The following is a 72,089-nucleotide window of genomic DNA, read 5'->3' as shown; positions in this document are numbered from 1 at the left end:
CCCACCGAACCCCTCGATTAGATTCCAGTCTGTAATTCACTCCCGGGTATCTGTTATTCTATATATAAATCCCCCGAACCCCTAGATTAGATTCCAGTCTGTAACTCACTCCCGGGTATCTGTTATTCTGTATATAAACCCCCCCCGAACCCCTCGATTAGATTCCAGTCTGTAACTCACTCCCGGGTATCTGTTATTCTATATATAAACCCCCCGAACCCCTCGATTCGATTCCAGTCTGCAACTCACTCCCGGGTATCTGTTATTCTATATATAAACCCCCGAACCCCTCGATTAGATTCCAGTCTGTAACTCACTCCCGGGTATCTGTTATTCTATATATAAACCCCCCGAACCCCTCGATTAGATTCCAGTCTGTAACTCACTCCCGGGTATCTGTTATTCTATATATAAACCACCCGAAACCCTCGATTAGATTCCAGTCTGCAACTCACTCCCGGGTATCTGTCATTCTATATATAAACCCCCCGAAACCCTCGATTAGATTCCAGTCTGCAACTCACTCCCGGGTATCTGTTATTCTATATATAAACCCCCCGAAACCCTCGATTAGATTCCAGTCTGCAACTCACTCCCGGGTATCTGTTATTCTATATATAAACCACCCGAACCCCTCGATTAGATTCCAGTCTGCAACTCACTCCCGGGTATCTGTTATTCTATATATAAACCCCCCGAACCCCTCGATTAGATTCCAGTCTGTAACTCACTCCCAGGTATCTGTTATTCTATATATAAACCCCCCGAACCCCTCGATTAGATTCCAGTCTGTAACTCACTCCCGGGTATCTGTTATTCTATATATAAACCCCCCGAACCCCTCGATTAGATTCCAGTCTGTAACTCACTCCCGGGTATCTGTTATTCTATACATAATCCCCCCGAACCACTCGATTAGATTCCAGTCTGCAACTCACTCCCGGGTATCTGTTATTCTATATGTAAACCCCCCGAACCCCTCGATTAGATTCCAGTCTGCAACTCACTCCCGGGTATCTGTTATTCGAAATATAAACCCTCCGAACCCCTCGATTAGATTCCAGTCTGTAACTCACTCCCGGGTATCTGTTATTCGAAATATAAACCCTCCGAACCCCTCGATTAGATTCCAGTCTGTAACTCACTCCCGGGTATCTGTTATTCTATATATAAACCCCCCGAACCCCTCGATTAGATTCCAGTCTGTAACTCACTCCCGGGTATCTGTTATTCTATATATAAACCCCCCGAACCCCTCGATTAGATTCCAGTCTGTAATTCACTCCCGGGTATCTGTTATTCTATATATAAACCCCCCCGAACCCCTCGATTAGATTCCAGTCTGTAACTCACTCCCGGGTATCTGTTATTCTATATATAAACCCCCCCGAACCCCTCGATTAGATTCCAGCCTGTAACTCACTCCCGGGTATCTGTTATTCTATATATAAACCCCCCGAACCCCTCGATTAGATTCCAGTCTGTAACTCACTCCCGGGTATCTGTTATTCTATATATAAACCCCCCGAACCCCTCGATTAGATTCCAGTCTGGAACTCACTCCCGGGTATCTGTTATTCAACATATAAACCCCCCCCGAACCCCTCGATTAGATTCCATCCTGTAACTCACTCCCGGGTATCTGTTATTCTATATATAAACCCCCACCGAAGCCCTCGATTAGATTCCAGTCTGTAACTCACTCCCGGGTATCTGTTATTCTATATATAAACCCCCACCGAACCCCTCGATGAGATTCCAGTCTGTAACTCACTCCCGGGTATCTGTTATTCTATATATAAACCCCCACCGAACCCCTCGATTAGATTCCAGTCTGTAACTCACTCCCGGGTATCTGTTATTCTATATATAAACCCCCACCGAACCCCTCGATGAGATTCCAGCCTGTAACTCACTCCCGGGTATCTGTTATTCTATATATAAACCCCCTGAACCCCTCGATTAGATTCCAGTCTGTAACTCACTCCAGGGTATCTGTTATTCTATATATAAACCCCCTGAACCCCTCGATTAGATTCCAGTCTGTAACTCACTCCCGGGTATCTGTTATTCTATATATAAACCCCCCGAACCCCTCGATTAGATTCCAGTCTGTAATTCACTCCCGGGTATCTGTTATTCTATATATAAATCCCCCGAACCCCTAGATTAGATTCCAGTCTGTAACTCACTCCCGGGTATCTGTTATTCTGTATATAAACCCCCCCCGAACCCCTCGATTAGATTCCAGTCTGTAACTCACTCCCGGGTATCTGTTATTCTATATATAAACCCCCCGAACCCCTCGATTAGATTCCAGTCTGTAACTCACTCCCGGGTATCTGTTATTCGATATATAAACCCCCCGAACCCCTCGATTAGATTCCAGTCTGTAACTCACTCCCGGGTATCTGTTATTCTATATATAAACCCCCCGAACCCCTCGATTAGATTCCAGTCTGCAACTCACTCCCGGGTATCTGTTATTCTATAGATAAACCCCCCAAACCCCTCGATTAGATTCCAGTCTGTAACTCACTCCCGGGTATCTGTTATTCTATATATAAACCCCCACCGAACCCCTCGATTAGATTCCAGTCTGTAACTCACTCCCGGGTATCTGTTATTCGAAATATAAACCCTCCGAACCCCTCGATTAGATTCCAGTCTGTAACTCACTCCCGGGTATCTGTTATTCTATATATAAACCCCCCGAACCCCTCGATTAGATTCCAGTCTGTAAGTCACTCCCGGGTATCTGTTATTCTATATATAAACCCCCCGAACCCCTCGATTAGATTCCAGTCTGTAATTCACTCCCGGGTATCTGTTATTCTATATATAAACCCCCCGAACCCCTCGATTAGATTCCAGTCTGTAACTCACTCCCGGGTATCTGTTATTCTATATATAAACCCCCCCGAACCCCTCGATTAGATTCCAGTCTGTAACTCACTCCCGGGTATCTGTTATTCCATATATAAACCGCCCCGAACCCCTCGATTAGATTCCAGTCTGTAACTCACTCCCGGGGATCTGTTATTCTATATATAAATCCCCCGAACCCCTCGATTAGATTCCAGCCTGTAACTCACTCCCGGGTATCTGTTATTCTATATATAAACCCCCAGAACCCCTCGATTAGATTCCAGTCTGTAACTCACTCCCGGGTATCTGTTATTCTATATATAAACCCCCAGAACCACTCGATTAGATTCCAGTCTGTAACTCACTCCCGGGTATCTGTTATTCTATATATAAACCCCCCGAACCCCTCGATTAGATTCCAGTCCGTAACTCACTCCCGGGTATCTGTTATTCTATATATAAACCCCCCGAACCCCTCGATTAGATTCCAGTCTGTAACTCACTCCCGGGTATCTGTTATTCTACATATGAACCCCCCGAAACCCTCGATTAGATTCCAGTCTGTAACTCACTCCCGGGTATCTGTTATTCTATATATAAACCCCCCCGAACCCCTCGATTAGATTCCAGCCTGTAACTCACTCCCGGGTATCTGTTATTCTATACATAAACCCCCCGAACCCCTCGATTAGATTCCAGTCTGTAACTCACTCCCGGGTATCTGTCATTCTATATATAAACCCTCCCGAACCCCTCGATTAGATTCCAGTCTGTAACTCACTCCCGGGTATCTGTTATTCTATATATAAACCCCCCGAACCCCTCGATTAGATTCCAGTCTGTAACTCACTCCTGGGTATCTGTTATTCTATATATAAACCCCCACCGAACCCCTCGATTAGATTCCAGTCTGTAACTCACTCCCGGGTATCTGTTATTCTATATATAAACCCCCCGAACCCCTCGATTAGATTCCAGTCTGTAACTCACTCCCGGGTATCTGTTATTCTATATATAAACCCCCCGAACCCCTCGATTAGATTCCAGTCTGTAACTCACTCCCGGGTATCTGTTATTCTATATATAAACCCCCCGAACCCCTCGATTAGATTCCAGTCTGTAACTCACTCCTGGGTATCTGTTATTCTATATATAAACCCCCACCGAACCCCTCGATTAGATTCCAGTCTGTAACTCACTCCCGGGTATCTGTTATTCTATATATAAACCCTCCGAACCCCTCGATTAGATTCCAGTCTGTAACTCACTCCCGGGTATCTGTTATTCTATATATAAACCCCCCGAACCCCTCGATTAGATTCCAGTCTGTAACTCACTCCCGGGTATCTGTTATTCTATATATAAACCCCCCGAACCCCTCGATTAGATTCCAGTCTGTAATTCACTCCCGGGTATCTGTTATTCTATATATAAACCCCCCGAACCCCTCGATTAGATTCCAGTCTGTAACTCACTCCCGGGTATCTGTTATTCTATATATAAACCCCCCCGAACCCCTCGATTAGATTCCAGTCTGTAACTCACTCCCGGGTATCTGTTATTCTATATATAAACCGCCCCGAACCCCTCGATTAGATTCCAGTCTGTAACTCACTCCCGGGGATCTGTTATTCTATATATAAATCCCCCGAACCCCTCGATTAGATTCCAGCCTGTAACTCACTCCCGGGTATCTGTTATTCTATATATAAACCCCCCGAACCCCTCGATTAGATTCCAGTCTGTAACTCACTCCCGGGTATCTGTTATTCTATATATAAACCCCCCGAACCCCTCGATTAGATTCCAGTCCGTAACTCACTCCCGGGTATCTGTTATTCTATATATAAACCCCCCGAACCCCTCGATTAGATTCCAGTCTGTAACTCACTCCCGGGTATCTGTTATTCTACATATGAACCCCCCGAAACCCTCGATTAGATTCCAGTCTGGAACTCACTCCCGGGTATCTGTTATTCTATATATAAACCCCCCCGAACCCCTCGATTAGATTCCAGCCTGTAACTCACTCCCGGGTATCTGTTATTCTATACATAAACCCCCCGAACCCCTCGATTGGATTCCAGTCTGTAATTCACTCCCGGGTATCTGTCATTCTATATATAAACCCTCCCGAACCCCTCGATTAGATTCCAGTCTGTAACTCACTCCCGGGTATCTGTCATTCTATATATAAACCCCCCGAACCCCTCGATTAGATTCCAGTCTGTAACTCACTCCCGGGTATCTGTTATTCTATATATAAACCCCCCCCGAACCCCTCGATTAGATTCCAGTCTGTAACTCACTCCCGGGTATCTGTTATTCTATATATAAACTCCCCCGAACCCCTCGATTAGATTCCATCCTGTAACTCACTCCCGGGTACCTGTTATTCTATATATAAACCCCCCCGAACCCCTCGATTAGATTCCAGTCTGTAACTCACTCCCGGGTATCTGTTATTCTGCAGATAAACCCCCCGAACCCCTCGATTAGATTCCAGTCTGTAACTCACTCCCGGGTATCTGTTATTCTATATATAAACCCCCCCGAACCCCTCGATTAGATTCCAGTCTGTAACTCACTCCCGGGTATCTGTTATTCTATATATAAACCCCCCGAACCCCTCGATTAGATTCCAGCCTGTAACTCACTCCCGGGTATCTGTTATTCTATATATAAACCCCCCGAACCCCTCGATTAGATTCCAGTCTGTAACTCACTCCCGGGTATCTGTTATTCTATATATAAACCCCCCGAACCCCTCGATTAGATTCCAGTCTGTAACTCACTCCCTGGTATCTGTTATTCTGTACATAAACCCCCCCGAACCCCTCGATTAGATTCCAGTCTGTAACTCACTCCCGGGTATCTGTTATTCTATATATAAACCCCCCGAACCCCTCGATTAGATTCCAGTCTGTAACTCACTCCCGGGTATCTGTTATTCTATATATAAACCCCCCGAACCCCTCGATTAGATTCCAGTCTGTAACTCACTCCCGGGTATCTGTTATTCTACATATGAACCCCCCGAAACCCTCGATTAGATTCCAGTCTGTAACTCACTCCCGGGTATCTGTTATTCTATATATAAACCCCCCCGAACCCCTCGATTAGATTCCAGCCTGTAACTCACTCCCGGGTATCTGTTATTCTATATATAAACCCCCCGAACCCCTCGATTGGATTCCAGTCTGTAATTCACTCCCGGGTATCTGTCATTCTATATATAAACCCTCCCGAACCCCTCGATTAGATTCCAGTCTGTAACTCACTCCCGGGTATCTGTCATTCTATATATAAACCCCCCGAACCCCTCGATTAGATTCCAGTCTGTAACTCACTCCCGGGTATCTGTTATTCTATATATAAACCCCCCCCGAACCCCTCGATTAGATTCCAGTCTGTAACTCACTCCCGGGTATCTGTTATTCTATATATAAACTCCCCCGAACCCCTCGATTAGATTCCATCCTGTAACTCACTCCCGGGTATCTGTTATTCTATATATAAACCCCCCGAACCCCTCGATTAGATTCCAGTCTGTAACTCACTCCCGGGTACCTGTTATTCTATATATAAACCCCCCCGAACAACTCGATTAGATTCCAGTCTGTAACTCACTCCCGGGTATCTGTTATTCTGCAGATAAACCCCCCGAACCCCTCGATTAGATTCCAGTCTGTAACTCACTCCCGGGTATCTGTTATTCTATATATAAACCCCCCCGAACCCCTCGATTAGATTCCAGTCTGTAACTCACTCCCGGGTATCTGTTATTCTATATATAAACCCCCGAACCCCTCGATTAGATTCCAGTCTGTAACTCACTCCCGGGTATCTGTTATTCTATATATAAACCCCCCGAACCCCTCGATTAGATTCCAGTCTGTAACTCACTCCCGGGTATCTGTTATTCTATATATAAACCCCCCGAACCCCTCGATTAGATTCCAGTCTGTAACTCACTCCCGGGTATCTGTCATTCTATATATAAACCCCCCGAACCCCTCGATTAGATTCCAGTCTGTAACTCACTCCCGGGTATCTGTTATTCTATATATAAACCCCCGAACCCCTCGATTAGATTCCAGTCTGTAACTCACTCCCGGGTATCTGTTATTCTATATATAAACCCCCCCGAACCCCTCGATTAGATTCCAGTCTGTAACTCACTCCAGGGTATCTGTTATTCTATATATAAACCCCCCGAACCCCTCGATTAGATTCCAGTCTGTAACTCACTCCCGGGTATCTGTTATTCTATATATAAACCCCACGAACCCCTCGATTAGATTCCAGTCTGTAACTCACTCCCGGGTATCTGTTATTCTATATATAAACCCCCCGAACCCCTCGATTAGATTCCAGTCTGTAACTCACTCCCGGGTATCTGTTATTCTATATATAAACCCCCCGAACCCCGAGATTAGATCGCAGTCTTTAACTCACTCCCGGGTATCTGTTATTCTATATATAAACCCCCCCAAACCCCACGATTAGATTCCAGTCTGCAACTCACTCCCGGGTATCTGTTATTCTATATATAAACCCCCCGAACCCCTCGATTAGATTCCAGTCTGTAACTCACTCCCGGGTATCTGTTATTCTATATATAAACCCCCCGAACCCCTCGATTAGATTCCAGTCTGTAACTCACTCCCGGGTATCTGTTATTCTATATATAAACCCCCCGAACCCCTCGATTAGATTCCAGTCTGTAACTCACTCCAGGGTATCTGTTATTCTATATTTCAACCCCCCCGAACCCCTCGATTAGATTCCAGTCTGTAACTCACTCCCGGGTATCTGTTATTATATATATAAACCCCCCCGAACCCCTCGATTAGATTCCAGTCTGGAACTCAATCCCGGGTATCTGTTATTCTATATATAAACCCCCCGAACCCCTCGATTAGATTCCAGTCTGTAACTCACTCCCGGGTATCTGTTATTCTATATATAAACCCCCCGAACCCCTCGATTAGATTCCAGTCTGTAACTCACTCCCGGGTATCTGTTATTCTATATATAAACCCCCCGAACCCCTCGATTAGATTCCAGTCTGTAACTCACTCCCGGGTATCTGTTATTCTATATATAAACCCCCCGAACCCCTCGATGAGATTCCAGTCTGTAACTCACTCCCGGGTATCTGTTATTCTCTCTAAACCCCCCGAACCCCTCGATTAGATTCCAGTCTGTAACTCACTCCCGGGTATCTGTTATTCTATATATAAACCCCCCGAACCCCTCGATTGAATTCCAGTCTGTCGCTCACTCCCGGGTATCTGTTATTCTATATATAAACCCCCCGAACCCCTCGATTAGATTCCAGTCTGTCACTCACTCCAGGGTATCTGTTATTCTATATATGAACCCCCCCGAACCCCTCAATTAGATTCCAGTCTGTAACTCACTCCCGGGTATCTGTTATTCTATATATGAACCCCCCGAACCCCTCGATTCGATTCCAGTCTGGAACTCACTCCCGGGTATCTGTTATTCTATATATAAACCCCCCGAACCCCTCGATTAGATTCCAGTCTGTAACTCACTCCAGGATATCTGTTGTTCTATATATAAACCCCCCGAACCCCTCGATTAGATTCCAGTCTGTAACTCACTCCCGGGTATCTGTCATTCTATATATAAACCCCCCGAACCCCTCGATTAGATTCCAGTCTGTAACTCACTCCCGGGTATCTGTTATTCTATATATAAACCCCCCGAACCCCTCGATTAGATTCCAGTCTGTAACTCACTCCCGGGTATCTGTTATTCTATACATAAACCCCCCCCGAACCCCTCGATTAGATTCCAGTCTGTAACTCACTCCCGGGTATCTGTTATTCTATATATAAACCCCCCGAACCCCTCGATTAGATTCCAGTCTGTAACTCACTCCCGGGTATCTGTTATTCTATATATAAACCCCCCGAACCCCTCGATTAGATTCCAGTCTGTAACTCACTCCAGGATATCTGTTATTCTATATATAAACCCCCCCCGAACCCCTCGATTAGATTCCAGTCTGCAACTCACTCCCGGGTATCTGTTATTCTAAAAAAAACCCCCCCGAACCCCTCGATTAGATTCCAGGCTGTAACTCACTCCCGGGTATCTGTTATTCTATATATAAACCCCCCCGAACCCCTCGATTAGATTCCAGTCTGTAACTCTCTCCTGGGTATCTGTTATTCGATATATGAACCCCCCCGAATCCCTCGATTAGATTCCAGTCTGTAACTCACTCCCGGGTATCTGTTATTCTATATATAAACCCCCCGAACCCCTCGATTAGATTCCAGTCTGTAACTCACTCCTGGGTATCTGTTATTCTATATATAAACACCCCCGAATCCCTCGATTAGATTCCAGTCTGTAACTCACTCCCGGATATCTGTTATTCTATATATAAACACCCGAACCCCTCGATTAGATTCCAGTCTGTTGCACACTCCCGGGTATCTGTTATTCTATATATGAACCCACCCGAACCCCTCGATTAGATTCCAGTCTGTAACTCACTCCCGGATATCTGTTATTCTATATATAAACCCCCGAACCCCTCGATTAGATTCCAGTCTGTAACTCACTCCCGGGTATCTGTTATTCTATATATAAATCCCCCGAACCCCTCGATTAGATTCCAGTCTGTAACTCACTCCCGGGTATCTGTTATTCTATATATAAACCCCCCCAAACCCCTCGATTAGATTCCAGTCTGTAACTCACTCCCGGGTATCTGTTATTCTATATATAAATCCCCCTGAACCCCTCGATTAGATTCCAGTCTGTAACTCACTCCCGGGTATCTGTTATTCTATATATAAACCCCCTGAACCCCTCGATTAGATTCCAGTCTGAAACTCACTCCCGGGTATCTGTTATTCTGTATTTAAACCCCCCGAACCCCTCGATTAGATTCCAGTCTGTAACTCACTCCCGGGTATCTGTTATTCTATATATAAACCCCCCGAACCCCTCGATTCGATTCCAGTCTGTAACTCACTCCCGGGTATCTGTTATTCTATATATAAACCCCCCCGAACCCCTCGATTAGATTCCAGGCTGTAACTCACTCCAGGGTATCTGTTATTCTATATATAAACCCCCCGAACCCCTCGATTAGATTCCAGTCTGTAACTCACTCCCGGGTATCTGTTATTCTATATATAAACCCCCCCGAACCCCTCGATTAGATTCCAGTCTGTAACTCACTCCCGGGTATCTGTTATTCTCTGTATAAACCCCCCGAACCCCTCGATTAGATTCCAGTCTGTAACTCACTCCCGGGTATCTGTTATTCGAAATATAAACCCCCCGAACCCCTCGATTAGATTCCAGTCTGTAACTCACTCCCGGGTATCTGTTATTCTATATATAAACCCCCCGAACCCCTCGATTAGATTCCAGTCTGTAACTCACTCCCGGGTATCTGTTATTCTATATATAAACCCCCCGAACCCCTCGATTAGATTCCAGTCTGTAACTCACTCCCGGGTATCTGTTATTCTATATATAAACCCCCCGAACCCCTCGATTAGATTCCAGTCTGTAACTCACTCCCGGGTATCTGTTATTCTATATATAAACCACCCCGAACCCCTCGATTAGATTCCAGTCTGTAACTCACTCCCGGGTATCTGTTATTCTATATATAAACCCCCCGAACCCCTCGATTAGATTCCAGTCTGTAACTCACTCCCGGGTATCTGTTATTCTATATATAAACCCCCCCGAACCCCTCGATTAGATTCCAGTCTGTAACTCACTCCTGGGTATCTGTTATTCTATATATAAACCCCCCCCGAACCCCTCGATCAGATTCCAGTCTGTAACTCACTCCCGGGTATCTGTTATTCTATACATAAACCACCCCGAACCCCTCGATTAGATTCCAGTCTGTAACTCACTCCCGGGTATCTGTTATTCTATATATAAACCCCCCGAACCCCTCGATCAGATTCCAGTCTGTAACTCACTCCCGGGTATCTGTTATTCTATATATAAACCCCCCGAACCCCTCGATTAGATTCCAGTCTGTAACTCACTCCCGGGTATCTGTTATTCTATATATAAACCCCCCCGAACCCCTCGATTAGATTCCAGTCTGTAACTCACTCCCGGGTATCTGTTATTCTATATATAAACCCCCCCGAACCCCTCGATTAGATTCCAGTCTGTAACTCACTCCCGGGTATCTGTTATTCCATATATAAACCCCCCGAACCCCTCGATTAGATTCCAGTCTGTAACTCACTCCCGGGTATCTGTTATTCTGTATTTAAACCCCCCGAACCCCTCGATTAGATTCCAGTCTGTAACTCACTCCCGGGTATCTGTTATTCCATATATAAACCCCCCGAACCCCTCGATTAGATTCCAGTCTGTAACTCACTCCCGGGTATCTGTTATTCGATATGTAAACTCCCCGAACCCCTCGATTAGATTCCAGTCTGTAACTCACTCCCGGGTATCTGTTATTCTATATATAAACCCCCCCGAACCCCTCGATTAGATTCCAGTCTGTAACTCACTCCCGGGTATCTGTTATTCCATATATAAACCCCCCGAACCCCTCGATTAGATTCCAGTCTGTAACTCACTCCCGGGTATCTGTTATTCTATATATAAACCACCCCGAACCCCTCGATTAGATTCCAGTCTGTAACTCACTCCCGGGTATCTGTTATTCTATATATAAACCCCCCGAACCCCTCGATTAGATTCCAGTCTGTAACTCACTCCCGGGTATCTGTTATTCTATATATGAACCCCCCCGAACCCCTCAATTCGATTCCAGTCTGTAACTCACTCCCGGGTATCTGTTATTCTATATATAAACCCCCCGAACCCCTCGATTAGATTCCAGTCTGTAACTCACTCCCGGGTATCTGTTATTCTATATATAAACCCCCCGAACCCCTCGATTAGATTCCAGTCTGTAACTCACTCCCGGGTATCTGTTATTCTATATATGAACCCCCCGAACCCCTCGATTCGATTCCAGTCTGGAACTCACTCCCGGGTATCTGTTATTCTATGTATAAACCCCCCCGAACCCCTCGATTTGATTCCAGTCTGTAACTCACTCCAGGATATCTGTTATTCTATATATAAACCCCCCCCGAACCCCTCGATTAGATTCCAGTCTGTAACTCACTCCCGGGTATCTGTTATTCTATATATAAACCCCCCCCGAACCCCTCGATTAGATTCCAGTCTGCAACTCACTCCCGGGTATCTGTTATTCTAAAAAAAAAAACCCCGAACCCCTCGATTAGATTCCAGTCTGTAACTCACTCCCGGGTATCTGTTATTCTATATATAAACCCCCCCGAACCCCTCGATTAGATTCCAGTCTGTAACTCACTCCCGGGTATCTGTTATTCTATATAAAACCCCCCCCGAACCCCTCGATTAGATTCCAGTCTGTAACTCACTCCCGGGTATCTGTTATTCTATATATAAACCCCCCGAACCCCTCGATTAGATTCCAGTCTGTAACTCACTCCCGGGTATCTGTTATTCTATATAAACCCCCCCCGAATCCCTCGATTAGATTCCAGTCTGTAACTCTCTCCCGGGTATCTGTTATTCTATATATAAACCCCCCGAACCCCTCGATTAGATTCCAGTCTGTAACTCACTCCCGGGTATCTGTTATTCTATATAAAACCCCCCCCGAACCCCTCGATTAGATTCCAGTCTGTAACTCACTCCCGGGTATCTGTTATTCTATATATAAACCCCCCGAACCCCTCGATTAGATTCCAGTCTGTAACTCACTCCCGGGTATCTGTTATTCTATATATAAACCCCCCCCGAACCCCTCGATTAGATTCCAGTCTGTAACTCACTCCCGGGTATCTGTTATTCTATATATAAACCCCCCGAACCCCTCGATTAGATTCCAGTCTGTAACTCACTCCCGGGTATCTGTTATTCTATATATAAACCCCCCGAACCCCTCGATTAGATTCCAGTCTGTAACTCACTCCCGGGTATCTGTTATTCTATATATAAACCCCCCGAACCCCTCGATTGGATTCCTGTCTGTAACTCACTCCCGGGTATCTGTTATTCTATATATAAACCACCCGAACCCCTCGATTAGATTCCAGTCTGTAACACACTCCCGGGTATCTGTTATTCTATATATGAACCCACCCGAACCCCTCGATTAGATTCCAGTCTGTAACTCACTCCCGGATATCTGTTATTCTATATATAAACCCCCGAACCCCTCGATTAGATTCCAGTCTGGAACTCACTCCCGGGTATCAGTTATTCTATATATAAACCCCCCCGAACCCCTCGATTAGATTCCAGTCTGTAACTCACTCCCGGGTATCTGTTATTCTATATATAAACCCCACCGAACCCCTCGATCAGATTCCAGTCTGTAACTCACTCCCGGGTATCTGTTATTCTGTATATAAACCCCCCGAACCCCTCGATTAGATTCCAGTCTGTAACTCACTCCCGGGTATCTGTTATTCTATATATAAACCCCCTGAACCCCTCGATTAGATTCCAGTCTGTAACTCACTCCCGGGTATCTGTTATTCTGTATTTAAACCCCCCGAACCCCTCGATTAGATTCCAGTCTGTAACTCACTCCCGGGTATCTGTTATTCTATATATAAACCCCCCGAACCCCTCGATTAGATTCCAGTCTGTAACTCACTCCCGGGTATTTGTTATTCGAAATATAAACCCCCCCGAACCCCTCCATTAGATTCCAGTCTGTAACTCACTCCCGGGTATCTGTTATTCTATATATAAACCCCCCGAACCCCTCGATTAGATTCCAGTCTGTAACTCACTCCCGGGTATCTGTTATTCTATATATAAACCCCCCGAACCCCTCGATTAGATTCCAGTCTGTAACTCACTCCCGGGTATCTGTTATTCTATATATAAACCCCCCCCGAACCCCTCGATTAGATTCCAGTCTGTAACTCACTCCCGGGTATCTGTTATTCTATATATAAACACCCCGAACCCCTCGATTAGATTCCAGTCTGCAACTCACTCCCGGGTATCTGTTATTCTATATATAAACCCCCCCGAAACCCTCGATTAGATTCCAGTCCGTAACTCACTCCCGGGTATCTGTTATTCTATATATAAACCCCCCGAACCCCTCGATTAGATTCCAGTCTGTAACTCACTCCCGGGTATCTGTTATTCTATATATAAACCCCCCGAACCCCTCGATTAGATTCCAGTCTGTAACCGACTCCAGGGTATCTGTTATTCTATATATAACCCCCCCGAACCCCTCGATTAGATTCCAGTCTGTAACTCACTCCCGGGTATCTGTTATTCTATACATAAACCCCCCCGAACCCCTCGATTAGATTCCAGTCTGTAACTCACTCCCGGGTATCTGTTATTCTATATATAAACACCCCGAACCGCTCGATTAGATTCCAGTCTGTCACTCACTCCCGGGTGTCTGTTATTCTCTATATAAACCCCCCGAACCCCTCGATTAGATTCCAGTCTGTAACTCACTCCCGGGTATCTGTTATTCTATATCTAAACCCCCCGAACCCCTCGATTAGATTCCAGTCTATAACTCACTCCCGGGTGTCTGTTTTTCTATATATAAACCCCCCGAACCCCTCGATTAGATTCCAGTCTGTAACTCACTCCCGGGTATCTGTTATTCTATATATAAACCTCCCGAACCCCTCGATTGGATTCCAGTCTGTAACTCACTCCCGGGTATCTGTTATTCTATATATAAACCCCCCGAACCCCTCGATTAGATTCCAGTCTGTCACTCACTCCCGGGTATCTGTTATTCTATATATAAACCCCCCGAACCCCTCGATTAGATTCCAGTCTATAACTCACTCCCGGGTATCTGTTATTCTATATACAAACCCCCCCGAATCTCTCGATTAGATTCCAGTCTGTAACTCACTCCCGGGTATCTGTTATTCTATATATAAACCCCCCGAACCCCTCGATTAGATTCCAGTCTGTAACTCACTCCCGGGTATCTGTTATTCTCTTTATAAACCCCCCGAACCCCTCGATTAGATTCCAGTCTGTAACTCACTCCCGGGTATTTGTTATTCTATATATAAACCCCCCGAACCCCTCGATTAGATTCCAGTCTGTAACTCACTCCCGGGTATCTGTTATTCTATATATAAACCCCCCCGAACCCCTCGATTAGATTCCAGCCTGTAACTCACTCCCGGGTATCTGTTATTCTATATATAAACCCCCCCGAACCCCTCGATTAGATTCCAGTCTGTAACTCACTCCCGGGTATCTGTTATTCTATATATAAACCCCCCGAACCCCTCGATTAGATTCCAGTCTGTCACTCACTCCCGGGTATTTGTTATTCTATATATAAACCCCCCGAACCCCTCGATTAGATTCCAGTCTGTAACTCACTCCCGGGTATCTGTTATTCTATATATAAACCCCCCCGAACCCCTCGATTAGATTCCAGTCTGTAACTCACTCCCGGGTATCTGTTATTCTATATATAAACCCCCCGAACCCCTCGATTAGATTCCAGTCTGTAACTCACTCCCGGGTATCTGTTATTCTATATATAAACCCCCCCGAACCCCTCGATTAGATTCCAGTCTGTAACTCACTCCCGGGTATCTGTTATTCTATATATAAACCTCCCGAACCCCTCGATTAGATTCCAGTCTGTAACTCACTCCCGGGTATCTGTTATTCTATATATAAACCCCCCGAACCCCTCGATTAGGTTCCAGTCTGGAACTCACTCCCGGGTATCTGTTATTCTTTATAAACCCCCACGAACCCCTCGATTAGATTCCAGTCTGTAACTCACTCCTGGGTATCTGTTATTCTATATATAAACCCCCCGAACCCCTCGATTAGATTCCAGCCTGGATCTCACTCCCAGGTATCTGTTATTCTGTATATAAACCCCCCGAACCCCTCGATTAGATTCCAGTCTGGAACTCACTCCCGGGTATCTGTTATTTTATATATAAACCCCCCGAACCCCTCGATTAGCTTCCAGTCTGTAACTCACTCCCGGGTATCTGTTATTCTGTATATAAACCCCCCCGAACCCCTCGATTAGATTCCAGTCTGTAACTCACTCCCGGGTATCTGTTATTCCATATATAAACCCCCCGAACCCCTCAATTCGATTCCAGTCTGTAACTCACTCCCGGGTATCTGTTATTCCATATATCAACCCCCCTGAACCCCTCGATTAGATTCCAGTCTGTAACTCACTCCCGGGTATCTGTTATTCTATATATAAACCCCCCCGAACCCCTCGATTAGATTCCAGTCTGTAACTCAGTCCCGGGTATCTGTTATTCTATATATAAACCCCCCGAACCCCTCGATTAGATTCCAGTCTGTAACTCACTCCCGGGTATCTGTTATTCTATATATAAACCCCCCGAACCCCTCGATTAGATTCCAGTCTGTAACTCACTCCAGGGTATCTGTTATTCTATATGTAAACCCCTCCGAACCCCTCGATTAGATTCCAGTCTGTAACTCACTCCCGGGTATCTGTTATTCTCTTTATAAACCCCCCGAACCCCTCGATTAGATTCCAGTCTGTAACTCACTCCAGGGTATCTGTTATTCTATATATAAACCCCCCGAACCCCTCGATTAGATTCCAGTCTGCAACTCACTCCCGGATATCTGTTATTCTATATATAAACCCCCCGAACCCCTCGATTAGATTCCAGTCTGGAACTCACTCCCGGGTATCTGTTATTCTATATATAAACCCCCCGAACCCCTCGATTAGATTCCAGTCTGTAACTCACTCCCGGGTATCTGTTATTCTATATATAAACCACCCGAACCCCTCGATTAGATTCCAGTCTGTAACTCACTGCAGGGTATCTGTTATTCTATATATAAACCCCCCGAACCCCACGATTAGATTCCAGTCTGTAACTCACTCCCGGGTATCTGTTATTCTATATACAAACCCCCCCGAACCCCTCGATTAGATTCCAGTCTGTAACTCACTCCCGGGTATCTGTTATTCTATATATAAATCCCCCGAACACCACGATTAGATTCCAGTCTGTAACTCACTCCCGGGTATCTGTTATTCTATATATAAACCCCCCGAACCCCTCGATTAGATTCCAGTCTGTAACTCACTCCCGGGTATCTGTTATTCTATATATAAACACCCCCGAACCCCTCGATTAGATTCCAGTCTGTAACTCACTCCCGGGTATCTGTTATTCTATATATAAACCCCCCCGAACCCCTCGATTAGATTCCAGTCTGTAACTCACTCCCGGGTATCTGTTATTTTATATATAAACCCCCCCGAACCCCTCGATTAGATTCCAGTCTGTAACTCACTCCCTGGTATCTGTTATTCCATATATAAGCCCCCCGAACCCCTCGATTAGATTCCAGTCTATCTCACTCCCTGGTATCTGTTATTCTCGATATAAACCCCCCGAACCCCTCGATTAGATTCCAGTCTGCAACTCACTCCCGGGAATCTGTTATTCTATATATAAACCCCCCGAACCCCTCGATTAAATTCCAGTCTGTAACTCACTCCCGGGTATCTGTTATTCTACATATGAACCCCCCGAACCCCTCGATGATATTCCAGTCTGGAACTCACTCCCGGGTATCTGTTATTCTATATATAAACCCCCCCGAACCCCTCGATTAGATTCCAGTCTGTAACTCACTCCCGGGTATCTGTTATTCTATATATAAACCCCCCGAACCCCTCGATTAGATTCCAGTCTGTAACTCACTCCCGGGTATCTGTTATTCTATGTATAAACCACCCCGAACCCCTCGATTAGATTCCAGTCTGTAACTCACTCCCGGGTATCTGTTATTCGATATATAAACCCACCGAACCCCTCGATTAGATTCCAGTCTGTAACTCACTCCCGGGTATCTGTTATTCTATATATAAACCCCCCGAACCCCTCGATTAGATTCCAGTCTGTAACTCACTCCCGGGTATCTGTTATTCGATATATAAACCCACCGAACCCCTCGATTAGATTCCAGTCTGTAACTCACTCCCGGGTATCTGTTATTCTATATATAAACCCCCCGAACCCCCCGATTAGATTCCAGTCTGTAACTCACTCCCGGGTATCTGTTATTCTATATATAAACCCCCCGAACCCCTCGATTAGATTCCAGTCTGTAACTCACTCCCGGGTATCTGTTATTCTATATATAAACCCCCCCGAACCCCTCGATTAGATTCCAGTCTGTAACTCACTCCTGGGAATCTGATATTCTATAGAAAACCCCCCCGAACCCCTCGATTAGATTCCAGTCTGTAACTCACTCCCCGGGTATCTGTTATTCTATATATAAACCCCCCGAACCCCTCGATTAGATTCCAGTTTGTAACTCACTCCCGGGTATCTGTTATTCTATATATAAACCCCCCCGAACCCCTCGATTAGATTCCAGTCTGTAACTCACTCCCGGGTATCTGTTATACTATATATAAACCCCCCGAACCATTCGATTAGATTCCAGTCTGTAACTCACTCCCGGGTATCTGTTATTCTATATATAAACCCCCCGAACCCCACGATTAGATTCCAGTCTGTAATTCACTCCCGGGTATCTGTTATTCTATATATAAACCCCCCGAACCCCTCGATTAGATTCCAGTCTGTAACTCACTCCCGGGTATCTGTTATTCTATATATAATCCCCCCGAAACCCTCGATTAGATTCCAGTCTGTAACTCACTCCTGGGTATCTGTTATTCGATATATAAACCACCCGAACCCCTCGATTAGATTCCAGTCTGTAACTCACTCCCGGGTATCTGTTATTCTACATATAAACCCCCCGAACCCCTCGATTAGATTCCAGTCTGTAACTCACTCCCGGGTATCTGTTATTCTATATATAAACCCCCCGAACCCCTCGATTAGATTCCAGTCTGTAACTCACTCCCGGGTATCTGTTATTCTATATATAAACCCCCCGAACCCCTCGATTAGATTCCAGTCTGTAACTCACTCCAGGGTATCTGTTATTCTATATGTAAACCCCTCCGAACCCCTCGATTAGATTCCAGTCTGTAACTCACTCCCGGGTATCTGTTATTCTCTTTATAAACCCCCCGAACCCCTCGATTAGATTCCAGTCTGTAACTCACTCCCGGGTATTTGTTATTCTATATATAAACCCCCCGAACCCCTCGATTAGATTCCAGTCTGTAACTCACTCCCGGGTATCTGTTATTCTATATATAAAGCCCCCCGAACCCCTCGATTCGATTCCAGTCTGTAACTCACTCCCGGGTATCTGTTATTCTTTATATAAACCCCCCGAACCCCTCGATTAGATTCCAGTCTGCAACTCACTCCCGGATATCTGTTATTCTATATATAAACCCCCCGAACCCCTCGATTAGATTCCAGTCTGGAACTCACTCCCGGGTATCTGTTATTCTATATATAAACCCCCCGAACCCCTCGATTAGATTCCAGTCTGTAACTCACTCCCGGGTATCTGTTATTCTATATATAAACCACCCGAACCCCTCGATTAGATTCCAGTCTGTAACTCACTGCAGGGTATCTGTTATTCTATATATAAACCCCCCGAACCCCTCGATTAAATTCCAGTCTGCAACTCACTCCCGGGTATCTGTTATTCTATATATAAACCCTCCCGAACCCCTCGATTAGATTCCAGTCTGTAACTCACTCCCGGGTATCTGTTATTTTATATATAAACCCCCCCGAACCCCTCGATTAGATTCCAGTCTGTAACTCACTCCCTGGTATCTGTTATTCTATATATAAGCCCCCCGAACCCCTCGATTAGATTCCAGTCTATCTCACTCCCTGGTATCTGTTATTCTCGATATAAACCCACCGAACCCCTCGATTAGATTCCAGTCTGGAACTCACTCCCGGGTATCTGTTATTCTATATATAAACCCCCCCGAACCCCTCGATTAGATTCCAGTCTGTAACTCACTCCCGGGTATCTGTTATTCTATATATAAACCCCCCGCACCCCTCGAATAGATTCCAGTCTGTAACTCACTCCCGGGTATCTGTTATTCGATATATAAACCCACCGAACCCCTCGATTAGATTCCAGTCTGTAACTCACTCCCGGGTATCTGTTATTCTATATATAAACCCCCCGAACCCCTCGATTAGATTCCAGTCTGTAACTCACTCCCGGGTATCTGTTATTCGATATATAAACCCACCGAACCCCTCGATTAGATTCCAGTCTGTAACTCACTCCCGGGTATCTGTTATTCTATATATAAACCCCCCGAACCCCCCGATTAGATTCCAGTCTGTAACTCACTCCCGGGTATCTGTTATTCTATATATAAACCCCCCGAACGCCTCGATTAGATTCCAGTCTGTAACTCACTCCCGGGTATCTGTTATTCTATATATAAACCCCCCCGAACCCCTCGATTAGATTCCAGTCTGTAACTCACTCCTGGGAATCTGATATTCTATAGAAAACCCCCCCGAACCCCTCGATTAGATTGCAGTCTTTAACTCACTCCCGGGTATCTGTTATACTATATATAAACCCCCCGAACCACTCGATTAGATTCCAGTCTGTAACTCACTCCCGGGTATCTGTTATTCCATATATAAACCCCCCGAACCCCACGATTAGATTCCAGTCTGTAATTCACTCCCGGGTATCTGTTATTCTATATATAATCCCCCCGAAACCCTCGATTAGATTCCAGTCTGTAACTCACTCCTGGGTATCTGTTATTCGATATATAAACCACCCGAACCCCTCGATTAGATTCCAGTCTGTAACTCACTCCCGGGTATCTGTTATTCTACATATAAACCCCCCGAACCCCTCGATTAGATTCCAGTCTGTAACTCACCCCCGGGTATCTGTTATTCTATATATAAACCCCCCGAACCCCTCGATTAGATTCCAGCCTGGAACTCACTTCCGGGTATCTGTTATTCTACATATAAACCCCCCGAACCCCTCGATTAGATTCCAGTCTGTAACTCACTCCCGGGTATCTGTTATTCTATATATAAACCCCCCGAACCCCTCGATTAGATTCCAGTCTGTAACTCACTCCCGGGTATCTGTTATTCTATATATAAACCCCCCGAACCCCTCGATTAGATTCCAGTCTGTAACTCACTCCCGGGTATCTGTTATTCTATATATAAACCCCCCGAACCCCTCGATTAGATTCCAGTCTGTAACTCACTCCCGGGTATCTGTTATTCTATATATAAACCCCCCCGAACCCCTCGATTAGATTCCAGTCTGTAACTCACTCCCGGGTATCTGTTATTCTATATATAAACCCCCCGAACCCCTCGATTAGATTCCAGTCTGTAACTCACTCCCGGGTATCTGTTATTCTATATATAAACCCCCGAACCCCTCGATTAGATTCCAGTCTGTAACTCACTCCCGGGTATCTGTTATTCTATATATAAACCCCCCGAACCCCTCGATTAGATTCCAGTCAGTTACTCACTCCCGGGTATCTGTTATTCTATATATAAACCCCCCCGAACCCCTCGATTAGATTCCAGTCTGTAACCGACTCCAGGGTATCTGTTATTCTATATCTAAACCCCCCGAACCCCTCGATTAGATTCCAGTCTATAACTCACTCCCAGGTGTCTGTTATTCTATATATAAACCCCCCGAACCCCTCGATTAGATTCCAGTCTGTAACTCACTCCCGGGTATCTGTTATTCTATATCTAAACCCCCCGAACCCCTCGATTAGATTCCAGTCTGTAACTCACTCCCGGGTATCTGTTATTCTATATATAAACCCCCCCGAACCTCTCGATTAGATTCCAGTCTGGAACTCACTCCCGGGTATCTGTTATTCTTTATAAACCCCCACGAACCCCTCGATTAGATTCCAGTCTGTAACTCACTCCTGGGTATCTGTTATTCTATATATAAACCCCCCGAACCCCTCGATTAGATTCCAGTCTGTAACTCACTCCCGGGTATCTGTTATTCTGTATATAAACCCCCCGAACCCCTCGATTAGCTTCCAGTCTGTAACGCACTCCCGGGTATCTGTTATTCTATATATAAACCCCCCCGAACCCCTCGATTAGATTCCAGTCTGTAACTCACTCCCGGGTATCTGTTATTCCATATATAAACCCCCCGAACCCCTCGATTCGATTCCAGTCTGTAACTCACTCCCGGGTATCTGTTATTCCATATATCACCCCCCCTGAACCCCTCGATTAGATTCCAGTCTGTAACTCACTCCCGGGTATCTGTTATTCTATATATAAACCCCCCCGAACCCCTCGATTAGATTCCAGTCTGTAACTCAGTCCCGGGTATCTGTTATTCTATATATAAACCCCCCGAACCCCTCGATTAGATTCCAGTCTGTAACTCACTCCCGGGTATCTGTTATTCTATATATAAACCCCCCGAACCCCTCGATTAGATTCCAGTCTGTAACTCACTCCCGGGTATCTGTTATTCTCTTTATAAACCCCCCGAACCCCTCGATTAGATTCCAGTCTGTAACTCACTCCCGGGTATTTGTTATTCTATATATAAACCCCCCGAACCCCTCGATTAGATTCCAGTCTGTAACTCACTCCCGGGTATCTGTTATTCTATATATAAAGCCCCCCGAACCCCTCGATTCGATTCCAGTCTGTAACTCACTCCCGGGTATCTGTTATTCTTTATATAAACCCCCCGAACCCCTCGATTAGATTCCAGTCTGCAACTCACTCCCGGATATCTGTTATTCTGTATATAAACCCCCCGAACCCCTCGATTAGATTCCAGTCTGGAACTCACTCCCGGGTATCTGTTATTCTATATATAAACCCCCCGAACCCCTCGATTAGATTCCAGTCTGTAACTCACTCCCGGGTATCTGTTATTCTATATATAAACCCCCCCGAACCCCTCGATTAGATTCCAGTCTGTAACTCACTCCCGGATATCTGTTATTCAAGATATAAACCCCCGAACCCCTCGATTAGATTCTAGTCTGCAACTCACTCCCGGGTATCTGTTATTCTATATATAAACCCCCCGAACCCCTCGATTAGATTCCAGCCTGGAACTCACTCCCGGGTATCTGTTATTCTATATATAAACCCCCCCGAACCCCTCGATTAGATTCCAGTCTGTAACTCACTCCCGGGTATCTGTTATTCTATATATAAACCCCCCGAACCCCTTGATTAGATTCCAGTCTGTAACTCACTCCCGGGTATCTGTTAATCTATATATAAACCCCCCCGAACCCCTCGATTAGATTCCAGTCTGTAACTCACTCCCGGGTATCTGTTATTCTGTATATTAACCCCCCCGAACCCCTCGATTAGATTCCAGTCTGTAACTCACTCCCGGGTATCTGTTATTCTATATATAAACCCCCGAACCCCTCGATTAGATTCCAGTCTGCAACTCACTCCCGGGTATCTGTTATTCTATATATAAACCCCCCGAACCCCTCGATTAGATTCCAGTCTGCAACTCACTCCCGGGTATCTGTTATTCTATATATAAACCCCCCAAACCCCTCGATTAGATTCCAGTCTGCAACTCACTCCCGGGTATCTGTTATTCTATATATAAACCCCCCGAACCCCTCGATTCGATTCCAGTCTGCAACTCACTCCCGGGTATCTGTTATTCTATATATAAACCCTCCGAACCCATCGATTAGATTCCAGTCTGTAACTCACTCCCGGGTATCTGTTATTCTATATATAAACCCCCCGAACCCCTCGATTAGATTCCAGTCTGTAACTCACTCCCGGGTATCTGTTATTCCATATATAAACCCCCCTGAACCCCTCGATTAGATTCCAGTCTGTAACTCACTCCCGGGTATCTGTTATTCTATATATAAACCCCCCGAACCCCTCGATTAGATTCCAGTCTGTAACTCACTCCCGGGTATCTGTTATTCTATATATAAACCCCCCGAACCCCTCGATTAGATTCCAGTCTGTAACTCACTCCCGGGTATCTGTTATTCTATATATAAACCCCCCGAACCCCTCGATTAGATTCCAGTCTGTAACTCACTCACGGGTATCTGTTATTCTATATATAAACCCCCCGAACCCCTCGATTAGATTCCAGTCTGTAACTCACTCCCGGGTATCTGTTATTCTATATATAAACCCCCCCGAACCCCTCGATTAGATTCCAGTCTGTAACTCACTCCCGGGTAGCTGTTATTCCATATATAAACCCCCCGAACCCCTAGATTAGATTCCAGTCTGTAACTCACTCCCGGGTATCTGTTATTCTATATATAAACCCCCCGAACCCCTCGATTAGATTCCAGTCTGTAACTCACTCCCGGGTATCTGTTATTCTATATATAAACCCCCCGAACCCCTCGATTAGATTCCAGTCTGTAACTCACTCCCGGGTATCTGTTATTCTATATATAAACCCTCCGAACCCCTCGATTAGATTCCAGTCTGTAACTCACTCCCGGGTATCTGTTATTCTATATATAAACCCCCCGAACCCCTCGATTAGATTCCAGTCTGTAACTCACTCCCGGGTATCTGTTATTCTATATATAAACCCCCCTGAACCCCTCGATTAGATTCCAGTCTGTAACTCACTCCCGGGTATCTGTTATTCTATATATAAACCCCCCCGAACCCCTCGATTAGATTCCAGTCTGTAACTCACTCCCGGGTATCTGTTATTCTATATATAAACCCCCCGAACCCCTCGATTAGATTCCAGCCTGGAACTCACTCCAGGTTATCTGTTATTCTATATATAAACCCCTCCGAACCCCTCGATTAGATTCCAGTCTGTAACTCACTCCCGGGTATCTGTTATTCTATATATAAACCCCCCCGAACCCCTCGATTCGTTTCCAGTCTGGAACTCACTCCGGGTATCTGTTATTCTATGTATAAACCCCCCCGAACCCCTCGATTAGATTCCAGTCTGTAACTCACTCCCGGGTATCTGTTATTCTATATATAAACCCCCCGAACCCCTCGATTAGATTCCAGTCTGTAACTCACTCCCGGGTATCTGTTATTCTATATATAAACCCCCCGAACCCCTCGATTAGATTCCAGTCTGTAACTCACTCCCGGGTATCTGTTATTCTATATATAAACCCCCCGAACCCCTCGATTAGATTCCAGTCTGTAACTCACTCACGGGTATCTGTTATTCTATATATAAACCCCCCGAACCCCTCGATTAGATTCCAGTCTGTAACTCACTCCCGGGTATCTGTTATTCTATATATAAACCCCCCGAACCCCTCGATTAGCTTCCAGTCTGTAACTCACTCCCGGGTATCTGTTATTCTATATATAAACCCCCCGAACCCCTCGATTAGCTTCCAGTCTGTAACTCACTCCCGGGTATCTGTTATTCTATATATAAACCCCCCGAACCCCTCGATTAGATTCCAGTCTGTAACTCACTCCCGGGTATCTGTTATTCTATATATAAACCCCCCGAACCCCTCGATTAGATTCCAGTCTGTAACTCACTCACGGGTATCTGTTATTCTATATATAAACCCCCCGAACCCCTCGATTAGATTCCAGTCTGTAACTCACTCCCGGGTATCTGTTATTCTATATATAAACCCCCCCGAACCCCTCGATTAGATTCCAGTCTGTAACTCACTCCCGGGTAGCTGTTATTCCATATATAAACCCCCCGAACCCCTCGATTAGATTCCAGTCTGTAACTCACTCCCGGGTATCTGTTATTCTATATATAAACCCCCCGAACCCCTCGATTAGATTCCAGTCTGTAACTCACTCCCGGGTATCTGTTATTCTATATATAAACCCCCCGAACCCCTCGATTAGATTCCAGTCTGTAACTCACTCCCGGGTATCTGTTATTCTATATATAAACCCCCCGAACCCCTCGATTAGATTCCAGTCTGTAAATCACTCCCGGGTATCTGTTATTCTATATATAAACCCCCCCGAACCCCTCGATTAGATTCCAGTCTGTAACTCACTCCCGGGTATCTGTTATTCTATATATAAACCCCCCGAACCCCTCGATTAGATTCCAGTCTGTAACTCACTCCCGGGTATCTGTTATTCAATATATAAATCCCCCCGAACCCCTCGATTAGATTCCAGTCTGTAACTCACTCCCGGGTATCTGTTATTCTATATATAAACCCCCCGAACCCCTCGATTAGATTCCAGTCTGTAACTCACTCCCGGGTATCTGTTATTCTATATATAAACCCCCCCGAACCCCTCGATTCGATTCCAGTCTGTAACTCACTCCCGGGTATCTGTTATTCTATATATAAACCCCCCCGAACCCCTCGATTAGATTCCAGTCTGTAATTCACTCCCGGGTATCTGTTATTCTATATATAAACCCCCCGAACCCCTCGATTAGATTCCAGTCTGTAACTCACCCCCGGGTATCTGTTATTCTATATATAAAGCCCCCCGAAACCCTCGATTAGATTCCAGTCCGTAACTCACTCCCGGGTATCTGTTATTCTATATATAAACCCCCCGAACCCCTCGATTAGATTCCAGTCTGTAACTCCCTTTCTGTTCTTCGTGTGATGCATCACACGGTGGACTAGCCGGCCATCCCCAACCGTTTGGTGACAGAGACCCAGTTCGCCAGAGGGCTCCCGAATCGCGACAGGAGACAGACCAGAGCCCATTGGCAGACAGGCAGACAGAAAGCCAGACAGTCAGACGCCTCTCTCTCTCTATCCTGCTTTTATTGACCCGAAAACAAATCTTTTTGCACAAAAACTCGTTCAGTTCACACCCAGTCTGCTTTGACCGTTCGGTGTGACATTATGTGACGCTCCCTCAGCGTGACGTTATGAGACGCTCCCTCAGTGTGACGTTATGAGACGCTCCCTCAGTGTGACATTATGTGACGCTCCCTCAGAGTGACATTATGTGACGCTCCCTCAGTGTGACATTATGTGACGCTCCCTGAGTGTGACGCTATGTGACGCTCCCTCAGCGTGACATTATATGACGCTCCCTCAGTGTGACATTATGTGACGCTCCCTCAGTGTGACGTTATGTGACGCTCCCTCAGTGTGACGTTATATGGCGCTCCCTCATTGTGACGTTATGTGACGCTCCCTCAGTGTGACGTTATGTGACACTCCCTCAGTGTGATGTTATGTGACGCTCCCTCAGTGTGATGTTACGTGACGCTCCCTCAGTTTGACGTTATGTGACGCTCCCTCAGTGTGACTTTATGTGACGCTCCCTCAGTGTGACGTTATGTGACGCTCCCTCAGTGTGACTTTATGTGACGCTCCCTCAGTGTGACGTTATGTGACGCTCCCTCAGTGTGACGTTATGTGACCCTCCCTCAGTGTGACGTTATGTGACCCTCCCTCAGTGTGACGTTATGTGACCCTCCCTCAGTGTGACATTATAAGACGCTCCCTCAGTGTGATGTTATGTGACGCTCCCTCAGTGTGATGTTATGTGACGCTCCCTCAGTGTGACGTTACGTGACGCTCCCTGAGTGTGACATTCTGTGGCGCTCCCTCAGTGTAACATTATGTGACGCTCCCTCAGTGTGATGTTCTGTGACACTCCTTCAGTGTGACATTATGTGACACTCCCTCAGTGTGACATTCTGTGGCGCTCCATCAGTGTAACATTATGTGACGCTCCCTCAGTGTGATGTTTTGTGACGCTCCCTCAAAGTGACATTTTGTGACGCTCCCTCAGTGTGATGTGATGAGACGCTCCCTGAGAATGACGTTATGTGACACTCCCTCAGTGTGACGTTATGTGACGCTCCCTCAGTGTGACTTTATGTGACGCTCTCTCAGTGTGACATTATGTGACACTCCCTCAGTGTGACTTTATGTGACGCTCCCTCAGTGTGACATTGTGTGACGCTCCCTCAGTGTGACTTTATGTGGCGCTCCCTCAGTGTGACGTTATGTGACGCTCCCTCAGTGTGACGTTTTGTGACGCTCCCTCAGTGTGACATTATGTGACGCTCCCTCAGTGTGACATTATGTGACGCTCCCTCAGTGTGACGTTTTGTGATGCTCCCTCAGTGTGACGTTTTGTGACGCTCCCTCAGTGTGACATTATGTGACGCTCCCTCAGTGTGACGTTTTGTGACACTCCCTCAGTGTGACGTTATGTGACGCTCCCTCAGTGTGACTTTATGTGACGCTCTCTCAGTGTGACATTATGTGACACTCCCTCAGTGTGACTTTATGTGACGCTCCCTCAGTGTGACATTATGTGACGCTCCCTCAGTGTGACTTTATGTGGCGCTCCCTCAGTGTGACGTTATGTGACGCTCCCTCAGTGTGACGTTTTGTGACGCTCCCTCAGTGTGACATTATGTGACGCTCCCTCAGTGTGACATTATGTGACGCTCCCTCAGTGTGACGTTTTGTGATGCTCCCTCAGTGTGACGTTTTGTGACGCTCCCTCAGTGTGACTTTATGTGGCGCTCCCTCAGCGTGACATCATGTGACACTCCCTCAGCGTGACGTTATGTGACGCTCCCTCAGCGTGACGTTATGTGACGCTCCCTCAGTGTGACGTTATGTGACGCTCCCTCAGTGTGACGTTATGTGATGCTCCCTCAGTGTGACGTTATGTGACGCTCCCTCAGTGTGACGTTTTGTGACACTCCCTCAGTGTGACATTATGTGACGCTCCCTCAGTGTGACGTTTTGTGACGCTCCCACAGAGTGATGTTATGTGACGCTCCCTCAGCAAGACGTTACGTGACGCTCCCTTCGGGTGACGTGACATGACCTGACGCCGTTCCCGGGAGCGCCTCCTCACCAGGCCCCCTCCCTCACTCCGACTCCTCCCCCTCCAGCGCCAGGGAGCGGCAGCGGGGCTGGCATTCGGGGGCTGGCGCCCCGATTGGCGGCCGCAGCGGGTCGGGGAGGCGGGGCAGGCTCAGCCTGTCCCTGGGGCACGGCAGCTGGCCCCCTCCGAGGGGCGGAGGAGGAGGAGGAGGAGGAGAGTGGGGAAGAGGAGCAGACGGGAGAGAGTCTCCCCGGCGAAAGGCCAGCGGGCGCTGGCAGGGAGCATTCTTGCGCTGTCGGGCGAGGGCGACGGCCTCATCGAAGGAGAGACTCCCGCTGCTCCGCCAGGCGGCACACCGGACGGCGGGGGGAGGGGGAGCGGAGGCCTCGGGGGGGTCGGCAGACGGCCGGAGGTCGCCGGCCTGCGGCTCCACGAACTCGTGCCTCCTCTTCACCTTCAGGGCCGGGGGGAGTTTGGCGTAATGGGGCTTGGGGGGCACGACGGGCAGGGCCTTCACCTGTTGGACCCTCACCACCGAGGACTCCAGCCTCATGGGCGCGGGCGCGGGGACCCCAGGATGCTCCTCCAGTCCCGCGAAGCCCCCCCCAGTCGAGCGGCCAACGGCCCCCAGCTCCGTCCTCGCCCCGCCGGCTTCCTCCTGCTCCGTGATGCCCCCGTCGGTCGAGCGGTTGCGGCTCCCGGCCACCGCGCACTGCCCGCCGCATTCCTCCCGCTCCGCGAAGCCCCCGTCGGTCGAGCAGCCGTCATCGCCGGGCTCCGCGCTCCCCCCGTCAGGCTCACCCTGCTCTGAGAAGCACCCATTGGTCGAGCAGCCGGCATTATCGGGCTGCGGGCACCCTTCGCCAGGCTTCTCCCGGTCCGTGAAGCCGCGCCCAGTTGAGCAGCTGGCATTCACGGACTCCGTGCTACTCTCACTGGGCTGCACGCTCTCCGAGACGCCCCCCTCAGTCGAGCGGTCGGGGTTCTCGGAATCAGTGCTCCCAGCGACGTGTTCCTCCTGCTTGGCGAAGCCCCCCTCAGTCGAGCAGTCAGTGTTCCCCGGCTCTGTGCTCCCTTGGACAAGATCCTGCTGCTTTGCGAAGCCCCCCTCGGTCGAGCAACCGTCGTTTGCGAGCTCCCTGCTGCACTTGCCGGCCTCCTCCTCCAACGCGAAGCCCCATAAGGTCGAGCAGCCATCGTGCCCAGCCTCCACGCTCCACTCCACCAGCCCGGGCAGGCTCTGGGGATGGTGGTCGGGGAGCATCGGCTCAGTTTCTTGCGCGGGGATCGTCCCTGTCCCTCCCGATTGCGGGCGGTCGGGTGGGGGACATTGGTGAGGCACCTCGGGCGGAGTGTCGGGTTCCTCCTGGCTCCAGATCTCCTCGAGGGGGGGCTCGACGGAGAATTCCTCGTAATGGACCTGGGGAGAGAGGGAGGAGACAGGTCAACGGGGCCATGGACAAGTCTTCAGACCCGGGAGACATCTCAACACCAACCTCCCCAGTCCCTCAATCCCTCACCTACCCACCTTCTCCCCAATCCCTCAATCCCACACCTACCCACCTTCTCCCCAATCCCTCAATCCCACACCTACCCACCTTCTCCCCAATCCCTCAATCCCTCACCTACCCACCTTCTCCTCAATCCCTCAATCCCTCACCTACCCACCTTCTCCCCAATCCCTCAATCCCTCACCTCCCCACCTTCTCCCTAATCTCTCAATCCCACACCTACCCACCTTCTCCCCAATCCCTCAATACCTCACCTACCCACCTTCTCCCCAATCCCTCAATCCCTCACCTACCCACCTTCTCCCCAATCCCTCAATCCCTCAACTACCCACCTTCTCCCCAATCCCTCAATCCCTCACCCACCTTCACCCCAATCCCTCAATCCCTCAACTACCCACCTTCTCCCCAGTCCCTCAATTCCTCAACTACCCACCTTCTCCCCAATCCCTCAATCCCACACTGACCCACCTTCTCCCCAATCCCTCAATCCCTCACCCACCTTCACCCCAATCCCTCAATCCCTCAACTACCCAGCTTCTCCCCAGTCCCTCAATTCCTCAACTACCCACCTTCTCCCCAATCCCTCAATCCCTCACCTACCCACCTTCTACCCAATCCCTCTATCCCTCACCTACCCACCTTCTCCCCAATCCCTCAATCCCTCACCTACCCACCTTCTCCCCAATCCCTCAATCCCTCACCTACCCACCTTCTCCCCAATCCCTCAATCCCTCACCTACCCACCTTCTCCCCAATCCCTCAATCCCTCACCCACCTTCACCCCAATCCCTCAATCCCTCAACTACCCACCTTCTCCCCAGTCCCTCAATTCCTCAACTACCCACCTTCTCCCCAATCCCTCAATCCCACACCTACCCACCTTCTCCCCAATCCCTCAATCCCACACCTACCCACCTTCTCCCCAATCCCTCAATCCCACACCTACCCACCTTCTCCCCAATCCCTCAATCCCACACCTACCCACCTTCTCCCCAATCCCTCAATCCCACACCTACCCACCTTCTCCCCAATCCCTCAATCCCACACCGACCCACCTTCTCCCCAATCCCTCAATCCCACACCTACCCACCTTCTACCCAATCCCTCAATCCCACACCTACCCACCTTCTCCCCAATCCCTCAATCCCACACCTACCCACCTTCTCCACAATCCCTCAATCCCACACCGACCCACCTTCTCCCCAATCCTTCAATCCCACACCAACCCACCTTCTCCCCAATCCCTCAATCCCACACCGACCCTCCTTCTCCCCAATCCCTCAATCCCACACCTACCCACCTTCTCCCCAATCATTCAATCCCACACCTACCCACCTTCTCCCCAATCGCTCAATCCCACACCTACCCACCTTCTCCCCAATCCCTCAATCCCACACCTACCCACCTTCTCCCCAATCCCTCAATCACACACCGACCCACCTTCTCCCCAATCCTTCAATCCCACACCGACCCACCTTCTCCCCAATCCCTCAATCCCACACCTACCCTCCTTCTCCCCAATCCCTCAATCCCACACCGACCCACCTTCTCCCCAATCCCTCAATCGCACACCGACCCACCTTCTCCCCAATCCCTCAATCCCACACCTACCCACCTTCTCCCCAATCCTTCAATCCCACACCAACCCACCTTCTCCCCAATCCCTCAATCCCACACCGACCCACCTTCTCCCCAATCCCTCAATCCCTCACCGACCCACCTTCTCCCCAATCCCTCAATCCCACACCTACCCACCTTCTCCCCAATCCCTCAATCCCACACCTACCTACCTTCTCCCCAATCCCTCAATCCCACACCGACCCACCTTCTCCCCAATCCCTCAATCCCACACCTACCCACCTTCTCCCCAATCCCTCAATCCCACACCGACCCACCTTCTCCCCAATCCCTCAATCCCACACCTGCCCACCTTCTCCCCAATCCCTCAATCCCACACCTACCCACCTTCTCCCCAATCCCTCAATCCCACACCGACCCACCTTCTCCCCAATCCCTCAATCCCTCACCGACCCACCTTCTCCCCAATCCCTCAATCCCACACCGACCCACCTTCTCCCCAATCCCTCAATCCCACACCTACCCACCATCTCCCCAATCCCTCAATCCCACACACACCCACCATCTCCTCAATCCCTCAATCCCAAACCTACCCACCATCTCCCCAATCCTTCAATTCCTCACCTACCCACCTTCTCCCCAATCCCTCAATCCCTCACCTACCCACCTTCTCCCCAATCCCTCAATCCCTCACCTACCCACCTTCTCCCCAATCCCTCAATCCCTCACCGACCCACCATCTCCCCAATCCTTCAATCCCTCACCTACCCACCATCTCCACAATCCCTCAATCCCACACACACCCACCATCTCCTCAATCCCTCAATCCCAAACCTACCCACCATCTCCCCAATCCTTCAATCCCTCATCTACCCACCTTCTCCCCAATCCCTCAATCCCTCACCTACCCACCTTCTCCCCAATCCCTCAATCCCTCACCTACCCACCTTCTCCCCAATCCCTCAATCCCTCACCTACCCACCTTCTCCCCAATCCCTCAATCCCTCACCTACCCACCTTCTCCCCAATCCATCAATCCCACACCTACCCACCTTCTCCCCAATCCCTCAATCCCACCTTATCCCCAATCCTTCAATCCCTCACCTACCCACCTTCTCCCCAATCCCTCAATCCCACACACACCCACCTTCTCCCCAATCCCTCAATCCCACACCTACCCCCCTTCTCCCCAATCCCTCAATCCCACACCTACCCACCTTCTCCCCAATCCCTCAATCCCACACCTACCCACCTTCTCCCCAATCCCTCAATCCCACACCTACCCACCTTCTCCCCAATCCCTCAATCCCTCACCGACCCACCTTCTCCCCAATCCCTCAATCCCACACCTAACCACCATCTCCCCAATCCTTCAATCCCTCACCTACCCACCTTCTCCCCAATCCCTCAATCCCTCACACACCCACCTTCTCCCCAGTCCCTCAATCCCACACCTACCCACCTTCTCCCCAATCCCTCAATCCCACACCGACCCACCTTCTCCCCAATCCCTCAATCCCACACCTACCCACCTTCTCCCCAATCCCTCAATCCCTCACCTACCCACCTTCTCCCCAATCCCTCAATCCCTCACCTATCCACCTTCTCCCCAATCCCTCAATCCCTCAACTACCCACCTTCTCCCCAATCCCTCAATCCCTCACCTACCCACCTAATCCCCAATCCCTCAATCCCTCACCTATCCACCTTCTCCCCAATCCCTCAATCCCTCAACTACCCACCTTCTCCCCAATCCCTCAATCCCTCACCTATCCACCTTCTCCCCAATCCCTCAATCCCTCAACTACCCACCTTCTCCCCAATCCCTCAATCCCTCACCTACCCACCTTCTCCACAATCCCTCAATCCCACACCGACCCACCTTCACCCCAATCCCTCAATCCATCACCTACCCACCTTCTCCCCAATCCCTGAATCCCACACCTACCCACCTTCTCCCCAATCCCTCAATCCCACACCTACCCACCTTCTCCCCAATCCCTCAATCCCTCACTTACCCACCTTCTCCCCAATCCCTCAATCCCTCACTTACCCACCTTCTCCCCAATCCCTCAATCCCACACCTACCCACCTTCTCCCCAGTCCCTCAATCCCACACCTACCCACCTTCTCCCCAAACCCTCAATCCCACACCGACCCACCTTCTCCCCAATCCCTCAATCTCACACCTACCCACCTTCTCCCCAATCCCTCAATCCCACACCTACCCACCTTCTCCCCAATCCCTCAATCTCACACCAACCCACCTTCTCCCCAATCCCTCAATCCCACACCTACCCACCTTCTCCCCAATCCCTCAATCCCACACCTACCCACCTTCTCCCCAATCCCTCAATCCCACACCTACCCACCTTCTCCCCAATCCCTCAATCTCACACCAACCCAACTTCTCCCCAATCCCTCTATCCCACACCTCCCCACCTTCTCCCCAATCCCTCAATCCCAGACCTACCCACCTTCTCCCCAATCCCTCAATCTCACAACAACCCACCTTCTCCCCAATCCCTCAATCCCACACCTCCCCACCTTCTCCCCAATCCCTCAATCTCAGACCTACCCACCTTCTCCCCAATCCCTCAATCCCTCACCTCCCCACCTTCTCCCCAATCCCTCAATCACACACCTACCCACCTTCTCCCCAATCCTTCAATCTCACAACAACCCACCTTCTCCCCAATCCCTCAATCCCACACCTCCCCACCTTCTCCCCAATCCCTCAATCTCACACCTACCCACCTTCTCCCCAATCCCTCAATCCCTCACCGACCCACCTTCTCCCCAATCCCTCAATCCCTCAATTACCCACCTTCTCCCCAATCCCTCAATCCCTCACCTACCCACCTTCTCCCCAATCCCTCAATCCCACACCGACCCACCTTCTCCCCAATCCCTCAATCCCACACCTACCCACCTTCTTCCCAATCCCTCAATCCCACACCTACCCACCTTCTCCACAATCCCTCAATACCACACCCACCCACCTTCTCCCCAATCCCTCAATCTCACACCAACCCACCATCTCCCCAATCCCTCAATCCCACACCTACCCACCTTCTCCCCAATCCCTCAATCCCACACCTACCCACCTTCTCCCCAATCCCTCAATCTCACACCAACCCACCATCTCCCCAATCCCTCAATCCCACACCTACCCACCTTCTCCAAAATCCCTCAATCCCACACCCACCCACCTTCTCCCCAATCCCTCAATCTCACACCAACCCACCATCTCCCCAATCCATCAATCCCACACCTAACCACCTTCTCCCCAATCACTCAATCCCACACCTACCCACCTTCTCCTCAATCCCTCAATCCCACACCGACCCACCTTCTCCCCAATCCCTCAATCCCACACCTACCCACCTTCTCCTCAATCCCTCAATCCCACACCTACCCACCTTCTCCCCAATCCCTCAATCCCACACCTACCCACCTTCTCCTCAATCCCTCAATCCCACACCGACCCACCTTCTCCCCAATCCCTCAATCCCACCTTTTCCCCAATCCCTCTATCCCACACTGACCCACCTTCTCCCCAATCCCTCAATCCCACACCAACCCACCTTCTCCCCAATCACTCAATCCAACACCTACCCACCTTCTCCCCAATCCCTCAATCACACACCTACCCACCTTCTCCCCAATCCCTCAATCCCACCTTTTCCCCAATCCCTCTATCCCACACTGACCCACCTTCTCCCCAATCCCTCAATCCCACACCTACCCACCTTCTCCCCAATCACTCAATCCCACACCTACCCACCTTCTCCCCAATCCCTCAATGCTACACCTACCCACCTTCTCGCCAATCCCTCAATCCCACACCAACCCACCTTCTCCCAAATCCCTCAATCCCACACCTACCCACCTTCTCCCCAATCCCTCAATCCCACACCTACCCACCTTCTCCCCATTCCCTCAATCCCACACCTATCCACCTTCTCCCCAATCCCTCAATCCCACACCTACCCACCTTCTCCCAAATCCCTCAATCCCGCACCGACCCACCTTCTCCCCAATCCCTCAATCCCACACCTACCCACCTTCTCCCCAATCCCTCAATCCCTCACCCACCCACCTTCTCCCCAATCCCTCAATCCCACGCCTACCCACCTTCTCCCCAATCCCTCAATCCCACACCTACCCACCTTCTCCCCAATCCCTCAATCCCACACCTACCCACCTTCTCCCCAATCCCTCAATCTCACACCAACCCACCTTCTCCCCAATACCTCCATCCCACACCTACCCACCTTCTCCCCAATCCCTCAATCCCTCACCGACCCACCTTCTCCCCATCCCTCAATCTCACACCAACCCAACTTCTCTCCAATCCCTCTATCCCACACCTCCCCACCTTCTCCCCAATCCCTCAATCACACACCTACCCACCTTCTCCCCAATCCCTCAATCCCACCTTTTCCCCAATCCATCAATCCCACACCTACCCACCTTCTCCCCAATCCCTCAATCCCACACCTACCCACCTTCTCCCCAATCCCTCAATCCCACACCTACCCACCTTCTCCCCAATCCCTCAATCCCACACCTACCCACCTTCTCCCCAATCCCTCTATCCCACACCTCCCCACCTTCTCCCCAATCCCTCAATCACACACCTACCCACCTTCTCCCCAATCCCTCAATGCCGCACCTACCCACCTTCTCCCCAATCCCTCAATCCCACACCTACCCACCTTCTCCCCATTCCCTCAATCCCACACCGACCCAACTTCTCCCAATCCCTCAATCCCACACCTACCCACCTTCTCCCCAATCCCTCAAACCCACACCTACCCACCTTCTCCCCAATCCCTCAATCCCACCTTCTCCCCAATCCCTCAATCCCTCAATCCCACCTTCTCCCCAATCACTCACTCCCACACCTACCCACCTACTCCTCAATCTCTCAATCCCGCACCTACCCACCTTCTCCCCAATCCCTCAATGCTACACCTACCCAGCTTCTCCCCAATCCCTCAATGCTACACCTACCCACCTTCTCCCCATTCCCTCAAACCCACACCTACCCACCTTCTCCCCAATCCCTCAATCCCTCAATCCCACCTTCTCCTCAATCTCTCAATCCCACACCGACCCACCTTCTCCCCAATCCCTCAATCCCACACCTACCCACCTTCTCCCCAATCCCTCAATCCCTCACCTACCCACCTTTTCCCCAATCCCTCTATCCCACACTGACCCACCTTCTCCCCAATCCCTCAATCCCACACCTACCCACCTTCTCCCCAATCACTCAATCCCACACCTACCCACCTTCTCCCCAATCCCTCAATGCTACACCTACCCACCTTCTCGCCAATCCCTCAATCCCACACCAACCCACCTTCTCCCAAATCCCTCAATCCCACACCTACCCACCTTCTCCCCAATCCCTCAATCCCACACCTACCCACCTTCTCCCCATTCCCTCAATCCCACACCTATCCACCTTCTCCCCAATCCCTCAATCCCACACCTACCCACCTTCTCCCAAATCCCTCAATCCCGCACCGACCCACCTTCTCCCCAATCCCTCAATCCCACACCTACCCACCTTCTCCCCAATCCCTCAATCCCTCACCCACCCACCTTCTCCCCAATCCCTCAATCCCACGCCTACCCACCTTCTCCCCAATCCCTCAATCCCACACCTACCCACCTTCTCCCCAATCCCTCAATCCCACACCTACCCACCTTCTCCCCAATCCCTCAATCTCACACCAACCCACCTTCTCCCCAATACCTCCATCCCACACCTACCCACCTTCTCCCCAATCCCTCAATCCCTCACCGACCCACCTTCTCCCCATCCCTCAATCTCACACCAACCCAACTTCTCTCCAATCCCTCTATCCCACACCTCCCCACCTTCTCCCCAATCCCTCAATCACACACCTACCCACCTTCTCCCCAATCCCTCAATCCCACCTTTTCCCCAATCCATCAATCCCACACCTACCCACCTTCTCCCCAATCCCTCAATCCCACACCTACCCACCTTCTCCCCAATCCCTCAATCCCACACCTACCCACCTTCTCCCCAATCCCTCAATCCCACACCTACCCACCTTCTCCCCAATCCCTCTATCCCACACCTCCCCACCTTCTCCCCAATCCCTCAATCACACACCTACCCACCTTCTCCCCAATCCCTCAATGCCGCACCTACCCACCTTCTCCCCAATCCCTCAATCCCACACCTACCCACCTTCTCCCCATTCCCTCAATCCCACACCGACCCAACTTCTCCCAATCCCTCAATCCCACACCTACCCACCTTCTCCCCAATCCCTCAAACCCACACCTACCCACCTTCTCCCCAATCCCTCAATCCCACCTTCTCCCCAATCCCTCAATCCCTCAATCCCACCTTCTCCCCAATCACTCACTCCCACACCTACCCACCTACTCCTCAATCTCTCAATCCCGCACCTACCCACCTTCTCCCCAATCCCTCAATGCTACACCTACCCAGCTTCTCCCCAATCCCTCAATGCTACACCTACCCACCTTCTCCCCATTCCCTCAAACCCACACCTACCCACCTTCTCCCCAATCCCTCAATCCCTCAATCCCACCTTCTCCTCAATCTCTCAATCCCACACCGACCCACCTTCTCCCCAATCTCTCAATCCCACACACACCCACCATCTCCTCAATCCCTCAATCCCAAACCTACACACCATCTCCCCAGTCCCTCAATCCCACACCTACCCACCTTCTCCCCAATCCCTCAATCCCTCACCTACCCACCTTCTCCCCAATCCCTCAATCACACACCTACCCACCTTCTGCCCAGTCCCTCAATCCCACACCTACCCACCATCTCCCCAATCCCTCAATCCCACACCTACCTACCTTCTCCCCAATCCCTCAATCCCTCACCTACCCACCTTCTCCCCAATCCCTCAATCCCACACCGACCCACCTTCTCCCAAATCCCTCAATCTCACACCAACCCACCTTCTTCCCAATCCCTCAATCCCACACCTACCCACCTTCTCCACAATCCCTCAATCCCACACCCACCCACCTTCTCCCCAATCCCTCAATCTCACACCAACCCACCATCTCCCCAATCCCTCAATCCCACCTTTTCCCCAATCCCTCAATCCCACACTGACGCACCTTCTCCCCAATCCCTCAATCACACACCTACCCACCTTCTCCCCAATCCCTCAATCCCACCTTTTCCCCAATCCCTCAATCCCACACTGACCCACCTTCTCCCCAATCCCTCAATCCCACACCAACCCACCTTCTCCCCAATCACTCAATCCCTCACCTACCCACCTTCTCCCCAATCCCTCAATCCCACACCTACCCACCTTCTCGCCAATCCCTCAATCCCACACCGACCCACCTTCTCCCCAAGCCCTCAATCCCACACCTACCCACCTTCTCCCCAATCCCTCAATCCCTACCCTACCCACCTTCTCCCCAATCCCTCAATCCCACACCTACCCACCTTCTCCCCAATCCCTCAATCCCACACCTACCCACCTTCTCCCCAATCCCTCAATCACACACCTACCCACCTTCTCCCCAATCCCTCAATCCCACAGTGACCCACCTTCTCCCCAATCCCTCAATCCCACACCAACCCACCTTCTCCCCAATCCCACAATCCCACACCTACCCACCTTCTCCCCAATCCCTCAATCACACACCTACCCACCTTCTCCCCAATCCCTCAATGCTACACCTACCCACCTTCTCCCCAATCCCTCAATGCTACACCTACCCACATTCTCCCCAATCCCTCAATCCCACACCTACCCACCTTCTCCCCATTCCCTCAATCCCACACCTACCCACCTTCTCCCCAATCCCTCAATCACACACCTACCCACCTTCTCCCCTATCCCTCAATCTCACACCAACCCACCTTCTCCCCAATCCCTCCATCCCACACCTCCCCACCTTCTCCCCAATCCCTCAATCACACACCGACCCACCTTCTCCCCAATCCCTCAATCTCACACCAACCCACCTTCTCTCCAATCCCTCTATCCCACACCTCCCCACCTTCTCCCCAATCCCTCAATCACACACCTACCCACCTTCTCCCCAATCCCTCAATCCCACCTTTTCCCCAATCCATCAATCCCACACCTACCCACCTTCTCCCCAATCCCTCAATCCCACACCTACCCACCTTCTCCCCAATCCCTCAATCCCACCTTCTCCCCAATCCCTCAATCCCACAACTACCCACCTTCTCCCCATTCCCTCAATCCCACACCTACCCACCTTCTCCCCAATCCCTCAATCCCACACCAACCCACCTTCTCCCCAATCCCTCAATCCCACACCTACCCACCTTCTCCCCAATCCCTCAATCCCACACCCACCCACCTTCTCCCCAATCCCTCAATCTCACACCAACCCACCATCTCCCCAATCCCTCAATCCCACACCTACCCACCTTCTCCCCAATCCCTCAATCCCACACCTACCCACCTTCTCCCCAATCCCTCAATCCCACACCCACCCACATTTTCCCCAATCCCTCAATCTCACACCTCCCCACCTTCTCCCCAATCCCTCAATCACACACCTCCCCACCTTCTCCCCAATCCCTCAATCACACACCTACCCACCTTCTCCCCAATCCCTCAATCCCACCTTTTCCCCAATTCATCAATCCCACACCTACCCACCTTCTCCCCAATCCCTCCATCCCACACCTCCCCACCTTCTCCCCAATCCCTCAATCCCACACCTACCCACCTTCTCCCCAATCCCTCAATCCCATCTTTTCCCCAATCCCTCTATCCCACACCTCCCCACCTTCTCCCCAATCCCTCAATCACACACCTACCCACATTCTCCCCAATCCCTCAATCCCACCTTTTCCCAAATCCCTCAATCCCACACTGACCCACCTTCTCCCCAATCCCTCAATCCCACACCAACCCACCTTCTCCCCAATCACTCAATCCCACACCTACCCACCTTCTCCCCATCCCTCAATGCTACACCTAACCACCTTCTCCCCAATCCCTCAATCCCACACTGACCCACCTTCTCCCCAATCACTCAATCCCACACCTACCCACCTTCTCCCCAATCCCTCAATGCTACACCTACCCACCTTCTCCACAATCCCTCAATACCACACCCACCCACCTTCTCCCCAATCCCTCAATCTCACACCAACCCACCATCTCCCCAATCCCTCAATCCCACACCTACCCACCTTCTCCCCAATCCCTCAATCCCACACCTACCCACCTTCTCCCCAATCCCTCAATCCCACACCTACCCATCTTCTCCCAAATCCCTCAATCCCGCACCGACCCACCTTCTCCCCAATCCCTCAATCCCACACCTACCCACCTTCTCCCCAATCCCTCAATCTCACACCAACCCACCTTCTCCCCAATCCCTCCATCCCACACCTCCCCACCTTCTCCCCAATCCCTCAATCACACACCTACCCACCTTCTCCCCAATCCCTCAATGCTACACCTACCCACCTTCTCTCCAATCCCTCTATCCCACACCTCCCCACCTTCTCCCCAATCCCTCAATCACACACCTACCCACCTTCTCCCCAATCCCTCAATCCCACACCAACCCACCTTCTCTCCAATCCCTCTATCCCACACCTCCCCACCTTCTCCCCAATCCCTCAATCACACACCTACCCACCTTCTCCCCAATCCCTCAATCCCACCTTTTCCCCAATCCATCAATCCCACACCTACCCAGCTTCTCCCCAATCCCTCAATCCCACACCTACCCACCTTCTCCCCAATCCCTCAATCCCACACCTACCCACCTTCTCCCCAATCCCTCAATCCCACCTTCTCCCCAATCCCTCAATCCCACAACTACCCACCTTCTCCCCATTCCCTCAATCCCACACCTACCCACCTTCTCCCCAATCCCTCAATCCCACACCAACCCACCTTCTCCCCAATCCCTCAATCCCACACCTACCCACCTTCTCCCCAATCCCTCAATCCCACACCCACCCACCTTCTCCCCAATCCCTCAATCTCACACCAACCCACCATCTCCCCAATCCCTCAATCCCACACCTACCCACCTTCTCCCCAATCCCTCAATCCCACACCTACCCACCTTCTCCCCAATCCCTCAATCCCACACCCACCCACATTTTCCCCAATCCCTCAATCTCACACCTCCCCACCTTCTCCCCAATCCCTCAATCACACACCTCCCCACCTTCTCCCCAATCCCTCAATCACACACCTACCCACCTTCTCCCCAATCCCTCAATCCCACACCGACCCACCTTCTCCCCAATCCCTCAATCCCACACCTACCCACCTTCTCCCCAATCCCTCAATCCCACCTTTTCCCCAATTCATCAATCCCACACCTACCCACCTTCTCCCCAATCCCTCCATCCCACACCTCCCCACCTTCTCCCCAATCCCTCAATCCCACACCTACCCACCTTCTCCCCAATCCCTCAATCCCATCTTTTCCCCAATCCCTCTATCCCACACCTCCCCACCTTCTCCCCAATCCCTCAATCACACACCTACCCACATTCTCCCCAATCCCTCAATCCCACCTTTTCCCAAATCCCTCAATCCCACACTGACCCACCTTCTCCCCAATCCCTCAATCCCACACCAACCCACCTTCTCCCCAATCACTCAATCCCACACCTACCCACCTTCTCCCCATCCCTCAATGCTACACCTACCCACCTTCTCGCCAATCCCTCAATCCCACACTGACCCACCTTCTCCCCAATCACTCAATCCCACACCTACCCACCTTCTCCCCAATCCCTCAATGCTACACCTACCCACCTTCTCCACAATCCCTCAATACCACACCCACCCACCTTCTCCCCAATCCCTCAATCTCACACCAACCCACCATCTCCCCAATCCCTCAATCCCACACCTACCCACCTTCTCCCCAATCCCTCAATCCCACACCTACCCACCTTCTCCCCAATCCCTCAATCCCACACCTACCCATCTTCTCCCAAATCCCTCAATCCCGCACCGACCCACCTTCTCCCCAATCCCTCAATCCCACACCTACCCACCTTCTCCCCAATCCCTCAATCTCACACCAACCCACCTTCTCCCCAATCCCTCCATCCCACACCTCCCCACCTTCTCCCCAATCCCTCAATCACACACCTACCCACCTTCTCCCCAATCCCTCAATGCTACACCGACCCACCTTCTCTCCAATCCCTCTATCCCACACCTCCCCACCTTCTCCCCAATCCCTCAATCACACACCTACCCACCTTCTCCCCAATCCCTCAATCCCACACCTACCCACCTTCTCCCCAATCCCTCAATCCCACACCTAATCACCTTCTCCCCAACCCTCAATCCCACACCTACCCACCTTCTCCCCAATCCCTCAATCCCACACCTTCCCACCTTCTCCCCAATCCCTCAATCCCACCTTTTCCCCAATCCCTCTATCCCACACCTCCCCACCTTCTCCCCAATCCCTCAATCACACACCTACCCACCTTCTCCCCAATCCCTCAATCCCACCTTTTCCCCAATCCCTCAATCCCACACCTACCCACCTTCTCCCCAATCCCTCAATCCCACACCTACCCAACTTCTCCCCAATCCCTCAATCCCACACCTACCCACCTTCTCCCCAATCCCTCAATCCCACCTTCTCCCCAATCCCTCAATCCCTCAATCCCACCTTCTCCCCAATCCCTCACTCCCACACCTACCCACCTACTCCTCAATCTCTCAATCCCGCACCTACCCACCTTCTCCCCAATCCCTCAATGCTACACCTACCCACCTTCTCCTCAATCTCTCAATCCCACACCGACCCACCTTCTCCCCAATCTCTCAATCCCACACACACCCACCATCTCCTCAATCCCTCAATCCCAAACATACCCACCATCTCCGCAGTCCCTCAATCCCACACCTACCCACCTTCTCCCCAATCCCTCAATCCCTCACCTACCCACCTTCTCCCCAATCCCTCAATCACACACCTACCCACCTTCTCCCCAGTCCCTCAATCCCACACCTACCCACCATCTCCCCAATCCCTCAATCCCGCACCTACCCACCTTCTCCCCAATCCCTCAATCCCTCACCTACCCACCTTCTCCCCAATCCCTCAATGCTACACCGACCCACCTTCTCCCCAATCCCTCACCTACCCACCTTCTCCCCAATCCCTCAATCCCACACCTACCCACTTTCTCCCCAATCCCTCAATCCCTCACCTACCCACCTTCTCCCCAATCTGTCAATCCCACCTTCTCGTATTTTTTTATGCAGTGAGTTGTTGTGATCTGGAGTTAAGTGGCTGACAGGGAGCTGCGAGCAGAGTCACTGGGAAGTCGAAAGGTCTGGGCTGGAATGGGTCTAATTGGATATATCTTTGAACGAGCTGTCACAGGCACGATGGACTGATTGGCCTCCTTCTGCGCTGTACGATTTGATGAACTCTGTTCAAATCCCCTCCGCGGCCCTCGCCCCTCCTCCCAGATCTCTGTAATCTCCTCCAACCCCTCCAACCCTCCAAGATCTCTGTAACCTCCTCCAGCCCCCTCCGACCCTCCGAGATCTCTGCAACCTCCTCCAGCCCCCTCCGACCCTCCCAGATCTCTGTAACCCTCCTCCAGCCCCTCCGACCCTCCCAGATCTCTGTAACCTCCTCCAACCCTCCCAGATCTCTGTAACCTCCTCCAGCCCCTCCAACCCTCCAAGATCTCTGTAACCTCCTCCAGCCCCTCCGACCATCCCAGATCTCTGTCACCCTCCTCCAGCCCCTCCGACCCTCCCAGATCTCTGTAACCTCCTCCAGCCCCTCCGACCCTCCCAGATCTCTGCGCTCCTCCAATTCTGGCCTCTTGCACATCTCCCTCCTCCCGATTCCCATCACTCCACCATTGGCGGCCGTGCCTTCAGCTGCCTGGGGCCTCTGTGCTCTGGAATTCCCTCCCTAAACCTCTCCGCCTCTCCCTCTCTCTCCTCCGTTAAGGCCCTCCTTGAACCCTCCCTCTTTGTCCGAGGTTTGGTCACCTGTCCTCATGTCGAGCGAGAGAGAGTGAGAAGGAGAGCCAGTGATTTTTTTTATGCTGGTTTCGTTCTGACCCGGAGCACGTCGCCATCCCTGCCCACCCCCTCCTCCTCCTCCTCCAAAGGCGAGGGGCTGCGAATTAACAGGCGGCTGCCAATCTCCGGAAACTTCCCGTGGCCCCGAATCGACCTCTGGATGTGCCTATTCGGTCCGCGCTCCCCCTAACCCCCACCCCCCCCCCGCCTACCCTCACCCTTAAACGGACAAGCCAGGCAGGTAGGCGCCATCGAGGGCAGTGGCGGAGTCGGCGGGGAGGGGGCCAACTGGTTTTGTTTCAAAAGTCTCACGTGTGGAACTTTATCAAGTGCCTTCCTAAAAAAAAAATTTTTTTTTTTTCCTTCCTGTAATTGGGGCTCCCAGGTTGGAGAAATGGGAGAGGCACGGAAGGGTGGGGCCTTTATTAGGACCTCGTCGTACCTGTGTGCAGTGAGCCCTCAGCTCCCGCCCATCGATGTCGTCGCCCATCAGCTCCGACTCGATGCTCATGGCCAGCAGTCCTGTCCTGTGGCGGTCGCAGTCGGTGAAGTGGTCGAAGGGCTCCATCTCCTCCAGGGATCTGAGGGGCTGGCCCAGCTCCCCGGGGTATTCCGCCTCCCAGTCGCAGGCTTCGGCCGCCTCCTGGCTGTCCAGGAAGGAGAAGGAGTCCAAGAGCTCGAGGGGCAGGTCCGTGCCGATCGGCAGGGCTGAGGCAGGCTCTGAGAGGAGGAAGAGAGGGAGAGGGAATCAGTTCATCTCTCCGCCCCGCTCTCCCTCCTTCTCTCCCTCTCTCTCTCCCTCTCTCTCTCCCTCTCTCTCACTCTATCCCCCTCTCTCCCTCTCTCTCTCCCTCTCTCTCTCTGTCTCCGTCTCTCTCTCTCCCTCTCTCTCTCTCTCTATCACTCCCTCTCTTTCCCTCCATCTCTCTCTCTGTCTCTGTCTCTCTCTCTCTCTCCCCCTCTCTCTCGCCCCTCTCTCCCCCTCTCCCTCTCTCTCTCCCTCTCTCTCTCTCTCTCTCTCCCTCCCTGTCTCACTCTCTCTCTCCCTCTCTTTCTCTCTCCCCCTCTCTCCCTCTCTCCCCCTCTCTCTCTCCCTCCCTGTCTCTCTCTCTCTCTCTCCCTCTCTCCCTCTCCCTCTCTCTCCCTCTCTCCCTCCCTGTCTCTCTCTCTATCCCCCCCTCCCTCTCTCTCTCCCCCCCTCTCACTCTCTCCCTCCCTGTCTCTCTCTCTCTCTCTCTCTCCCCCTCTCTCCCTCTCTCCCTCCCTGTCTCTCTCTCTCTCTCTCCCTCTCTCCCTCTCCCTCTCTCTCCCTCTCTCCCTCCCTGTCTCTCTCTCTATCCCCCCCTCTCTCTCTCTATCCCCCCCTCTCCCTCTCTCTCTCTATCCCCCCCTCTCTCTCTCTCTCTCTCCCTGCCCCGTCTTTCTCTCTCTCTCCCCCTCTCTCTATCCCTCTCTCTCTCCCTCTCTCTCCCCCTATATCCCTCTCTCCCCCCTCTCTCTCCCTCTCTCCCTCTCTCCCCTTCTCTCTCTCCCTCTCTCCCTCCCCGTCCTTCTCTCTCCCTCTCTCTCTCTCACTCTCTTCCTCTCTCTCTCACTCTCTCGCTCTCTCCCCCCTCTCTCTCTCTCTCCCTCCCCGTCTCCCTCTCTCTTCCTCTCCCTCTCTCTCTCTCTCCCCCTCTCTCTAGCCCTCTCTCACTTTCTCTCTCTCCCACCCTCTATCCCTCTCTCTCCCTCTCCCTCTCTCTCCCCCATATCCCTCTCTCCCCCTCTCTCTCTGTCTCTCCCTCCCCCTCTCCCTCTCTCTCACTCTATCCCCCTCTCTCCCTCTCTCCCTCCCTCTCTCCCTCTCCCTCTCCCTCTCTCTCTCTCTCCCCCTCTCTCTCTCCCTCTCTCCCTCTCCCTCTCTCTCTCTCTCCCCCTCTCTCTCTCTCTCTCTCCCTCTCTCTCTCCCTCACTCCCTCTCTCTCCCTCCATCCCTCCCTCCCTCCCTCTCCCTCTATCCCTCCCTCTCTCCGTCTCACTCACCGCTACGTTCCGGGCTGCCTGCCTCCTCCTTGGCAGCTCCCGCTGTTCCACTCACGAGCTGCTCCCTGGGCTCCCACTCCTCTCCGCCCCCGGGCTGCGGCCCCTGCTCCCCGCCCCCAGGCTCGGGCCCCGGCTCGGGGGCTTTCAGCAGGAGGGTGGAGACGTGGTCAGGCAGGGTGACTGAGAAGGGCCCGGATATGTGCATGGCCACTCTTTTGTCCGCCCTCTGGCGAGCGGCCTTGGCAGAGCGCGGAGAGTCCGCCGATCCAGGGCGCAGGACGGCGGCGGGCTGCCCTCCCCGGTCGAGCAGCTCGCAGTCCAGCGAGGCGAAGGCGGGGGGCTCGCGGGAGGAGGGGCTGAGGCGGGCGGAACTCAGGCTGTCGCGTCGGACGATGGATTTCCGTGCCGGGGAGCGGTGATCGGCCGGCGCTGAGCCGTCTGCGGGAGAGAGGGAAGAGGGCGGTGAGACGGACGGAGAGAGATCGAGGGGGAGAGAGAGGGAGAGAGATCGAGGGGGGGAGAGAGAGTGAAGGAGAGAGATCGAGGGGGAGAGAGAGGGAGAGAGATCGAGAGGGAGAGAGAGGGAGAGAGAGAGATCGAGGGGGAGAGAGAGGAGAGAGATCGAGAGGAGAGAGAGTGAAGGAGAGAGATCGAGGGGGAGAGAGAGTGAAGGAGAGAGATCGAGGGGGAGAGAGAGTGAAGGAGAGAGATCGAGGGGGAGAGAGAAGGAGAGAGATCGAGGGGGAGAGAGATTGAAGGAGAGAGATCGAGGGGGAGAGAGAGAGTGAAGGAGAGAGATCGAGGGGGAGAGAGATCGAGAGGGAGAGAGAGTGAAGGAGAGAGATCGAGGGGGAGAGAGATTGAAGGAGAGAGATCGAGGGGGAGATAGAGAGTGAAGGAGAGAGATCGAGGGGGAGAGAGAAGGAGAGAGATCGAGAGGGAGAGAGAGTGAAGGAGAGAGATCGAGAGGGAGAGAGAGAGAGGAGAGAGATCGAGGGGGAGAGAGAGTGAAGGAGAGAGATCGAGGGAGAGAGAGAAGGAGAGAGATCGAGGGGGAGAGAGAAGGAGAGGGGGAGAGAGAGGGAGAGAGAAGGAGAGAGATCGAGGGGGAGAGAGAGTGAAGGAGAGAGATCGAGGGGGAGAGAGAGTGAAGGAGAGAGATCGAGGGGGAGAGAGAGGAGAGAGATCGAGAGGGAGAGAGAGTGAAGGAGAGAGATCGAGGGGAGAGAGAGTGAAGGAGAGAGATCGAGGGGGAGAGAGAGTGAAGGAGAGAGATCGAGGGGGAGAGAGAGTGAAGGAGAGAGATCGAGGGGGAGAGAGAGGAGAGAGATCGAGGGGGAGAGAGAGTGAAGGAGAGAGATCGAGTGGAGAGAGAGAGGAGAGAGATCGAGGGGGAGAGAGAAGGAGAGAGATCGAGAGGGAGAGAGAGTGAAGGAGAGAGATCGAGGGAGAGAGAGAGTGAAGGAGAGAGATCGAGGGGGAGAGAGAGAGAGGAGAGAGATCGAGGGGGAGAGAGAGTGAAGGAGAGAGATCGAGTGGAGAGAGAGAGGAGAGAGATCGAGGGGGAGAGAGAAGGAGAGAGATCGAGAGGGAGAGAGAGTGAAGGAGAGAGATCGAGGGAGAGAGAGAGTGAAGGAGAGAGATCGAGGGGAGAGAGAGAGTGAAGGAGAGAGATCGAGGGGGAGAGAGAGTGAAGGAGAGAGATCGAGGGGGAGAGAGAGAGGAGAGAGATCGAGGGGGAGAGAGAGAGTGGGGGAGAGAGATCGAGGGGGAGAGAGAAGGAGAGAGATCCCGGGGGAGAGAGAGTGAAGGAGAGAGATCGAGGGGAGAGAGAGAGGAGAGAGATCAAGGGAGAGAGAGAGGAGAGAGATCGAGGGGGAGAGAGAGTGAAGGAGAGAGATCGAGGGGCGGAGAGAGTGAAGGAGAGAGATCGAGGGGGAGGGAGAGTGAAGGAGAGAGATCGAGGGGGAGGGAGAGTGAAGGACAGAGATCGAGGGGGAGAGAGAGTGAAGGAGAGAGATCGAGGGGGAGGGAGAGTGAAGGAGAGAGATCGAAGGGGAGAGAGAGTGAAGGAGTGAGATCGAGGCGGGGGGGAAGAGAGTGATGGAGTGAGATCGAGAGGGATAGAGAGTGATGGAGAGAGATCTCGTCTTCATTCAGTTAAATGGCGTTTCCCTTTTAAGATGTGGGTCCCACTCTCCCAATTCATTGCCTGGCGATAACTCACCGTCATTGGTGAATGGGACACAGCTGAGTGAGTCCATACTCTTGGCCGGACGCAGGCTCCGGGTTTCCGACTTTTGGTCTGAACGGTTGTTGGGAGAGAGATGGAAAGAGTTGACATGAAGGAGGGAGAGAGACAATAAATAAACCCCTTCCCATTCACTCCCACTGTACACAATCCCAATGGATCAAACCCCTTCCCGTTCACTCCCACTGTACACAATCCCAATGGACCAAACCCCTTCCCATTCACTCCCACTGTCCACAATCCCAATGGATCAAACCCCTTCCCGTTCACTCCCACTGTCCACAATCCCAATGGATCAAACCCCTTCCCATTCACTCCCACTGTCCACAATCCCAATGGACCAAACCCCTTCCCATTCACTCCCACTGTACACAATCCCAATGGACCAAACCCCTTCCCATTCACTCCCACTGTACACAATCCCAATGGACCAAACCCCTTCCCATTCACTCCCACTGTCCACAATCCCAATGGACCAAACCCCTTCCCATTCACTCCCACTGTCCACAATCCCAATGGACCAAACCCCTTCCCATTCACTCCCACTGCACACAATCCCAATGGACCAAACCCCTTCCCATTCACTCCCACTGTACACAATCCCAATGGACCAAACCCCTTCCCATTCACTCCCACTGTACACAATCCCAATGGACCAAACCCCTTCCCATTCACTCCCACTGTACACAATCCCAATGGACCAAACCCCTTCCCATTCACTCCCACTGTCCACAATCCCAATGGACCAAACCCCTTCCCATTCACTCCCACTGTCCACAATCCCAATGGACCAAACCCCTTCCCATTCACTCCCACTGTCCACAATCCCAATGGATCAAACCCCTTCCCATTCACTCCCACTGTCCACAATCCCAATGGACCAAACCCCTTCCCATTCACTCCCACTGTCCACAATCCCAATGGACCAAACCACTTCCCATTCACTCCCACTGTACACAATCCCAATGGATCAAACCCCTTCCCATTCACTCCCACTGTCCACAATCCCAATGGGACCAAACCACTTCCCATTCACTCCCACTGTACACATTCCCAATGGACCAAACCCCTTCCCATTCACTCCCACTGTCCACAATCCCAATGGACCAAACCCCTTCCCATTCACTCCCACTGTCCACAATCCCAATGGACCAAACCCCTTCCCATTCACTCCCACTGTCCACAATCCCAATGGATCAAACCCCTTCTCATTCACTCCCACTGTACACAATCCCAATGGACCAAACCCCTTCCCGTTCACTCCCACTGTACACAATCCCAATGGACCAAACCCCTTCCCATTCACTCCCACTGTCCACAATCCCAATGGACCAAACCCCTTCCCATTCACTCCCACTGTACACAATCCCAATGGATCAAACCCCTTCCCATTCACTCCCACTGTACACAATCCCAATGGACCAAACCCCTTCCCATTCACTCCCACCGTACACAATCCCAATGGACCAAACCCCTTCCCACTCACTCCCACTGTACACAATCCCAATGGACCAAACCCCTTCCCATTCACTCCCACTGTACACAATCCCAATGGATCAAACCCCTTCCCATTCACTCCCACTGCACACAATCCCAATGGATCAAACCCCTTCCCATTCACTCCCACTGTCCACAATCCCAATGGATCAAACCCCTTCCCATTCACTCCCACTGTACACAATCCCAATGGACCAAACCCCTTCCCATTCACTCCCACTGCACACAATCCCAATGGATCAAACCCCTTCCCATTCACTCCCACTGTACACAATCCCAATGGAACAAACCCCTTCCCATTCACTCCCACTGTACACAATCCCAATGGACCAAACCCCTTCCCATTCACTCCCACTGTACACAATCCCAATGGACCAAACCCCTTCCCATTCACTCCCACTGCACACAATCCCAATGGATCAAACCCCTTCCCATTCACTCCCACTGTCCACAATCCCAATGGATCAAACCCCTTCCCATTCACTCCCACTGTACACAATCCCAATGGACCAAACCCCTTCCCATTCACTCCCACTGCACACAATCCCAATGGATCAAACCCCTTCCCATTCACTCCCACTGTACACAATCCCAATGGAACAAACCCCTTCCCATTCACTCCCACTGTACACAATCCCAATGGACCAAACCCCTTCCCATTCACTCCCACTGTACACAATCCCAATGGATCAAACCCCTTCCCATTCACTCCCACTGTACACAATCCCAATGGACCAAACCCCTTCCCATTCACTCCCACTGTACACAATCCCAATGGGATCAAACCCCTTCCCATTCACTCCCACCGTACACGATCTGACTCTCAGTCTGTGTCTCCTCTCCTCTCCCCGCCTCTTTCCCTTCCTTTCTCTCTCCCAGTCGCCCTCACGTTGGATCCAATCCCGACTTTCTCCGGACTCACCTTTCGCCTCATTCCGGCAAATTTTCCGTTTCGAGTCTGTCGCTGATCGACCAAGGTTAAAGATCGATCTCCATTTCTTCACTTTCAGAGAGCCCTTCCTTCTAAACACAGGGGAGAAGAGGGAATCAGTGAGGTACAAAGTGGAGGGAAGATCCCAGTCTGTAACTCACTCCCGGGTATCTGTTATTCTATATATAAACCCCCCGAACCCCTCGATTAGATTCCAGTCTGTAACTCACTCCTGGGTATCTGTTATTCTATATATAAACCCCCCCGAACCCCTCGATTAGATTCCAGTCTGTAACTCACTCCCGGGTATCTGTTATTCTATATATAAACCCCCCCGAACCCCTCGATTAGATTCCAGTCTGTAACTCACTCCCGGGTATCTGTTATTCTATATATAAACCCCCCGAACCCCTCGATTAGATTCCAGCCTGTAACTCACTCCCGGGTATCTGTTATTCTATATATAAACCCCCCGAACCCCTCGATTAGATTCCAGCCTGTAACTCACTCCCGGGTATCTGTTATTCTATATATAAACCCCCCGAACCCCTCGATTAGATTCCAGTCTGTAACTCACTCCCGGGTATCTGTTATTCTATATATAAACCCCCCGAACCCCTCGATTAGATTCCAGTCTGTAACTCACTCCCAGGTATCTGTTATTCTATATATAAACCCCCCGAACCCCTCGATTAGATTCCAGTCTGTAACTCACTCCCGGGTATCTGTTATTCTATACATAAACCCCCCGAACCCCTCGATTAGATTCCAGTCTGTAACTCACTCCCGGGTATCTGTTATTCTAAAGATAAACCTCCCGAACCCCTCGATTCGATTCCAGTCTGTAACTCACTCCCGGGTATCTGTTATTCTATATATAAACCCCCCGAACCCCTCGATTGGATTCCAGTCTGTAACTCACTCCCGGGTATCTGTTATTCTATATATAAACCCCCCGAACCCCTCGATTAGATTCCAGTCTGTAACTCACTCCCGGGAATCTGTTATTCTATATATAAACCCCCCGAACCCCTCGATTAGATTCCAGTCTGTAACTCACTCCCGGGTATCTGTTATTCTATATATAAACCCCCCGAACCCCTCGATTAGATTCCAGTCTGTAACTCACTCCCGGGTATCTGTTATTCTATATATAAACCCCCCCGAACCCCTCGATTAGATTCCAGTCTGTAACTCACTCCCGGGTATCTGTTATTCTATATATAATCCCCCCGAACCCCTCGATTAGATTCCAGTCTGTAACTCACTCCCGGGTATCTGTTATTCTATATATAAACCCCCCGAACCCCTCGATTAGATTCCAGTCTGTAACTCACTCCCGGGTATCTGTTATTCTATATATAAACGCCCCCGAACCCCACGATTAGATTCCAGTCTGTAACTCACTCCCGGGTATCTGTTATTCTATATATAAACCCCCCCGAACCCCTCGATTAGATTCCAGTCTGTAACTCACTCCCGGGTATCTGTTATTCTATATATAAACCCCCCGAACCCCTCGATTAGATTCCAGTCTGTAACTCACTCCCGGGTATCTGTTATTCTATATATAAACCCCCCCGAACCCCTCGATTAGATTCCAGTCTGTAACTCACTCCCGGGTATCTGTTATTCTATATATAAACCCCCCGAACCCCTCGATTAGATTCCAGTCTGTCACTCACTCCCGGGTATCTGTTATTCTAGAAATAAACCCCCCGACCCCCTCGATTAGATTCCAGTCTGTAACTCACTCCCGGGTATCTGTTATTCTATATATAAACCCCCCGAACCCCTCGATTAGATTCCAGTCTGTAACTCACTCCCGGGTATCTGTTATTCTATATATAAACCCCCCGAACCCCTCGATTAGATTCCAGTCTGTAACTCACTCCCGGGTATCTGTTATTCTATATATAAACCCCCCGAACCCCTCGATTAGATTCCAGTCTGTAACTCACTCCCGGGTATCTGTTATTCTATATATAAACCCCCCCGAACCCCTCGATTAGATTCCAGTCTGTAACTCACTCCCGGGTATCTGTTATTCTATATATAAACCCCCCGAACCCCTCGATTAGATTCCAGTCTGTAACTCACTCCCGGGTATCTGTTATTCTATATATAAACCCCCCGAACCCCTCGATTAGATTCCAGTCTGCAACTCACTCCCGGGTATCTGTTATTCTATATATAAACCCCCCGAACCCCTCGATTAGATTCCAGTCTGCAACTCACTCCCGGGTATCTGTTATTCTATATATAAACCCCCCGAACCCCTCGATTAGATTCCAGTCTGTAACTCACTCCCGGGTATCTGTTATTCTATATATAAACCCCCCGAACCCCTCGATTAGATTCCAGTCTGTAACTCACCTCCGGGTATCTGTTATTCTATATATAAACCCCCCGAACCCCTCGATTAGATTCCAGTCTGTAACTCACTCCCGGGTATCTGTTATTCTATATATAAACCCCCCGAACCCCTCGATTAGATTCCAGTCTGTAACTCACTCCCGGGTATCTGTTATTCTATATATAAACCCCCCCGAACCCCTCGATTAGATTCCAGTCTGTAACTCACTCCCGGGTATCTGTTATTCTATATATAAACCCCCCGAACCCCTCGATTAGATTCCAGTCTGTAACTCACTCCCGGGTATCTGTTATTCTATATATAAACCCCCCGAACCCCTCGATTAGATTCCAGTCTGTAACTCACTCCCGGGTATCTGTTATTCTTTATATAAACCCCCCGAACCCCTCGATTAGATTCCAGCCTGTCACTCACTCCCGGGTATCTGTTATTCTATATATAAACCCCCCGAACCCCTCGATTAGATTCTAGTCTGTAACTCACTCCCGGGTATCTGTTATTCTATATATAAACCCCCCGAACCCCTCGATTAGATTCCAGTCTGCAACTCACTCCCGGGTATCTGTTATTCTATATACAAACCCCCCCGAACCCCTCGATTAGATTCCAGACTGTAACTCACTCCCGGGTACCTGTTATTCTATATATAAACCCCCCGAACCCCTCGATTAGATTCTAGTCTGTAACTCACTCCCGGGTATCTGTTATTCTATATATAAACCCCCTGAACCCCTCGATTAGATTCCAGTCTGGAACTCACTCCCGGGTGTCTGTTATTCTCTATATAAACCCCCCCGAACCCCTCGATTAGATTCCAGTCTGTAACTCACTCCCGGGTATCTGTTATTCTATATATAAACCCCCCCGAACCCCTCGATTAGATTCCAGTCTGTAACTCACTCCCGGGTATCTGTTATTCTATATATAAACCCCCCGAACCCCTCGATTAGATTCCAGTCTGTAACTCACTCCCGGGTATCTGTTATTCTATATATAAACCCCCCGAACCCCTCGATTAGATTCCAGTCTGTAACTCACTCCCGGGTATCTGTTATTCTATATATAAACCCCCCCGAACCCCTCGATTAGATTCCAGTCTGTAACTCACTCCCGGGTATCTGTTATTCTATATATAAACCCCCCGAACCCATCGATTAGATTCCAGTCTGTAACTCACTCCCGGGTATCTGTTATTCTATATATAAACCCCCCCGAACCCCTCGATTAGATTCCAGTCTGTAACTCACTCCCGGGTATCTGTTATTCTATATATAAACCCCCCGAACCCCTCGATTAGATTCCAGTCTGTAACTCACTCCCGGGTATCTGTTATTCTGTATATAAACCCCCCGAACCCCTCGATTAGATTCCAGTCTGTAACTCACTCCCGGGTATCTGTTATTCTATATATAAACCCCCCGAACCCCTCGATTAGATTCCAGTCTGTAACTCACTCCCGGGTATCTGTTATTCTATATATAAACGCCCTCCGAACCCAGCGACCGCAGGGTCAGGAGGAGGCCGCTCTGCCCCTCCAGCCCGTTACGCCCTTCAATTAATCTTTTCCCCGTTTGCCTGCCTCGCTCCCTTCTCCGACAAAAATCGATCGTTCTCCTCATCTCAGTCTTGGATGGCCGACCCCTGATCCTGAGACGATGCCCCCCTCGTTCCAGCCTCTCCAGCCAGGGAGGGGGAACCAGCCTCTCAGCGTCTACCCTGTGAGAACTTTTCGATGAGATCCCCTCTCGTCCTTCTGAACTCGAGTGAATACAGGCCGAGTCGGCCCAATCGTACGACAGCCCTGCCATCCCAGGGATCAGTCTGGTGAACCTTCGTTGCACTCCCTCCATGGCGAGGACAACCTTCCTCAGATAAGGAGACCAAAACTGCACACAATACTCCAGGTGTGGTCTCACCAAGACCCCGGATAATAGATCACCCGTTAATGTTCGACACTCGAGGGAATGCAAGCCTGGTCTTTGCAACCTCTCCTCGCAAATTAACAGTTTTCGCCCTGGGATCATTCTGGAGAATCTGCCCTATGAACCCAAGGCTGATACATTCTTCCTGTGGTCCGGTGCCCAGGACTGAACGCAGTCTCTCCAGATGGGGTCTGACCAGAGTAATTCGAGAACTGGATCAGAAAGTCCACCCCATTGGATTCCAAGACCCTGGGTCTCGACCTGACCCTCACTGAAAGACCGCTGTACGATCGCATTGAGAAAGAGACACCCAATCCCATCTCATCCCATCTCACCACCATCCAATCCCAACACAGCCCAGCACAGCCCACCTCAACCCCATCCATCACATCACATCACATCACATCATCACATCACATCATCACATCACATCATCACATCACATCACATCACATCACATCACATCACATCACATCACATCACATCACATCATCACATCACATCATCACATCACATCATCACATCACATCACATCACATCACATCACATCACATCACATCACATCACATCACATCATCACATCACATCACATCATCACATCACATCACATCATCACATCACATCATCACATCACATCATCACATCACATCATCACATCACATCACATCATCACATCACATCACATCACATCATCACATCACATCACATCACATCACATCACATCACATCACATCATCACATCACATCATCACATCACATCATCACATCACATCATCACATCATCACATCACATCACATCACATCACATCACATCACATCATCACATCACATCACATCACATCACATCATCACATCATCACATCATCACATCACATCACATCATCACATCATCACATCACATCATCACATCACATCACATCACATCACATCACATCACATCATCACATCACATCACATCATCACATCATCATCATCACATCACATCATCACATCATCACATCACATCACATCACATCACATCACATCACATCATCACATCACATCACATCACATCACATCATCACATCATCACATCATCACATCACATCACATCATCACATCATCACATCACATCATCACATCACATCACATCACATCACATCACATCATCATCATCATCACATCATCATCACATCACATCATCACATCACATCATCACATCACATCATCACATCACATCACATCATCACATCACATCATCACATCACATCATCACATCACATCATCACATCACATCACATCACATCACATCACATCACATCATCACATCACATCATCACATCACATCATCACATCACATCATCACATCACATCACATCATCACATCACATCATCACATCACATCACATCACATCACATCACATCATCACATCATCACATCACATCACATCACATCACATCACATCATCACATCACATCATCACATCACATCACAACACATCACATCATCACATCATCACATGCACATCACATCATCACATCATCACATCACATCACATCACATCATCACATCACATCACATCACATCACATCACATCACATCATCACATCACATCACATCACATCACATCACATCACATCACATCATCACATCACATCACATCATCACATCACATCATCACATCACATCATCACATCACATCACATCATCACATCAGCATCATCACATCACATCATCACATCACATCACATCATCACATCACATCATCACATCACATCACATCACATCACATCACATCACATCATCACATCATCACATCATCACATCACATCATCACATCATCACATCACATCACATCACATCACATCATCACATCATCACATCACATCACATCATCACATCATCACATCACATCATCACATCATCACATCACATCATCACATCACATCATCACATCACATCACATCATCACATCATCACATCACATCATCACATCATCACATCATCACATCACATCATCACATCATCACATCATCACATCACATCACATCATCACATCACATCACATCATCACATCACATCATCACATCACATCACATCACATCACATCACATCATCACATCACATCACATCACATCACATCATCACATCATCACATCATCACATCATCACATCACATCACATCACATCATCACATCATCACATCATCACATCACATCACATCATCACATCATCACATCACATCATCACATCACATCATCACATCATCACATCACATCATCACATCACATCATCACATCACATCACATCATCACATCACATCACATCACATCATCACATCACATCACATCACATCACATCACATCATCACATCACATCACATCACATCACATCACATCACATCACATGCATCACATCACATCACGATCACATCATCACATCACATCACATCACATCACATCACATCATCACATCACATCACATCACATCATCACATCACATCATCACATCACATCACATCACATCACATCACATCACATCACATCATCACATCACATCACATCACATCACATCACATCATCACATCACATCATCACATCACATCATCACATCACATCATCACATCACATCACATCATCATCACATCATCACATCATCACATCACATCATCACATCACATCACATCACATCATCACATCACATCATCACATCACATCACACATCACATCACATCACATCACATCACATCATCACATCACATCACATCATCACATCACATCACATCACATCATCACATCATCACATCATCACATCATCACATCACATCATCACATCACATCACATCATCACATCACATCACATCATCACATCATCACATCACATCACATCATCACATCACATCATCACATCACATCACATCACATCATCACATCACATCACATCATCACATCACATCATCACATCACATCATCACATCACATCATCACATCACATCACATCACATCACATCATCACATCATCACATCACATCATCACATCACATCATCACATCACATCATCACATCACATCACATCATCACATCACATCATCACATCACATCATCACATCACATCATCACATCACATCACATCACATCACATCACATCACATCATCACATCATCACATCACATCACATCATCACATCATCACATCATCACATCACATCACATCACATCACATCACATCACATCATCACATCACATCACATCACATCACATCACATCACATCACATCATCACATCACATCACATCATCACATCACATCATCACATCACATCATCACATCACATCACATCATCACATCACATCATCACATCACATCATCACATCACATCACATCATCATCATCACATCACATCATCACATCACATCATCACATCACATCACATCATCACATCATCACATCACATCATCACATCATCACATCACATCACATCACATCACATCATCACATCATCACATCACATCACATCATCACATCATCACATCACATCATCACATCATCACATCACATCATCACATCACATCATCACATCATCACATCATCACATCATCACATCACATCATCACATCATCACATCATCACATCACATCATCACATCATCACATCATCACATCACATCACATCATCACATCACATCACATCATCACATCACATCATCACATCACATCACATCACATCACATCACATCACATCACATCATCACATCACATCACATCACATCACATCATCACATCATCACATCATCACATCATCACATCATCACATCATCACATCATCACATCACATCATCACATCACATCACATCATCACATCACATCATCACATCACATCATCACATCACATCACATCATCACATCACATCACATCACATCATCACATCACATCACATCATCACATCACATCACATCACATCACATCATCACATCACATCACATCACATCACATCATCACATCATCACATCATCACATCATCATCATCACATCATCACATCATCACATCACATCATCATCTGATCATCACATCACATCACATCACATCATCAATCACATCACATCATCACATCACATCACATCACATCACATCACATCACATCATCATCATCACATCACATCACATCACATCACATCACATCACATCACATCATCACATCACATCATATCATCATATCACATCACATCACATCATCACATCATCACATCACATCATCACATCACATCACATCATCACATCACATCACATCACATCATCACATCACATCACATCACATCACATCACATCACATCACATCATCACATCACATCACATCATCACATCACATCACATCACATCATCACATCACATCATCACATCATCACATCACATCATCATCACATCACATCACATCACATCATCACATCACATCATCACATCACATCACATCACATCACATCACATCATCACATCACATCACATCACATCATCACATCATCACATCACATCACATCACATCACATCATCACATCACATCACATCACATCATCACATCACATCATCACATCACATCACATCACATCACATCATCACATCACATCACATCATCACATCACATCATCACATCACATCACATCACATCACATCACATCATCACATCACATCACATCACATCATCACATCACATCATCACATCACATCATCACATCACATCACATCATCACATCACATCACATCATCACATCACATCACATCATCACATCACATCACATCACATCATCACATCATCACATCATCACATCATCACATCACATCATCACATCACATCACATCATCACATCACATCACATCATCACATCATCACATCACATCACATCATCACATCATCACATCACATCATCACATCACATCATCACATCACATCATCACATCACATCACATCATCACATCACATCACATCATCACATCACATCATCACATCACATCACATCACATCACATCACATCATCACATCACATCATCACATGCACATCATCACATCACATCATCACATCACATCACATCATCACATCACATCACATCACATCACATCACATCATCACATGCATATCATCACATCACATCACATCATCACATCATCATCACATCATCACATCATCATCATCATCATCATCATCACATCAGATCATCATCACATCATCATCACATCACATCACATCATCACATCACATCACATCACATCACATCATCACATCACATCATCACATCATCATCATCACATCACATCATCATCATCATCATCATCACATCACATCACATCACTCATCACATCACATCATCATCACATCACATCACATCATCACATCACATCATCATCACATCATCATCATCATCACATCATCATCACATCACATCACATCACATCATCACATCATCACATCACATCACATCATCACATCACATCATCACATCATCACATCACATCACATCACATCATCACATCACATCACATCACATCATCACATCACATCACATCACATCACATCATCACATCACATCACATCACATCACATCACATCACCACATCATCACATCATCACATCATCACATCATCACATCACATCATCACATCATCACATCACATCATCACATCACATCATCACATCACATCACATCACATCACATCATCACATCACATCATCACATCACATCATCACATCATCAGCATCACATCATCACATCACATCATCACATCACATCACATCATCACATCACATCATCATCATCACATCACATCATCACATCACATCACATCATCACATCATCACATCACATCACATCACATCACATCACATCATCACATCATCACATCACATCACATCATCACATCACATCATCACATCACATCATCACATCACATCACATCATCACATCACATCATCACATCACATACATCATCACATCACATCATCATCAGCATCATCACATCATCACATCACATCATCACATCACATCACATCACATCACATCACATCATCACATCATCACATCATCACATCACATCATCACATCACATCATCACATCATCACATCACATCACATCACATCACATCATCACATCACATCACATCATCATCACATCATCATCACATCACATCATCACATCACATCACATCACATCACATCATCACATCATCACATCACATCACATCACATCACATCATCACATCACATCATCACATCACATCACATCACATCATCACATCATCACATCACATCATCACATCACATCACATCATCACATCACATCACATCATCACATCACATCATCACATCACATCACATCATCACATCACATCACATCATCACATCACATCATCACATCACATCATCACATCACATCACATCACATCACATCATCACATCACATCACATCATCACTCATCACATCATCACATCACATCATCACATCACATCACATCATCACATCACATCACATCATCACATCATCACATCATCACATCACATCATCACATCATCACATCACATCACATCATCACATCATCACATCACATCACATCATCACATCACATCATCACATCACATCACATCATCACATCATCACATCATCACATCACATCACATCACATCATCACATCACATCACATCATCACATCACATCACATCACATCATCACATCACATCACATCACATCATCACATCACATCATCACATCATCACATCACATCACATCATCACATCACATCATCACATCACATCACATCATCACATCACATCACATCATCACATCACATCACATCACATCATCACATCACATCATCACATCATCACATCACATCATCACATCATCACATCACATCACATCATCACATCATCACATCACATCATCACATCATCACATCATCACATCATCACATCACATCACATCATCACATCACATCATCACATCACATCATCACATCACATCACATCATCACATCACATCACATCACATCATCACATCATCACATGCACATCATCACATCACATCACATCATCACATCACATCATCACATCACATCACATCACATCACATCATCACATCACATCATCACATCACATCACATCATCACATCACATCACATCATCACATCACATCACATCACATCATCACATCATCACATCATCACATCACATCACATCACATCACATCATCACATCACATCATCACATCACATCATCACATCACATCACATCATCACATCACATCACATCACATCATCACATCATCACATCACATCATCACATCACATCACATCATCACATCACATCATCACATCACATCACATCACATCACATCATCACATCACATCATCACATCACATCACATCATCACATCACATCACATCATCACATCACATCACATCACATCATCACATCATCACATCACATCATCACATCATCACATCACATCACATCACATCATCACATCACATCACATCATCACATCACATCACATCATCACATCACATCATCACATCACATCATCACATCACATCACATCATCACATCATCACATCACATCATCACATCATCACATCACATCATCACATCATCACATCACATCACATCACATCATCACATCATCACATCACATCACATCATCACATCATCACATCACATCATCACATCACATCATCACATCATCACATCATCACATCACATCATCACATCATCACATCATCACATCATCACATCATCACATCACATCACATCATCACATCATCACATCATCACATCATCACATCACATCACATCATCACATCATCACATCATCACATCACATCATCACATCATCACATCACATCACATCATCACATCACATCACATCATCACATCACATCATCACATCACATCACATCATCACATCACATCACATCATCACATCACATCACATCACATCATCACATCATCACATCACATCACATCATCACATCATCACATCACATCATCACATCACATCATCACATCACATCACATCATCACATCACATCATCACATCACATCACATCATCACATCATCACATCACATCACATCACATCACATCACATCACATCACATCATCACATCATCACATCACATCATCACATCACATCACATCACATCATCACATCATCACATCACATCACATCACATCACATCATCACATCACATCACATCATCACATGCACATCACATCATCACATCACATCACATCATCACATCATCACATCACATCATCACATCACATCATCACATCACATCACATCACATCACATCATCACATCACATCACATCACATCACATCATCACATCACATCATCACATCACATCACATCACATCATCACATCACATCACATCATAACATCATCACATCATCACATCACATCACATCATCACATCACATCACATCACATCATCACATCACATCACATCATCACATCACATCACATCATCACATCACATCACATCACATCATCACATCACATCATCACATCACATCACATCACATCACATCATCACATCACATCACATCATCACATCACATCACATCACATCATCACATCACATCATCACATCACATCACATCACATCACATCATCACATCACATCATCACATCACATCATCACATCATCACATCATCACATCACATCACATCATCACATCACATCACATCATCACATCATCACATCACATCACATCATCACATCACATCATCACATCATCACATCATCACATCACATCACATCATCACATCATCACATCACATCATCACATCACATCACATCATCACATCACATCACATCACATCATCACATCACATCATCACATCATCACATCACATCACATCATCACATCACATCACATCATCACATCATCACATCACATCATCACATCACATCACATCATCACATCATCACATCACATCATCACATCACATCATCACATCACATCATCACATCACATCACATCATCACATCACATCACATCACATCATCACATCACATCACATCATCACATCACATCACATCATCACATCATCACATCACATCACATCACATCATCACATCATCACATCACATCACATCATCACATCACATCACATCACATCATCACATCACATCATCACATCACATCACATCATCACATCACATCATCACATCACATCATCACATCATCACATCATCACATCACATCACATCACATCATCACATCACATCATCACATCACATCATCACATCACATCACATCACATCATCACATCACATCACATCATCACATCACATCATCACATCATCACATCACATCACATCACATCACATCATCACATCACATCATCACATCACATCACATCATCACATCATCACATCACATCATCACATCATCACATCACATCACATCACATCATCACATCATCACATCACATCATCATCATCATCACATCACATCACATCACATCATCACATCATCACATCATCATCATCACATCATCATCTGATCATCATATGATATGATATGATATGATCATAGATCTGATATGATCGATGATCATCACATGATCATCATCGATATGATGATATGATATGATATGATCATCACATCATCATACATCATCGACATCACTATCACATCATATCATATCATCACATCATCAATCACATCATCATCACATCATATGCTATCATATCATGATATCACATCATCATCATCACATCATCACATCACATCACATCATATCATCATCACATCACATGATGATATGATAGATATGATCGACATCATCATCAATCATATCATATCATCATCGATCATCATCACATCACTATCACATCATCATATCATATGATATGATATGATATGATCATGAAGATCAATGCTATGATCATGATGATATGATATCATCAGATATCACATCATCATCACATCATCATCATCACATCATCACATCACATCATCATCTGATCAGCTATCATCATATCATCATATCACATCATATCATCACATCAGATATCACATCACATCATCACATCATCACATCACATCATCATCATCACATCACATGCAGTCACATCACATCATCACATCACATCACATCATCACATCACATCATCATCACATCATCACATCATCACATCACATCATCACATCACATCATCACATCACATCATCATCACATCACATCACATCACATCACATCACATCACATCACATCACATCATCACATCACATCACATCACATCATCACATCATCATCACATCACATCACATCACATCACATCATCACATCACATCACATCATCACATCACATCATCACATCACATCACATCACATCACATCATCACATCACATCATCACATCATCACATCACATCATCACATCACATCACATCATCACATCACATCACATCATCACATCACATCATCACATCACATCACATCATCACATCACATCATCACATCATCACATCATCACATCACATCATCACATCACATCACATCACATCATCACATCACATCCATCACATCATCATCACATCATCACATCATCACATCATCACATCACATCATCACATCATCACATCACATCATCACATCACATCACATCATCACATCATCACATCACATCATCACATCATCACATCACATCATCACATCATCACATCACATCATCATCACATCACATCACATCATCACATCACATCACATCACATCATCACATCACATCATCACATCACATCACATCACATCACATCATCACATCACATCATCACATCATCACATCATCACATCATCACATCATCACATCATCACATCATCACATCATCACATCATCACATCATCACATCATCACATCATCACATCATCACATCATCACATCATCACATCACATCATCACATCATCACATCATCACATCATCACATCATCACATCATCACATCATCACATCACATCACATCACATCATCACATCACATCACATCATCACATCACATCATCACATCACATCACATCACATCACATCATCACATCACATCATCACATCATCACATCACATCATCACATCACATCACATCATCACATCACATCATCACATCACATCATCACATCACATCATCACATCACATCACATCATCACATCACATCACATCACATCATCACATCACATCACATCATCACATCATCACATCACATCACATCACATCACATCATCACATCACATCACATCACATCATCACATCACATCACACATCACATCACATCACATCATCACATCACATCATCACATCATCACATCACATCCATCACATCATCACATCACATCATCACATCACATCATCACATCACATCATCACATCACATCACATCATCACATCACATCACATCACATCATCACATCACATCACATCATCACATCATCACATCACATCACATCACACATCACATCACATCATCACATCACATCATCACATCACATCATCACATCATCACATCACATCACATCATCACATCATCACATCACATCATCACATCACATCACATCATCACATCACATCACATCATCACATCATCACATCACACATCACATCATCACATCACATCATCACATCACATCACATCATCACATCATCACATCACATCATCACATCACATCACATCATCACATCACATCATCACATCACATCATCACATCACATCATCACATCATCACATCACATCACATCATCACATCACATCATCACATCACATCACATCATCACATCATCACATCACATCACATCATCACATCACATCACATCATCACATCACATCATCACATCACATCACATCATCACATCATCACATCACATCACACATCACATCACATCATCACATCATCACATCACATCATCATCATCACATCACATCATCACATCACATCACATCACATCATCACATCATCACATCATCACATCACATCATCACATCACATCATCACATCACATCATCACATCATCACATCATCACATCATCACATCATCACATCATCACATCACATCACATCACATCATCACATCACATCATCACATCACATCACATCATCACATCATCACATCATCACATCATCACATCATCACATCACATCATCACATCACATCATCACATCATCACATCACATCACATCATCACATCATCACATCACATCACATCATCACATCACATCACATCATCACATCACATCACATCACATCACATCACATCATCACATCATCACATCATCACATCACATCATCACATCATCACATCACATCATCACATCACATCACATCATCACATCATCACATCACATCATCACATCACATCACATCACATCATCACATCACATCACATCATCACATCACATCATCACATCACATCACATCCACATCACATCATCACATCACATCATCACATCATCACATCATCACATCACATCATCACATCACATCACATCATCACATCACATCACATCATCACATCACATCACATCATCACATCACATCACATCACATCATCACATCATCACATCACATCACATCACATCACATCACATCATCACATCATCACATCACATCATCACATCACATCATCACATCACATCACATCACATCACATCATCACATCATCACATCATCACATCACATCACATCACATCATCACATCATCACATCACATCATCACATCACATCACATCATCACATCATCACATCACATCATCACATCACATCACATCATCACATCACATCACATCATCACATCACATCATCACATCATCACATCACATCACATCATCACATCACATCATCACATCATCACATCACATCACATCATCACATCATCACATCACATCATCACACATCACATCACATCATCTCACATCACATCATCACATCATCACATCACATCACATCATCACATCACATCATCACATCACATCACATCATCACATCACATCATCACATCATCACATCACATCACATCATCACATCATCACATCACATCATCACATCACATCATCACATCATCACATCATCACATCATCACATCATCACATCACATCATCACATCATCACATCATCACATCATCACATCACATCATCACATCATCACATCATCACATCACATCACATCATCACATCATCATCACATCACATCACATCATCACATCACATCATCACATCACATCATCACATCATCACATCATCACATCACATCACATCATCACATCACATCATCACATCACATCATCACATCACATCACATCATCACATCACATCACATCATCACATCATCACATCATCACATCACATCATCACATCACATCACTCACATCATCACATCACATCACATCATCACATCATCACATCATCACATCACATCATCACATCATCACATCACATCACATCATCACATCACATCATCACATCACATCACATCACATCACATCACATCATCACATCATCACATCATCACATCACATCACATCATCACATCACATCATCACATCATCACATCACATCACATCACATCACATCATCACATCATCACATCACATCACATCATCACATCACATCATCACATCACATCATCACATCATCACATCATCAGCATCATCACATCATCAGATCATCATCACATCACATCATCATCATCACATCACATCAATCACATCATCACATCACATCATCATATGCATCATATGCTATCATGATATGATCATCATCACATCACATCATCATATCACATCACATCATCACATCATCACATCACATCATCACATCATCATCATCACATCATCACATCACATCATCACATCATCACATGCTACATCATCACATCAGCATCATCATCACATAATCACATCATCATCATCATCATCATCACATCACATCACATCATCAATCACATCACATCATCACATCACATCATCACATCATCACATCATCACATCACATCATCACATCACATCACATCATCACATCACATCATCACATCACATCATCACATCACATCATCATCATCACATCATCATCATCATCACATCACATCACATCATCACATCACATCATCACATCATCACATCACATCATCACATCACATCATCACATCATCACATCACATCATCACATCATCACATCACATCATCACATCATCACATCATCACATCACATCATCACATCATCACATCATCATCATCACATCATCACATCACATCATCACATCATCACATCATCACATCACATCATCACATCATCACATCACATCATCATCATCACATCACATCATCACATCATCATCATCATCATCACATCATCATCATCACATCACATCATCACATCATCACATCACATCACATCATCATCACATCAGCATCATCATCATCATCATCATCATCACATCATCATCATCATCACATCATCACATCACATCATCACATCACATCATCACATCATCACATCATCACATCATCACATCATCACATCAATCATCACATCATCACATCACATCATCACATCATCACATCATCACATCATCACATCATCACATCACATCATCATCATCACATCACATCATCACATCATCATCATCATCATCACATCATCACATCACATCACATCATCACATCATCACATCATCATCACATCATCACATCACATCACATCATCACATCACATCATCACATCATCATCACATCACATCAATCACATCATCATCATCACATCATCATCACATCACATCATCACATCATCATCACATCATCACATCACATCAGCATCACATCATCATCATCATCACATCACATCATCACATCACATCACATCATCATCACATCACATCATCACATCACATCACATCACATCATCACATCTCACATCATCACATCATATCATACATCACATCATCACATCACATCATCACATCACATCACATCATCATCATCACATCATATCATCACATCATCATCATCACATCACATCATCACATCACATCACATCACATCATCACATCATCACATCATCACATCACATCACATCATCACATCACATCATCACATCATCATCATCACATCACATCACATCATCACATCACATCACATCACATCATCACATCATCACATCATCACATCACATCATCACATCACATCATCACATCACATCATCACATCACATCATCACATCACATCACATCACATCATCACATCACATCACATCACATCATCACATCACATCATCACATCATCATCACATCACATCATCACATCACATCACATCATCACATCACATCATCACATCACATCATCACATCACATCACATCATCACATCATCACATCTCATCACATCATCACATCATCACATCACATCATCACATCATCACATCACATCATCACATCACATCATCACATCACATCACATCACATCATCACATCATCACATCACATCATCACATCACATCATCACATCACATCATCACATCATCACATCATCACATCATCACATCATCACATCATCACATCACATCATCACATCATCACATCACATCACATCACATCATCACATCACATCATCACATCACATCACATCATCACATCACATCATCACATCATCACATCACATCACATCATCACATCACATCATCACATCACATCATCATCACATCACATCATCACATCATCACATCACATCACATCATCACATCACATCATCACATCACATCACATCATCACATCACATCATCACATCATCACATCACATCACATCATCACATCACATCACATCACATCATCACATCACATCATCACATCATCATCACATCACATCACATCACATCATCACATCACATCATCACATCATCACATCACATCATCACATCATCACATCACATCATCACATCATCATCACATCACATCATCACATCACATCATCACATCACATCATCACATCACATCACATCATCATCATCACATCATCACATCACATCATCACATCATCACATCACATCATCACATCACATCATCACATCACATCATCACATCATCACATCACATCACATCATCACATCACATCATCACATCACATCACATCACATCATCACATCACATCATCACATCATCACATCACATCACATCATCACATCACATCATCACATCACATCATCACATCATCACATCACATCACATCATCACATCACATCATCA

General features: G+C 47.9%; 1 protein-coding gene across 1 annotated transcript; it reads right to left on the bottom strand.

Moving 5' to 3' along the window:
- Window positions 1-26,610: 26,610 nt before the first annotated feature.
- On the bottom strand, window positions 26,611-51,631 carry LOC137316208 (rho GTPase-activating protein 30-like; the record flags this gene model as incomplete). Its single annotated transcript, XM_067980342.1, has 5 exons — window positions 26,611-30,087; window positions 45,278-45,555; window positions 46,861-47,298; window positions 49,088-49,165; window positions 51,531-51,631. Coding segments are annotated over 5 exons (2,272 nt in total), but the record flags the coding sequence as incomplete, so codon positions are not given.
- Between the last annotated feature and the right edge of the window lie 20,458 nt (window positions 51,632-72,089).

The sequence above is a fragment of the Heptranchias perlo genome, unplaced genomic scaffold (assembly GCF_035084215.1).
Source record: "Heptranchias perlo isolate sHepPer1 unplaced genomic scaffold, sHepPer1.hap1 HAP1_SCAFFOLD_570, whole genome shotgun sequence".
Lineage (NCBI taxonomy): Eukaryota > Metazoa > Chordata > Chondrichthyes > Hexanchiformes > Hexanchidae > Heptranchias > Heptranchias perlo.
This window is presented reverse-complemented; position numbering and strand designations above follow the sequence as displayed.